General features: G+C 37.6%; 2 protein-coding genes and 1 long non-coding RNA gene across 3 annotated transcripts; 2 read left to right on the forward strand and 1 right to left on the reverse strand.

Moving 5' to 3' along the window:
• Positions 1–17773: 17773 nt before the first annotated feature.
• LOC141607138 (uncharacterized) lies at positions 17774–22886 on the forward strand. The gene is made up of 2 exons (XM_074426499.1): positions 17774–18169; positions 19938–22886. The coding sequence occupies exons 1-2, from the start codon at positions 17774–17776 to the stop codon at positions 22884–22886; spliced, it is 3345 nt and encodes a 1114-aa protein (XP_074282600.1).
• A 4739-nt stretch (positions 22887–27625) lies between these two features.
• LOC141607556 (uncharacterized) lies at positions 27626–30800 on the reverse strand. The gene is made up of 4 exons (XR_012526925.1): positions 30641–30800; positions 30474–30541; positions 29254–29340; positions 27626–27784 (listed from the first exon to the last, which is right to left on the reverse strand). It is a non-coding gene; the product is annotated as an uncharacterized LOC141607556 (long non-coding RNA).
• Positions 30801–38405: 7605 nt separating this feature from the next.
• On the forward strand, positions 38406–57156 carry LOC141607563 (GDSL esterase/lipase 7-like). The gene is made up of 5 exons (XM_074426915.1): positions 38406–38671; positions 47782–47954; positions 52897–53142; positions 54212–54473; positions 56868–57156. The coding sequence occupies exons 1-5, from the start codon at positions 38437–38439 to the stop codon at positions 57080–57082; spliced, it is 1131 nt and encodes a 376-aa protein (XP_074283016.1). The 5' UTR covers positions 38406–38436; the 3' UTR covers positions 57083–57156.
• Positions 57157–64216: the final 7060 nt, after the last annotated feature.

Below are 64216 nucleotides of genomic sequence, written 5' to 3' on the forward strand. Positions count from 1 at the left end.
TCGAGCTTTGCCCTTACCCTTTCCTTTATTTGACACAACGAGAACATCCTGTTTCATGCTCCCACTGAACTTCATGTCCTTCTCGGTCTGTACGAGGAGGGAGTGCAGTTCATGGGGAGTCTTCTTCAGATCATTCATATAGTAATTCGCTCTAAATTGCGAATAACCATCGTGGAGTGAGTGAAGAATGCGGTCGATAACAATGTTCTCGCCGATGTTACGATTAAAGGTCTCCGGTTTCTCGACATTCTCAATCATGCTGAGAATGTGTGGGCTAACCGGTTGGCCCTTCTGGAGTCTCGCATCAAAGAAGCGAGTGGTATGCTCATAGGTCACGATTCTCGGTGCTTTCGAGAATTCCTTGGTGAGCGTGGTGAAAATCTTGTTTGCACCTTGGGCTATGAAGCGTTTCTGCAAATTGGGTTCCATTGCAAAAATGAGTACGTTTTTAATCGCACCCGCTTCCAAGGCGAAATCGTTATACTTGTCGATCTCGTTTACTCCAGCCGTGGGGCCTGGATGTGACGGCATGGGCTCAAGCAGAAATCTGAGCTTCCGTCGCCAGCGGCAAGATTCCGTAATCTTTGCCTCCCGATCCGCGAAGTTTGATCCATCATTCTTCGATCGAGTTGACGATTCATCCGATTCATGAAGATCCGCCGGACTCACGGTCCAATGTGGCACTAGGCATTGGGTCGTTCAAGTGACCCGCCATTTGTTATTTGCAGTTTAAAGAACGTGATCTACACTGAAAAAGAAAGAAAAACAAAACGAAATAAGCAACTCATCGAGGTGATTTAAGTCTATTTAAAATTCATTTTAACATGTAGACTCAAAGCACTTGCATAATTGATCTCCCTCAAGAATGATACAAGTGATCCCAAGACTCAATTTCTGTAAATTGATAAGCCAACTGTTTAGCTAATTCTTCCGGAAGAACTCTTGGTCGATAGATTTCTGTAAATCCTATCTATAGTCCACCATAGTCACAGGATCGTACGAGTGACCATAGTGTTGAGATAAAATAGGTCAATCAGTTCCAACTTACCCGACGTAGAAGGGGTCATATTATGCCTACCGACGAAGAAGGGACTCATTGGAGTTTGACCTATAAAGACTATTCTCAATTTTTGTTTATACGAGGAAGATCCCATCAACTAAATTCTAATTCATATTAAGTGAACGAATAACTAGCGTTTGCGTGAATGAATTAATTTGGGTGATGGCTTAAAATCGTGTGACATGCGAATGTCATAGAAAACTAACTCGAGACCTCTATATGAGTCAGTTTTCATGCAATAATTAGGTGGTTTGGTTTTTAGGCGGAATATGATGCATACTATCAATACAATAAAATAAATAAAATGAATGCGATACGTAAATAAAAAATCCTAGTGTGGCCTATCCTAGTAAAAAAGAACAAAATACAACTTTGGAATCCACCGTTGGACCCGAAAAGCTTGTCTTGATGTTCCATCTTCATCCAAGTAGCGGGAGTGAGCATCCGGTCTCCATCTTTAGTCTTCTCAAGAATTACAATTTAAAATTTACAAATATAAACCTATTTACATTCTAAATAAAAACTGTAATTAAAAGAAATAAAAATGGAGATACGAGATCTCAAAATACAACCAAGACCGTGTTCCATCATTACGGTAACACGTTCTACTAAGGCCACACTAAGTTACAACCGTTTGCAAAATAATTAAATACGTAATTAAAAGGCATTCAAAACATTCAAAATATATATAATAAAACGATAAATATAATGCATCAACTAAATTAAATTAATTCGTGACATAATTCCGTAATTATGTTTAATTTATCCAAACCACCAAAGATAATTAAAATTATGTGACAAAACCGCTTCATCAACTTAATTTTAATTCGATATAATCCGTTACTTTAAATTTTTAAAGTAACTTTAATTTACGTGGGTGAACCGTTTCACTAACAAGCGAGAGCATAAAAACGTTTTATGCATAAAAAGAGGGCCGAAAAAAAAAAACAGAATTTTTTTTTTTTTTTTTTTTTTTTTTTTTTTCTGTACTGTTGACGTGAACAGTACCAGGGGCCAAAAAAAAAAATTTTTTTTTTTTTTAAAAAAACGGCAGAAATGCCGAGAGCCTCTAAAGGCCAAAAAAAAAAATTTCACACGGCTCAATTTGTAAGCAAAGAAAGATCAAAACAAAGCGGTTTGATTAAAACACAATTGCAATTTACTCTAATCCGGATTAAAATAAAAATACAATTGACATGTTCTTCACATTTTGTTGTAATTATCGATTAAAACAACAAATCGCTAAGAACAACACGAAAACAAGAGATCAAACGATCTAACAAAATTTTGTGGCACGCAAATCAATGCAATAAAAACAGAAAACAGGCCGTGTACAGTAAAGGCCACACGGTTTTCATAAAAAAAACAGATTTGCCGAAATAAAAATTGCCACACGAAATTTTATGCAATGATTTTAACCGATCTTTAACATATAGCGATGAATATCGATTACATAGACAATATGCAAAGATCAAAATTAAAACAAGACAATCAACACCGTGTAAACTAGACACGGTTTCCAACAATCACAAAAAAAATGCAGCAAAATTTTTTTTTAAAAAAAAATGCCGAGACCAAAAATTAGGCAGCCGAGACCATTTTTGAACAAAATTCATCGTTTCAACAATCGTTTGATGAAAAACACATATAAAAATTTACGTGGCCTCGCTCTGATACCACTTGTAGGGTTAGATCCGTATAAAACCCTTTCTTTATAGGATTATAACGTAAAATTTATATGTAGTTTATAGTCATAAAACAAAAACATGATGAAGACGATAAAGATGTAGAAATAACCTTCGGTCCTAGTGCAAAAGGCAATGAGAGATTAAAGCAAATCTCCTCCTAAACGATGCACCCAAGATAGTCCGAGTAATGCCCTTGTGCTAGATCAATTCCTCTAATTGCCTTTGCAATATTGAGAGGATAGTTTTTGTGAGTTGTGTTGGATGTGAGATCCGGAATTCAGGAGGCACAATTCCCAAAAACCCTAATTCCTTTTGTCAAATGAATATTAGGTTACAAAGAGGAGGGACTCCCTCTTTGTATCATTCGGCCAAACCGAGTGAGTAAGAGAGAAATGGGCTTCCATTTCCTCTTCACTTAAACTCGTGGTCCGGTCCAAAACTTGCTAAGTGTATACGACGCGGTTTAATTATAAATCACATTATCGGTTATCGGAAATTAAGGCATCAACTAATAATACGGGTTAGTTGAATTATTAATACATGTCCGACAAAACAATATTGTATAATTATATTCAATATACATTTAATTTAAATATAAAACGCTTATATTTAATTTTACGAATTAACTGGTTAATTCGCCTTTAGCTCATGATATTTAATCCGTATTAAATATAATATCTCAACATCACATTTAGACTAATTATTAGTCAAATAACTCGAGACTAACCGGTTAGTCAAATTTGGCATCTACATGACTGTATTTTCATACCGTCACATCACTCAAGACGTATCCTATAGGTGTGACTTTTAGGGACCAGTTGATCACCGCCATCTGTATGACAATAACGTCAAACTTATCTAGCAAGCCAACCGTTATTGATAAACGTGGATCAACTGATTATGATACAAAGTATACCCTTTGATCCTTTTAGAGATTTATAAGTCCTTGCACTAACTGTTAAGGACACCAACCCCAACACTACTCAGGATTGGTTTACTCTTTTTCCGTCTGCTTCAATTTTGCATCTTCCTATTCTTGTCTCGGATCATGCACCTATACTTCTTTCTTTAAGCCCGGATTCTAAGCCACGTAAAAGACCGTATCGTATTGACAACTGGTGCTTATCCTATCCTGAAGTTCGTGAACTAGTTTTAAAAGTTTGGGAAACTCCTTTCTTTGGGTCTGAGATGTTTGTGGTGTCCCGTAAACTTGCCATAGCTCGGCGTGTGATACGTGCCTAATGTATAGTCTTTTTAGCCTATTTTATGCACGTATTTCTATGCTTTTATCGTGGTTTTATGCTACAAAATGCCCCGAATATGCTACTTTGGGTTATTTTGTCTTATTTGCAGGAATGAGCCATAAAGTAGTAGATTCAAGCTATTTACCGTTCGTTTAGCATGCATTTGGAGGAAGAGATAATTTGGAGCGGGAAATATTGCTGTCTTGGGATGCGTGAAGCTATTTCGGGAGCTAAAAGGCCAAGTCAAAGACCAAATTACAAGACCAACACGAGCTGGAACCAGGAACCACTCGATCGAGCAGTTTCTTTTGGTCGATCGAGTAAACAGACGAAGGAACTGTTCGATCGAGTGGCCAACTGTTCGATCGAGCCTTATCTTTTGGTCGATCGAGTAAACAGATGCAGGAACTGTTCGATCGAGTGACTTAACTGTTCGATCGAGCAATTACAAGCTATTGGGCCTCAATTTACGTTAAGCTTAGATTAGGTTTATGTTTTTAGGCTATAAAATAAATCTAAGAGGAGGACGTTACTTCTCCCCCTCTTCATCTCTACTCTACACCCCCTCTTCACCTCTCTAATTACCTTTTCTTCGGTCACTGCTACTGTTACTTTTGTTCTTTCATTTCCGGATCATTTATTTCCGTAATCCCTTCTTCCCTTTTCTCTCTTTAATTTAATTTAATGTTTATTATTTGTTCTTCCTTTATTTCTTGTTCTCCCTTAATTATGCATAGCTAATTCCCCTAGTATGTTAGGATTAGGGAAGCCGTGGTAGCGATGTTTTAATTGACTTATATAGATTAGTCTTGCGATAGGAATTGTATTAGGCAATTTAATTGTTATCCGGTCGAATGAATGCATGCAGGAGACCATAAATTTAGTTAACCCCGACCTAGATCGAAAGATTGGAAGGGAAGGCTTGCTTAATTACAATAGGGTATTGCAGTGAGGGCGAAAGTTAAGCTGTTTACGCTCTAGGGCGGTTTAAGGACCGAAAGGTGACGACCATAGCTCTTCTTATCAATAGTCTAATCGCCTTAGTATTCCCGATAGTATAAGATTTGATAGCTGCCACGGTAGACCGACTCCTAGCATACTTCCTTTCTCTTATTTTTAATCTCCTTTATTCCCTTCTCTTGCCTCTAGTTTCAATAGTTTAGTTAGTTTACAATCAATTCAAAACCCCCATTTCTGTGACACCCTGACAGACCGAACTAAACAGATAGATAGCAACTTAGCCTCCCTGTGGAGATCGACCCTACTTACCGCTGACTTCTGTTAGTAGTAACTTAGGTATTTATTTTTGGTACATAACGACCGTATCAAATTTTGGCGCCGTTGCCGGGGAGGCGACGCTTTTTATCTGTTTTATTTTGTTTGTTTTTCACCTCAAGGGAAGACTAAGTACCTTGAGGCCGTCCTTATCTTTTTCTTTAGTGCTGTTTTGATAGGTCCTACAGGTCTATTTGACAGATTTTAGAAAGAGATTGTCGAAGGGAAGGCTTGAGTACCTTCGATTCTTTGCCAAGATGACGTCTGTTTCCCGACTTATTGCTCAGTTTGAAGCTCAAACTGAAAAATCTGCCAATTGGGAGAGGAAAGATTCTTGGGGTTGTGGTAATTACTATGATGTCGCTCTTCGACCACAACCGTTGCTGCAACAAGGCTATCAACAGCCTTGTTATTTGTCTCCACCGCAACCAACCCCTTCACCTGCTAGGAATGATGAGGTGGAAGAACTGAAGTCAACAATAAATGCACTTGCACTACAGTGTCATAATTCTAGTGCGGAATTTGATAGCCGTATGAAGAAGCTAGAGGCTCGGTGTGATCAATTAATTACCGAGCAAGAGCAATGTGAGACGGTGTATGCTATCAACACCGACACAATTCCGTTTCATGAAGTTACCCCGGAGGATGATTTAGACGAGTTTTTGGAATTAATACTTGCTGCGTGCAATGCAGACACTCGATCGAGTGAAAAATCAACTCGATCAAGTGAACTTCTTCATCCAATCACTCGATCGAACGCAGCTGGAAGGGATCACCACGATCGAAAAGACTCAGATACTGTTCGATCGATCACTGCTGGAAAGGAGAACCTCGATCGAACAGTCACAAAGTCTGTTCGATCGAGCACGGCTGAAGAACAAAATCTAGATCGAACAGTCTCTGTGACTGTTCGATCGAGCAATATGAGTGAAGAAAGCTCTCGATTGAGTACTGTGATACCTCGATCGAATTGCCTTGCTATGGACAAAGACGATACGTCAATAATGCCTATTTCTAATGACGATAAAAAGGAACATATAGTCAACTCCTATTCTGTTCAAGTTCCTTATCCACAACAATTGCTACCACACCGTGCATTGCTGGACCGTATCCGAGATCTCAATGTCGCTGATCACTACAAAGCGATGATTGCCCAGGTACCCTCTTATTCTGAATTTATTGGTCAAATTAATTGGTCTAAGAAGGATATTAGTGATGTTAAGACGGTAATGAATGTTGCTATGATCAAGAGTGCGGCAACAGACTTCTTCGAAATGGGACCCCGCCCAAAATGTCTGACCCAGTTCATTTTTCTATACCATGTTCTATAGGGACTCATTCGTTTGATAATGCTTTATGTGACCTCGATTCTAGTGTCAACATTTTACCTTTGTCGCTAGCGTTGAAATTGGGACTGACTAAGTTTACGCGCGCTAGAACGACTGTCCAGTTGGCTGATTACTCCTATGTACGGGTCAAAGGAGCTTTACATGATGTACCTGTTAGGATCGGGAATTTCTATATTCCCGCAGATTTCATTGTCTTAAACATACCCGAAGACCGCAATGTTCCCATTATTTTGGGACGACCATTTTTGTGCACTGCTGGCGCAATTATCGATGTCGGGGTTGGGACACTTACCTTTCAGGTCGGAGGGGAGGACTTGGTTTTTACTAAGTCTGATGACCCTAGGGAACCCATGCACATCACGCCATGTGATGATGTCCCTCATAAAGAGTCCTTTGATACACCGTCTGATAGCCCTTCTGAGTCACATATTATTGCTGCTTTTATGACGCCTCCGCCCCATTCTGGGAGCGAATTGGAGGAACATGTCTTTGTTTCTCTTTCTACAGGTCTTGACAAGTTCAAAGACCCGGGAGGTGAGATGGGTGCTCTTAGCATGAAGTCGGGAACTGCCTGGATAGACGACCCAGGAGGAGGTGTTGATAAAGTCACACCGTCTAGGAAAAAGCTGCGTGATGAGGTGATAGATTGGGACCCGGATGCTGTGGGAAGCTGCTGTTCTTACATTGCCAAGCTGTGGAGGCCAGATGTCCGCTTGACGATTGCTGAAGCTACCGCATCCAGTCAGAGGCCTAGTAGTAGGCCGATGATTTGTGGTTTTGGATGATCTGGAAAAAGGTCGTGCGGGACCTCATAAACCAGCGCTCTCCGGGAGGCAGCCCGGACTGTTTTATTGTACTTTTGTTGAACTATTTATTTTTCTTTAGCTTTACGTTGAACTTTAGACGCTGTTTTACGAACTTCCCATGTTTTTCCTTGCTTTAATTGCGTGTTTTGCAGGTCTAAGTACTCGATCGAGTGGTTTTCAGCTCGATCGAGCACTTTTTGAGGAAGTTTTCATTCGATCGAGTGATATTGTCCTCGATCTACCAAAACCAAAACCATGCTTACTCGATCGAGTAGTTTTCTACTCGATCGAGTCCTTCCATGCACCAGTTCACTCGATCGAGCTGTTCCAAGTGCTCGATCGAGTAGTTTTGACTCCCAGCTGCTGTTTTCCGTCTATGGAGCTACTGTTTGACTTTCTTTGACCTCCCATGTTCATGGTCGGTTTGGGGAGGTCCCCTCTATATGACGTTTTGTAAGTTTTTCCGACTCCATTTATCCTCTCCTCTTCAGTTTGCATTTCTTTCCCTATTTTTGGTACAATGAGGGCATTGTACGGTTTGGTTTGGGGAGGTATGCATCCATATCTGTGTCTGCATGTTTCTTGCATTTTTGCTTGCACGTTTATTTATTCTCGCATGCATTGTTGTTTTAATTAATTCAAAAAAATCATATAAAAATCATATAAATCATAAAATTTTCAAAAATTTCATGTTTAATTTAAGTCGGAACGCTTGAACATTGACGCTACTTTGAATCCTTACTTGAGCCCTGCATATTCTTGACATTTAGTTGGCATGATTATGTGCATAATCTACGAGTTTTTGTTTCTCTCTTATCTGAACGAATAGACTTGATTTAATATGTCGGCAAGCTACATTACATTCTGAGGTTAGAGCTTTATAAACTGGTGACATTCATGACCGGTTTCATTTAGGATGTGAGTAGTGCTCTCTTTAAGGCATGTAACATCAATTTGCATAAGCATGAGTCTAGTCTTCTTAATACCTGTATGCATTCGGTCTGTGGATGGTGACACATGTTAGGAGAGGCAGTTCCCTTATTTCATTCCACCCATGAACCCCACATAGCCAAATTGCCTTTTTGTCCTATTAACTACTTTCTATAATACTTCCTACCCTAGCCGAGCTAATGATGAGTAGTTGTTGGAATGTGCTACTGCAATATGGTTATTTTATCTGATTTCAGAGGATGGTGGAAGAATCAAAGGGGATGAAATAAAAGAATTGTTGAAAAAAAAATGAAACGAAAGAAAACGAAATGAAAAAAAACGAAACAAGAAAAAGAAAGAAAAAAAATCATGTGGAAAAGAAATGAGAATTGTACAAAGATTTTCACTCCCAAGTCTTATTTATATCTTATAGGGAGTTGACGATTCCTGGTGTTTTGTGAGTTTAGTGCATAGTTTTACACCGTTTCATCTTGCTATATTGAGTACGAAGTAAGGATGCAGTTTATATTTGGATTCGTTGTTGCTAGCCTGGCTATTAACCCCACATATACAAATTCATTTTAGCCCCTTCTTACCCATTACCTCACTTACCCAAATGTAAGTCCTCGGCATGTGTCTTGGTCATTAGTATGGTTGGAATGCATATGTACGGTTGTAGAGACTTTATTCATGTTAACTGCATGCATGTTCTTATAGGTCGAGCTAGGTGAGTGTCTTTACTTCTTCCTATCTTTCATACTCACCTTGTGCCTAATTTTGAGTGACGAGCGACCCGTGAGAGTCCGATATCTTTTGAATCTTGCAAGGTCGACGGTTCAGTAAGTTTGAAACATTGATTTAACTCGTTTGTACTTCTAATTTGCCACTTTGTCAGTTATTGCATTAAATTGGTTTTAGTGGGTGATTTGTAGCTGATGCGTTGGTCCCGTTCCACTGTTGTTTCTTAGTTGCATTCATATTTGCTTGGGGACAAGCAAAGGTTTGGTTTGGGGAGATTTGATACGTGCCTAATGTATAGTCTTTTTAGCCTATTTTATGCATGTATTTCTATGCTTTTATCGTGGTTTTATGCTACGAAATGCCCCGAATATGCTACTTTGGGTTATTTTGTCTTATTTGCAGGAATGAGCCATAAAGTAGTAGATTCAAGCTATTTACCGTCCGTTTAGCATGCATTTGGAGGAAGAGATAATTTGGAGCGGGAAATATTGCTGTCTTGGGATGCGTGAAGCTATTTCGGGAGCTAAAAGGCCAAGTCAAAGACCAAATTACAAGACCAACACGAGCTGGAACCAGGAACCACTCGATCGAGCAGTTTCTTTTGGTCGATCGAGTAAACAGACGAAGAAACTGTTCGATCGAGTGGCCAACTGTTCGATCGAGCCTTATCTTTTGGTCGATCGAGTAAACAGACGCAGGAACTATTCGATCGAGTGACTTAACTGTTCGATCGAGCAATTACAAGCTATTGGGCCTCAATTTACGTTAAGCTTAGATTAGGTTTATGTTTTTAGGCTATAAAATAAATCTAAGAGGAGGACGTTACTTCTCCCCCTCTTCATCTCTACTCTACACCCCCTCTTCACCTCTCTAATTACCTTTTCTTCGGTCACTGCTACTGCTACTTTTGTTCTTTCATTTCCGGATCATTTATTTCCGTAATCCCTTCTTCCCTTTTCTCTCTTTAATTTAATTTAATGTTTATTATTTGTTCTTCCTTTATTTCTTGTTCTCCCTTAATTATGCATAGCTAATTCCCCTAGTATGTTAGGATTAGGGAAGCCGTGGTAGCGATGTTTTAATTGACTTATATAGATTAGTCTTGCGATAGGAATTGTATTAGGCAATTTAATTGTTATCCGGTCGAATGAATGCATGCAGGAGACCATAAATTTAGTTAACCCCGACCTAGATCGAAAGATTGGAAGGGAAGGCTTGCTTAATTACAATAGGGTATTGCAGGAGGGGGCGAAAGTTAAGTCGTTTTACGCTCTAGGGCGGTTTAAGGACCGAAAGGTGACGACCATAGCTCTTCTTATCAATAGTCTAATCGCCTTAGTATTCCCGATAGTATAAGATTTGATAGCTGCCACGCTAGACCGACTCCTAGCATACTTCCTTTCTCTTATTTTTAATCTCCTTTATTCCCTTCTCTTGCCTCTAGTTTCAATAGTTTAGTTAGTTTACAATCAATTCAAAACCCCCATTTCTGTGACACCCTGACAGACCGAACTAAACAGATAGATAGCAACTTAGCCTCCCTGTGGAGATCGACCCTACTTACCGCTGACTTCTGTTAGTAGTAACTTAGGTATTTATTTTTGGTACATAACGACCGTATCAGCGTGCAATCCTGCAATGGGTTATCAATCATCGCATCTCTCACGGGGTCAATTGGTCGGAAATAGAAGCTGATTTGGATTTATCTGCTACTCATATATTTGACGAAATCTCAGTGATACCTGTCGATGTGAGTATCAAAAATAATATTTATAAAACCAAACTACTACTAGCAAGCGGTAGTAAGGGTCGATCCGCAGGGAGGTAGGGAGATAATAGTTGTTTCTAATTTTAGTCTTACGGTAACAATTGTGGGAGTTTTAATAAGAATTGAATCTAAATCTAATGACATAAACTAAATAAACAAATAAAAGTAAATAAGGACGGTAAACAATGATAAAAGAAATGCTAAGACGGTCGGTTCACTATAACTGCGATGGCACATAATCATAGGTAACTTCGAAATACGGTCGCGAAGGATGGGGAAAACAAGTCCTCTCGGTCCATGTCAAATAGTAACTACCTCTCGGCCTATGCTACTAATCCCTAAGTCTCATTAATACTAACTCTCGTTCTTGATTAATGATTCCTAATGCAAACTAAATCACGTTATCTCTCGATCTTAGAACCTTAGTCGTTTTAATTCGTTAATTATTGCCCATTCCTATCTCTCGATCTACGGGATGGTCAAGTTTAAGCATCTATCAAGTCTCCTCTCGGTCTCATTGAAAGATAAAGCACTTAACGAAACAAACAAAGCAAAACCAGACGCGAAGTCAGTCGATCGACCAGCTATCCCAGTCGATCGACCAACCGGCTCAGTCGACCGACTGGTTAAGTCAGTCGATCGACCAAGCCCTAATGCGAGGTCACCTATTCTAATGCCATCTACGCCATAGATCCCCTACATCTTAGCGAAGGGTACTTAGCTACTCATACTAGAAATAATGGAAGCAACAAAATCAACAATTAAAGCTAACGAATTCATACTTGAATTAATAAAATGAACAATTAACATAAAACGATAAATTTTGCTTCGGGAGATCTAACCTAGCAATTCTTATACTACGAAGGAAAGCAGTAAAACTGAATAAAGGAACAGAGGATACCGTGTAAAGGAATTGAAAAGAGAAGATCGAAAACCGAATGCGAAACTAGAGACTTTATTAATGGAAATAATCTAAACTAATGTATCTCAGAGAACTCGATGATCAAAATCAATGCTTCTTCCAAAACTAAGGATACATTATATAGAAATAATCCTGCGTAACCTTTATTCCTAAACCTAATCACAATGGGCTTTGGAATTCTCGATCTTTTATTTTACGTCGACCAGGAGTGGTCGATCGACCACTATGGCCAGTCGATCGACCAAAGGTGCTTTGAATGCACTGCATTCGACGATTCTGCAGCGCGCACTGATCTTAAAACAGCTGCCATTTCTTCGTTACTTGGTCAAATCAGGCGTTCTACGCGGCGTTGGAAATCTAAGAGGATAAGCTTTCACTTCCAATTGGAATCCCTCGATTATATGCTCTAGAACTCGAGATATAGCCATCTGAACGAGGCTGCAATATCGTGAAATGCTTCTTTGCTTGTAAAACTCGTACGCACCCTTGCTTTTGCTATCTTTAGGCCTTGAAACGCGCACCAAGCTCATTCCTCGAGTCAATACTCCATGTCAAATGCAATGCTAAGTACTTAGGGACGGATTTGGCTTATTTTCCGCTGAAATCTTCATATTCCTACAAAATCACAAGAAAAGGAAGAAATACACGAAACAAGGGAAATAGTAGCATAAACTAATCAATTGAGCTCTGAAATGCGTGTAAAATAGGGTGTAAAACATCATATATTAGACACGCATCAAACTTCCCCAAACCAAACCCTTGCTTGTCCCCATGCAAGAACTAGACTTGATCCTAAAACCTAATGGAACGAGTTCAATCTCAGAGCAAAATGCAATAAGTAAAGCCTAAACCAATTTAATGCACAACTAACAATCAATTATCATATGAATCATGCAAACGAGTTATGAAGTCGTTAAAAAACTCATTTGAACCGTCAACTATAGAGACTTATCACATTGGACTCTCACGGGCCGCTCAAATCACTCAAATAAGCACAGGTGAATATATGTAAAGATAGAAAGAAGTAATTTTGTGAAGACTCTCACCTAACTACGACCTATAAGAACATGCCTGCAATCTAATATGAAAATAATCTCTACAACCGTACATACGCATTCCAACCAAACAAATGACCATGACACATGCCGAGGTGAATATGGATATGTGAGGTAATGGGTAAGAAGAGGCAAAACATTTATGGGAATGTGGAGGTATAGGTGATCAAGCTAGTACCTAAACAAAACCATATGACAACATCCAACTTCTTGCTCAAAATCAACAATAAAACCCGGTGCTAATTATCAAGCACAAATCTCGCAACTTCCATAAAAGTCAACTCCCCAAAGAATATAGATGATAACATGGGAGTGAAAATCACCAAATCATAATAATTGAAACATGTGATTTTTTCTTTCTTTTTCTCGGGTTGCAGTCGATCGACCAAAGGAAGCAGTCGATCGACCACCCTCTTCAGTACAGCACACTTTTCTTTTTTCGAATCATTTTTTCTTCTCTTTTTTTTTTCTTTCTTTCTTTCATTTTTCAATTCTTTTTCCTCCTTCATTCTTTTTCCAACATCATCTCAATGAGAGCATATAACCAAACCGCAATAAACAAATTCCCAAAAACTAAGACTACTAGCTTGACAAAGGCAGGCTAAATATAGGATGTAGTTAAGAGACAAAAGGCTAAATTTGGCTATGAGGGGCTCATCGGTAAAATGAATAAAGGCAAACCTCTACCACATGTGTCAACAAACCACAAACCGAATGCATACAGGTATTAAGCAGATTAAGTTCATATTTATGCATATTAATGTAACATGTCTCATAAGGAGTAACTACTCACAATCCTAGATAAACTGGTCATGAATGTCACCAGTTATAAGCTCTAATCCTCAGAATATGATGTAGCTTGCCAAAAATCTAAGTCAAGTCTCAAGTTCAGCAAGAAATTTAACGAAAACTCGTAGATTATGCATATTTGATTCTACTAATAACATGTCAATTAGCAAGGCTTAGGCATAAACAGATGAAAATGCAATGTCATCATAGAAATACTACCGTTCCGACTCAACCTATATGCTAAAATAAACGTGCATTTTATTTGAATTGTTTGAAATTTTTCAATTTTTTGATTTTGATTTTGTATGTATAAATGTGAAATGAACAACAATGCAAGACAAAATGTAAACGTGAATGCAAGCAAATGAAATGCGACGCAAAACCCTTCCCCAAACCAAATCACACAATGTCCCCATTGTGCAAAATCATGTAATGAAAATAGCAAAGGAAATGGGATTTTGCGGTAAAATAAATAAAAGACATGAAATTTAACTCGGAAACTCACAAGACTTTAAGCGCAGAAAAAGGAAACCTCCCCAAACCAGCGTGAGCTAGGAGGTTTCAGTAGCCAGCAGTGCTACCAAAAAGTACCTGAAAAGACAAACAAGTACCGCGCGTAATTTCGAGAAAACAATGTTGAAACGCAAAATTATGTGCAAGAATAAGAAAAGCAGAAGAAATCATAAATTAAGCGGAGAATAAAGTGAAGGGAATACTCCCTTAACTCCGCAAATCGATCAAACACAGCAGAGGAATGATCGATAACAGGTACAGCAGCGTAAGGCGGTAGATCGACCATAGCAGGCAGTCGATCGACCAAGTTTACACGAAAAATTTGATACGAACAGAAGCTCCTGTAACTGTAGCAGTCAGTCGATCGACCAAGAAGGCCAGTCGATTGACTGAAAATCCTGCTGTAAGTTCTGATTTCTTCGAATTAGCTCAATAAATTGAGCCATTATGGTCTATAAACCTGCGAATGCACATAATAACGCGCCCAAAAATTGCGCAAACCCAAAAACACAGTCTAAAGTTTATAAAAATCCTAAGAAAGCCAAACTAAGCGAAGTTTCGCGCACACGAAAAACGATAAATAGTCTAAAAGTAATAAATAGTCTTTAAAAAGGTCCAAAAAGCGAATAGATCAACGGAAATTGCGGAAAATCTCCGACCAAGGCTTCTGTCTACATGAAGTAGCTTCCGCAGTGCTCATCTCTCGAATCTTTGGACTCCATTCTACTCCGACTGGGATGCTCAATGGATCATCTCTAGCATCTTCCCAAGCATGGCCATCATCTTCTAGCTCCTCACATTCAAGATCCGACTCCGAAATTTTGACTGGCTCCTTCTTCTTGGGCTCCTCATCTGGCTCCTCGTCAGGGCCATAGCTAAGACATCCTAGACCGCCTCTCTGAACAATTGGCTCCTTCACAGATGGAGCAATGAGCGACTTCTCCTTCCCCAAACCAGTTCTGCAATATTCAAAATGTAAGAATCTTCCTCCAATTTGCTCCCAATCTGGGGCGGAGGTGTCATGACAGAATAGGTACAGTAAGGAAGTGGGAATGTCAAAAAGCACAAAATAAGATTTCTTTTCAGAAATCATATTACAGGTCATGGGCCACATGGGGTCTTTCTTCCTAGGGGACTGGGCAAACATAATAGAGTGCTTCCCTACCTTAAATCTCAAAGTTCTTTCCCCTACATCAATTATTGCACCAAAGAGTGTGCAAAACGGTCTTCCCAAAATAATTGGGGTGTTGACATCTTCAGGAATATCCAAAACAACAAAGTCAACAGGGAAAAAGAACTTTTCAATTTGAACAGGCACATTCTCTAAGACCCCTACTGGCTGAACTGCAGAACGGTCAGCCATTTGCACAGTCATGTCAGTAATGGCAAATCTAGTCAATCCCAACTTCTTAGCCAGACTCAAAGGCATAACACTGACACTAGCCCCTAAATCACATAATGCCTTCTCAATTGAGAAGGTACCAATGCTACATGGGACAGAAAAACTACCTGGGTCAGACAGTTTATGAGTAGCAGTGTGAGTTAAGTACAAACTAGACTCTTCAGTTAAATGCACCGACTCCACAACATTCAAAGACCTCTTCTTAGCTAGCAACTGTTTCATGAACTTCGTATATGCAGGTATTTGATTAACTAGCTCTAAGAAAGGAATTTGCACGTTAAGACTACGCACGACATCTTTAAATTTATCGAATGTTACCTCATCTTTGGTCGGCACCAGTCTTTCTGGATAAGGGACTGTCAGAAGTAGCTTTGCCCTCTCCTCTAGGTCTCTCACACTGGCATTAGTGGACTTAGGCTGAAAATCCACTACTCTGTCTTTGTTGTAACTTGACCCTTCTTCAGACCGTCTTAGGAATGAACCATTAACCGTCGTAGGGTCATACCTTAGAACCGGAACTGACCCATCAGCATTCGGATCTTGGCTCATTAATTTCGGAGTCGTCTCATCCCGAAACAAGAAATCCCTCAAGTTATCTGGCATTGGAGGACGAATTGGATCACTTTCAGCAACGATGTCAGTCGATCGACCATGAATGTCAGTCGATCGACTGACCTCTACAGGAACAGAAGCTGTGTCTTTGCGCGAACTGGTCGATCGACTGGGTATGTCAGTCGATCGACTGTGATTACTGATGATCGTCTTTTTCTCCCCCTTTTTCTTCTTCCCCTTTTTAGCAACTTTCTCGGGTCCATCGAGAGCAGACCCGCTCCTCAGCGTCATTGCATGTACGGTCTCAATACGCTGATTCAGAGAGTGAAATTGACTCGGTATCTCAGCTGCATTCTTGTCTAATGTAGCAATTTGAGATATCAGCTTTGCGATTAAGGCCTGATTCGCCGCATTGCTTTTCTGTACCTCCACCATAAGAAGCTGCACTAGACTCGTCAACTCTGCAACTTCGTTTTTCAACTCTTGCTGTGACGGAGTGGATGGTGGTGGGGCTTCATAAGGAGGCACATATGGTTGATGCGGTGAAGCAGGAGCGTAATTATACGAATTGTCGAGCTGAAGTTGATGAAAAGCAAACATCTTCTCCTTAGGGTGCCCGCATGCCTCAGATGTGTGTCCCACTCCGCCGCATCTCCCACAAAACAGCACCTGCTGCTCCTGAGAATAGAACATGAGTGGACTCTCCTGAAGTACTGCAAATAAACAACACTAAAGAAGAAGATAAGAACTGCCTCAAGGTACTCAGTCTTCCCTTGAGGCGAAAAACAGACTAAAATGAAAAACAACTAAAACTAGCGCTGCCTCCCCGGCAACGGCGCCAAAATTTGATACCTGTCGATGTGAGTATCAAAAATAATATTTATAAAACCAAATTTGATACCTTTCTCTTCCTTTCACTTTTCGGTTCCTGATGGTCCTGTGTCAAAGAAACCGCGCTTGGAACAAGGTGGTCCTTTGTTTTTTATGGATGGACCATTTCTAACGTTTGTTCCTTTTTCTTTGTCCAGAGATGATGCCGTAGTTCCGGTTTTAGGTCTGGTGGCGGACCGTAATTCGCCACCCGTTTACCAATGAAGATCTTTTGTTGGAATTGTAGGGGGCTAGGATCGACGGATGATCCTACAATTCCTTTTCTACATCGAAGCGTCCACCAATATCATCCGTCCATTTTGTTTCTTCAAGAAACCATGATTTCTTTTGACTTGGCTTCATATAAGACTTCTCATCTGGGCCTGCCTAATTGTTGCGGTGTTGATTCAGTTGGACGTAGTGGCGGCCTCCTTTTGCGATGGGATAACTCTCTACATATAACTACCTTATATATAGAACCCCACTTTATATTATGTAAATTAATAATCCCTATGACACCTTGTACAAATAATGTAATATATGTAATATTTATATATGGTGAAACTCGGTTTGAATATCGTCAATCTTTATGGGATCGTATCTCTTCCCAGGTTGTGAACTTTTCTCCTTTACTCCTCATAGGAGACTTTAATCAAATTGAATTGTTTGCTGATAAGTTTGGAGGTTCGGATTTCATTAGGGGTCAGGGTGATTTTACGGCTTGGAAAATTCAGAACAGTCTTATGGATGTTCCTTTTTTTGGACCCCGGTTTACTTGGATGAATAGTTAGTTTGATGGCAATTTTATAATGGAACGTCTTGACCGTGCTTATGCTACTCAGGATTGGTTTACTCTTTTTCCGTCTGCTTCAATTTTGCATCTTCCTATTCTTGTCTCGGATCATGCACCTATACTTCTTTCTTTAAGCCCGGATTCTAAGCCACGTAAAAGACCGTATCGTATTGACAACTGGTGCTTATCCTATCCTGAAGTCCGTGAACTAGTTTTAAAAGTTTGGGAAACTCCTTTCTTTGGGTCTGAGATGTTTGTGGTGTCCCGTAAACTTGCCATAGCTCGGCGTGCAATCCTGCAATGGGTTATCAATCATCGCATCTCTCACGGGGTCAATTGGTCGGAAATTGAAGCTGATTTGGATTTATCTGCTACTCATATAGTTGACGAAATCTCAGTGATACCTTTCGATGTGAGTATCAAAAATAATATTTATAAAACCAAACTACTACTAGCAAGCGGTAGTAAGGGTCGATCCGCATGGAGGTAGGGAGATAATAGTTGTTTCTAATTTTAGTCTTACGGTAACAATTGTGGGGGTTTTAATAAGAATTGAATCTAAATCTAATGACATAAACTAAATAAACAAATAAAAGTAAATAAGGACGGTAAACAATGATAAAAGAAATGCTAAGACGGTCGGTTCACTATAGCTGCGATGGCACATAATCCTAGGTAACTTCGAAATACGGTCGCGAAGGATGGGGAAAACAAGTCCTCTCGGTCCATGTCAAATAGTAACTACCTCTCGGCCTATGCTACTAATCCCTAAGTCTCATTAATACTAACTCTCATTCTTGATTAATGATTCCTAATGCAAACTAAATCACGTTATCTCTCGATCTTAGCAACTTAGTCGTTTTAATTCGTTAATTATTGCCCATTCCTATCTCTCGATCTACGGGATGGTCAAGTTTAAGCATCTATCAAGTCTCCTCTCGGTCTCATTGAAAGATAAAGCACTTAACGAAACAAACAAAGCAAAACCAGACGCGAAGTCAGTCGATCGACCAGCTATCCCAGTCGATCGACCAACCGGCTTAGTCGACCGACTGGTTAAGTCAGTCGATCGACCAAGCCCTAATGCGAGGTCACCTATTCTAATGCCATCTACGCCATAGATCCTCTACATCTTAGCGAAGGGTACTTAGCTACTCATACTAGAAATAATGGAAGCAACAAAATCAACAATTAAAGCTAACGAATTCATACTTGAATTAATAAAATGAACAATTAACATAAAACGATAAATTTGGCTTCGGGAGATCTAACCTAGCAATTCTTATACTACGAAGGAAAGCAGTAAAACTGAATAAAGGAACAGAGGATACCGTGTAAAGGAATTGAAAAGAGAAGATCGAAAACCGAATGCGAAACTAGAGAATTTATTAATGGAAATAATCTAAACTAATGTATCTGTAGAACTCGATGATCAAAACTGAATGCTTCTTCTGAAAACTAAGGATACATTATATAGAAATAATCATGCGTAACCTTTATTCCTAAACCTAATCACAATGGGCTTTGGAATTCTCGATCTTTTATTTTGCGTCAGACCCGTGGAGTGGTCGATCGACCACTATGGCCAGTCGATCGACCAAAGGTGCTTGAATGCACTGCATTCGACGATTCTTGCAGCGCGCACCGATCTTAAAACAGCTGTCATTTCTTCATTACTTGGTCAAATCAGGAGTTCTACGCGGCGTTGGAAAGCTAAGAGGATAAGCTTTCACCTTCAATTGAAATCCCTTGATTATCTGCTCTAGAACTCGAGATATAGTCATCTGAACGAGTCTGCAATATCGTGAAATGCTTCTTTGCTTGTAAAACTCGTACGCACCCTTGCTTTTGCTATCTTTAGGCCTTGAAACGCGCACCAAGCTCATTCCTCGAGTCAATACTCCATGTCAAATGCAATGCTAAGTACTTAGGGACGGATTTGGCTTATTTTCCGCTGAAATCTTCATATTCCTACAAAATCACAAGAAAAGGAAGAAATACACGAAACAAGGGAAATAGTAGCATAAACTAATCAATTGAGCTCTGAAATGCGTGTAAAATAGGGTGTAAAACATCATATATTAGACACGCATCACTCAGCATCAGCTTTTCTGCATCTTCGATCCTCTCGCTTACAATTGCTTCGAGATCAAAGACAATACTGGGTTCAACGCTCAAAGGTCAAAAGTGAGATTTTGGATGGGTTTCCTACACGCTTCCTTTATAATCGAGTGAAACAGAGATCAACCAAACATCGTATCATTGCCCTTCGCACTACTGATAACGTATGGTTGGAGTCACCCAACGATATTACTGAAGAGATTGTTACTTACTTCAAGCTTTTGCTAACCTCTAATACCGCTTTGGCTCCTGCCTCTCATGTGGAATCTTTGCAATCTTGTTTTGATGGTTTAACTTTTCCCAGGCTAGGATCCTTTGAATGTTCTTTATTGCAAGAGCCTTTCAAGGAAACTGATGTTATGACTTCTCTCCGTGGTATGGATGCATCAAAATCCCCGGGTCCTGATGGCATTACACCTCTTTTTTTCCACGCTTTTTGGCCACAGATAGGCCATTTAGTGACCTCGGCAATTCTTCGGTTTCTTAATTCAGGTGTCATGCTAAAGGAATGGAACAATACCATCATTGTTCTAATACCGAAAACTGATAAACCGGAGTGTGTCTCGCAATTTCGACCGATTAGCTTATGCAATGTCATATACCGTTTGGCTTCAAAGTGTATGGCTAATCGTCTCAAGCTGGTAATTCCTTCTATTATTTCTGAATCCCAGCAAGCGTTTGTTCCTGATCGTCTCATGTCTGATGGCTGCCTTATTGCTCATGAGATAATGCACTACATTAACAAGACTAAGAAAGGAACAAACTGTTACTCTGTCATCAAGTTAGACATGCATAAAGCCTTTGATCGTGTATCTTGGAATTTTCTCATGTCAGCCTTGGATCTTTTTGGTTTTCCAATTTCTTGGCGTAATCTCATTTGGGAGTGCATCTCCACTGTGACATATAGTATCATGATTAACGGCGAACCTTCAGCTTCTTTTCATCCTTCTTGTGGGTTACGACAAGGAGATCCTCTATCACCTTATTTATTTATCATGTGTATGGAAATTCTCTCTCGTCAACTTCAGGCAGCCGAGTCCAGACATCAACTATTTGGCCTCAAGATTTCTCGGTATGCTCCGCCTTTATCACATTTGTTTTATGCTGATGATGCTTTTATTTGCTGTAAGGCGACGCCTGCTTCCTTTGAGTCTATTCGGGATATTTTCCATGATTTTGAAGCTGCCTCGGGTCAGATGATTAATCTTCAAAAGTCTTTTATTAAATTTAGTCCAAATTCGCCAGCTGATTTCAAATCCCACATGACATCTATTTTGCGTATGAAAGATGCTGATTCCTTTGGTACTTACTTGGGTGTTCCGGTGGACCTTCCTAAATGTAAGAAGAATGCTTTTCATGATCTCCTAGACAAGATTACTACACGTATTTCGTCATGGGCATCTCTTCATTTATCTCAGCCTAGCAAGTTGGTTATCATTAACTCCATCTTGATTGGTTCGTTGTGTCGTATTCTTGCCGCTGTTCCTCTACCACTTTCAGTCTCTAAAAAGCTTGACTCCTTAATTGCGGCCTTCTGGTGGAGTAAGAACTCTTCTCAACGATCAATTCACTGGCTCTCTCAGCCACACTTACATACTCCAAAGGATACGGGCGGTCTTGGTATCAAATCAGTGACCGTTCTAAGTCAGGCTTATCTCTTGAATAATTTTTGGCGCATCCATCATAGACCTACTGGTATTCTTGCCAAATATCTCGCACCCAAATATCGAAAAGATTTCCCTATTCCTTCTCAGAAGTCCAAGATCTCACAGCCATCTTTTGTCTGGCAAGGACTTTGTAAAGTTGCTGCAACTTGCTCTGAAGCTATGGCATGGAAAGCTGGCAATGGCAATTTAATTAATCTTCTCACTAGTCATTGGGTACAAGGAAAGAAACCAGGTGTTCGACAAGATCAGAGTTGTCACTCTCTTGCACTTTCAGATTTGATTTACGAGAATGGCTCATGGAAAACACCTCTTATCTTTCGTGTTTTTGACACTTCAACTGCTAAGGCCATTTTGGCTATAGAACCACCCCTACTTGAAATTGATGACTATCTGTATTGGAAATACACTGAGGATGGCGCCTATAATATACAATCGAGCTACAAGTATCTTTTACCTAAACTTTCACCACGCCCACCACAGTTATGTGTCTTCCCATGGAAATTGATTTGGCTAGTCCCGTTCTCAAACAAATTCCCCCTTTTCATTTGGCGCCTTGCCCATCACATCATCCCAACAAAGACTGTTCTAGCCCATAGAGGTTTTAGCCTTGATACTTCCTGCCCATTATGTCGATCGGGTACAGAGACACCTGAGCATTTGTTCCGTTCATGTGATGTAATTCAGCACGTCTGGAGGGCTTCGTTGCTTGGGATTCGATCTATGGCTAACTCAAATGTCTCTTTTATTAAATGGCTCGCTGATCATCTGTTGTATCTTTACCGCTCTTTATCAACATGTTTTGATGGTTTACTGTACTTCTTTTGCGTCTTGCGATCCATTTGGCTTACTCGCAACTCCATTGTTTTTCAGAATGCTACACATACGCATGTACGCATACTTCGTCTAGCAGAGACCTTGCACCGGTCCCGCTTAAGTTTATCTTCTCTCTGTCATGAACAATTTCAATCACGGCGAATTTCCAACTTGGCAGGTATGTATCCACCGATTTTGAGTGCTACGGTCTCTTATGAGATCTCCATTTGCAGGAGTCCTGTTCAGGATGGATATGTGGCTTCAGTTGTATCTAGCTCTTGCTTGCCTAAGATCTTCCACTTGCGTGCTTCCTCTTTTTTCGCGGCGAACTCTAACGCTTTGCACCAGTTTATGACAAGTCAAGCGTCTTCCTTCACTGATATTGCTTTTATCGTTTCATCACAAAAATTATGTTCCGTTCTGGCTTCTCAAAAGCCAGTCCCAATTGATGTGCGTAATTCCCTGCGTGGAATTCGCACTTTCCTTCGTTCACGACGTAACTGGTCGGTTAGTTTAGCTACTGGTTAGTTTCCTGTTGTACTTGTATTTGTTCTGGACCCTTCTGTTTTTCTTTCTTTTCCTTTGATATAATGGTTTACATTTGTCGAAAAAAAAAAATAAACCCGTCTCATCACTCAACTTCGGAAGTATGTGACCGATCCCTCCCACATGCTTGAAGTTGAACACATTGAGTTGGATGAAGCACTTACTTAGTCGAAACACTGAAAGAGATCTGGGATCGAAAAGTGCGCAAGACGAGGAACGACGAAACTATGTTACTTAAGTTGTTGTGGTCTAATCCTAATGTTGAAGAGGCTACATGGGAAGAGGAGGAGACTATGAGAGAGCGTTATCCTCACCTTTTTTATCAGGTATGGTTGGTTACAGGATCGTAACCTTATTCTTTTAAGGGAGGTAGGAGATAATCGCATGAGTTTTTGGGAAAGTTTTGGGTTGTTTATAATGTTTTCGAGTCAGTTGTGGGTTGTCTTCTAAGTCGTTGTAAGTTTTGTCTTATGTTCGGTACGTTGGTGTTGTGTGGGGTGGTTTTTGCGTTTGTGTCAAACATAGGTGTGAACTTCGGGGACGAAGTTTGTTTTTAAGGAGGAAAGACTGTAATACCAAAGGTTTCTGACCATGGGATACTTGGTCGAGTAGGGTTTACTCGGCCGAGTAGGCTATCGGGTGTGCTAAGTTTTGGTTCTCGAGTGTTCGTACTCCACCGAGCGTGTTGGTACTCGGTCGAGTACATCGAGTACTCGGGCGAGTAACCGGTTTTATGGGTGAAATTTTGTGGTTTTCATTAATATAATTGAAGAATTATATAAAGGCGTGTAAGACTTCCTTAATCTTTTCTTAATCATTTCTCTTAAACCTAAACTACGTACAACCTTCTTCAATCATCTTAATCACTTCCAAGACTTGATTCGTTCAATTTGAGAGTTTTATATCTCTTATTCGCGTCGATTTCTTCGGTAAGTATCGTAATTTTATTGTTGTCGTTTTGTCTATAGTTGGTAACCCAAATCGGATGAATTGGGAGTTTACGGTAGATTTTGATTGTATGATATGGTTATAGGTGACGAGTTCGTAGAGGAGCCTCTTTGACTTGATTATTGTGATTTGCTTGGATCGCAATAACGTGGGTTCCTCTACTCAGTTGGTTGTGTAATTGCTTAAGTTATTTGTGATTAATTGTTGGCATGTTATCTCTTTGATTGAGTTTGATGGAGGTTGATTTGGATTATACTGTTGGTTGGTTGTTGTTGTGGGACCATGTCGGGAGATGATTCCAACCCCATGTTCGCCCCTTGTGACTCCCGTCATATGGGGGATGTGCACATTAAGGAGCTGGGTTCGCTAGTTGCGATGAGCGAGGCTTAGGTGGTATGGCTCCGATCCCCACTGTCGGTGTGGGTTACCTGTTGCGATGGGTAACCTGGCAGGGCTACACATTTTAGTGTTTAGTCAGTTATTCTGGTGATTGTTGGAGTTAGAGTATTGGTTAATTGTGTTGTTTGTAATTGTTTTCCCTGTGTATGTTTAATTTGGTTATACAATTGACTGACCCCGTTTTATGTTTTCAAAACTTTGGTGATCCATTCGGGGATGGTGAGCAGTTGATTTAGCAGGTGATGGATTTTGAGATAGCTCGCAGGATATGGATGGGCGGAGTCATCACTTGTTGCGTCGTTTAGCTGTAGCTGAGTTTAATTTCATGACTTTTGGTTTTGGTTGTGCCGTTTTGGAGTTTTAAGACTTGTAACCTTTTTTTTAAGTTATTTTAATAAAAGTTGTTTCATTATGGTTTCTAAGATGCGTACTACCTCGGGTAACCGAGATGATAGCACTCTTATACGCTAAGGTAGTCCCTGGTAAGGCACTTTGGTATATGGGGGTGTTACATTGGAGGCCTTAGTTTTCTTTCTAGGAGCCATCAAGTTGTTTTTCTGGAAACTTCTGGAAGAAATTAGGCGAAAATTACAGAAGAAGCTAAGATTGGGGATTTTGGAAGAGATGGCCGGTTTTTGGTGAAGGTAAATGCAAAAGTTAACTTCTATTTATAAAGCGGTGAAACTAGGGTTTTCTACTTCAAGTTGCAAAATTGCAATGATGAGACTTCTATTTCAACTCACATGTGTAATATTAATTTAAACTAGCCGTTTAATTAAATTCAATAGAACACTTAACCGTCCAAAGCAAGTTATTAGAAGATAAGGATCAATTATCTTCTCATTACTGGCCTGACTCATGGATAATGAAGAGATAAGGGGCAATTGTTGGACCTCATATTTCGCACTACCTTCAGGGATAAGTTCAACTCAGAAGTTACAACCAGCCTAGAATCAGCAGAACAACCCAGGTTTGGCACCAGGCATGAGAAGACACTAATAGTAAAATATAAGGTCAATATTTGACCAAGTCAAAGATAATTATATAGGATGATAATTACCACATTATATGGTAATTAAAACAATAACAACGCGAGAGATAATGATATATCAAGGAGTATTAAATGGACAATTAACTACATTTAACGAGGCAATCAATGGCTCATTAATCGAGAATATCTCCTCTTAATGGGAAATAATTTTGTGACCGTTGGAGAAGAGTATAAAAGGAGAAGCAAGCATCACAAGAAGACACATTATCAGACACAATATGAGTAATACCATACATAGAGAATACATTGCAATCTTTCATACAATTTGTAACACCCCCTTCTTACCCGGCCAAGGTAATCGGGAGATGTTACCGTCTCGGTTTCCCGAGGCAATGAAAGTGGAATTACAATTAGGAAACATTTATATAATGAACATATTTAGTGAGTTACGAACAATTGAATGAATAACAAGTGTGAAAATAGATATTTTGGCCAAGGGCGGGGATATGCACCACCACGCCATCGCCAAGGCCGAGGTTCCTTTTATCATCTGTAGATCATCGGCGGTAAACTTAGAACCGCGGTTGTGGGGTGTTTGAGAATGTTTTGGGACGAGAATAATTCGTCCGGTTAAAGGTTGATCAGGAAAGTGGAAGAGGAGGACTGACGGGTTTTCCCCATTATAAAAGGTGATGAAATTAAGCTAATTAATAAAGAAAAATGGGTTACCTGAACGGAAGATCAAGAATCCGGCAAGGAAAGGAGGATTTCGAGAAGACGGAAGAAAGGAGATGCGAGGGTTTAGGGAGAGTTGGGGTTTTTTTTGGAAATAATAGAGGAGAGAGAGGAAGTTGAATGGTTGGGGAAGGAGTAAATATAGGGGAGAATTGAGAAGTGGGGAGAGTAAATAGCAAGTGGGAGTAATGACGAAGAGTGTGTGGGAAGTTGAGTAAACTGTCTGGGCCAATTCCGCATATATGGGCCAAGGAGCGTATGTCCATCTATTCGCTAGAAGCAGGTAGCAGGTCGAGGGTCACGGGTAGTAGACGAAGGGGTGTTGAGTAAAAGCCCACCAAATAGAAGCACGGCAGCCTTGGAAAGCAAGCAAGATAAACCCTACTAGGGTTTAGTCCTATATAAGTCGAAGAAAGGCAAAGGGAGATCATTCATTCATTCACACAACAACCCTAACACTAGCAACATAGCCATCTAAGCTCTCTTGTACTCGTGACCTAATAATCTTGAATTGCTAGTTGAATACTTGGAAGGATACTATCTCCTTCCCGCGGTCGTTTCTCACATTGAGTTTTTCGATTCACCAAATCTTTTGTGTCAATTCTTTACGTTTGTATTACTTTCATTACGTTCACATACAAACTACGTACAATCAATTCCTTACAACTCATTAGATGTACGATTGGCAATATTAGATTGCTTTAACCCTAATTCACATAACTTGGTAAAATATACCAAAATAAATATCATTGAGAATTTACTCCCACTTTGCTTCATCCTTGTCCTGTTTCAAAAAAAATATTCATCTTCTTCTAAACACTATCAAACAACAAGTTCAGCAGTAAAAAACAGGGAATACCAGTGTTTCGGACACCCAACGATTTTACTAGCAAAATAAATCAATGTAACCAATTTAATGGTCAAATCGGATTTACCCAAATAAAATAAACTCAATAAGGGGGTCAAAACGTTTGGAATACCTACGTCTCTCCTAGGGTTTCCTGTGGAAGCTTTGTCTCCGCTACGTCTTTGATTCTTCCTTCTCGATCAAGGCCGTTTTCCTCGATACGGGTACGTGGGAATATTCCTTCTTGTTTTCTTTCGTTAGTTTGGCTGTTGCTGGTTAGGGTTTGGTTTTTCGTTCTGGTCTCCTTTGTGGTTAGGGTTTGGTTTTTCGTTGCTGGTTAGGGCTTGGTTTTTCGTTGCTGGTTAGGGTTTGGTTTTTCGTTGGGCTGGGAATTCATGGCGTCTAGTGCAAGACGACATGGAAAGGAGGTGATGGGGGCGGAGAAGCGACAAGCCTTTGCATGGGATACGGGGGATGAGGATGCGATAGGGGAAAAACCTAAGTTGATGCTGGTAGGAAAAATCTGGTCAATAAAATCGATTAATGTAAGGGCTGCAATTGATTCGATGGTGAAATTATGGATCCCTAAAGGTACTGTGACACCCTCATTTATTGCGGAAAAGTAAACACGTAATTCTACAGAAAAACGGACAGGATATGTTTGTAATTGGTTCAACTAATTAAAACCTGTCATTTTTAAAACTTTTCTAAACCATTCACAAACATTTCCAGAAGGAGGATGCCAACACCTGCAAATGCTAACAGAGACTAATTTACATAACTATGCTAAAGTCATGAGAATAAAGTGATACAAACCAAAGAAAAAGAGGGAGACATATGTCCCTAAAATGTATGTGACACAAAAAGGGTTTAAGGGTCACAATGAAATAAAACCAGTCTAGGTCCCAAGGTTACTTTGCTCGCTAGCTCGTCCATGTACCCCATATATGCATCACCTACCTGTCATTCGCATTTTATACAAATACGAAAGCCACAGTCAGTGGGGAGTAACTCCGAGTTCTCCCAGCCACGAAATGTCATAATTAATATAACATGTAAACATAAGAATATGAATACGAATCACACAATGCCCTAGCATATAGATGCTAGACAATCGTGCTTATCATGTGAACAACAATATAACAACACATAGTCCTAGCATGTGAAAACTAGACCGACTCATACTACACTATCATGTGAATCACATAACATCCAGGAATCCAAACTCTATCAACCATAGCCGGCTTGCATCTCACCTTCTATGATTCATAGAATCGCCATACAAGAAAGGGCAATATATCAAAGACAGGCATAAGTTCTTAGCACCGTCAATAGTCACTTTGTAACTCGAGTCTATACCACGAGGTAGGGAAGGTAATTGAACCGGTATCTTGGCTCAGCGGTTACTATTAAGAAAACATGGCCAAGAGACAACACAACCCTAGCCTAAAATCACAAGGAGACCTAGACATGCGGATACACACCACCGCACCCAAGACCCACAACTTTTTTAAAACAAAGTGAAGTGAGTACCCTAAGGACACCACCGAAGGGTTGGCTAGTACTTAAGCCGACCCCATACTATCAAAATAAGTAACGAGGTCATGCCCCAACTTGGATATAAATCCACTAGTCGAACACAAAGGCTATCAAGCAAAGAACATATACTCGTCAGAGACTATAAAGACCTATCTATGATGAAGGCCGAAATACTCACCTAGGACCTAGTCCCAGCTTGAATACTTTAGCCCACACCACACACGACTCACCACACAAGTCAATTAAGACACCCACTTAACCTTAAGAGGGCAAAAAGTCCTACTTATCAACATAAAAATCTAATATTCTATCATGTGAAAGGCTATATAAATGTCTAATCAGCAGATAAACCAACAGAATCCTCAATACCAATTTCCAATTCTAACAATATTAACCAAATTAAAGGCTTCGGGGAATCTAGGGCCGTTTTTACAATATAAGAAGCTACTTAAATCAACTAATTACACATGTGAGATAAAAATATAATGAATGGCCTAAAACAAGAAAAAGGCCGACTATCTAATTCATTCAAAATTTCATCCAACCGAATTTTTACCCGCAACCCCAGCCCTGCGACAGGTACGGGTCAAATTGCGGCTGATCAATCACTCAATTAACTGACATCGCATCGATCAAAGGGACTAAGGCTCGGTTTTTGCACAATCAACAAAACATTACAATTATCGCTATAAAATTCATTTGAGCCTAATAATTACAATTTCATTTTGTAAACTATCCTAACATGTGATAACTATTAATATGAGCACAATTTTACCATCCTTATTATCTTTACTAATAACATTATTCATTCACCTAAACACTTTTCAAACAACAGGCACACATTAACTACTAATGTGACATTAATTCGTCGAGTAACTCGGAATAGTTACCTTACGCTAGCAAAGAGACAAGTAATAAACTTGAGAAAGCTTCTAAAACCCAAAATTACTCTTCATCTTCAACCACACATGAGCCACCTAAAATAATTATGTGAAAGGACGATATTAACGAATTATCTTTATATAAAATATGAGACGGAAATTAATTTAATTATATTTTAAATAAACCAAACTAGCGTCAAAACAATTTATAGATACGGCCCAAACTCGCGACTTAGCCAGGCCACTGCCTAGGCCACGGCCAGGCCACAGCTAGGCCAACATTATAATAGTCACTCTCGTCCCAATAATTAATTCAATCTCAACTCTCTACTCCATCTCTCTCATTACTTCGTCCTACTCATTACTCCGCCTCATAATATAATACTCCATAGTAACCAGATTTCCATCTCAATATCAATATCGATAATGTCAAATATTCTTTTAAAGAACTGCTCATCACTCGGAGTAAAACTCCGAGCTACTCACCCACTTACCAAAGCCAAACACAATATAAGAGCAAACTACAAAATCTTAACTCTCGATATGATCCAATCTGGGCTATGCAGTCATCTAACCATTCTTAGAGATATAAAACCTTTAGTATAGTGACAAAGAACTCGCAATTTTTAAGCTACCCGCAAATACCAGCACACACGTTCATCTATGCAATGCCATTAGCTAGCTTCTAAAAGAAGTTGCTTTAATCCCAAACAAACTAATAACCTACAATCCAAGCATATAGATTATCATTATGAACAAACAATCAGCCTCTTGTTTTGGAGTCAACCATATCACATAAACCCATGATATTATATATAAAACTCGACGAAAATGCCAAGTATCATCCTCGGTAATAAATTCAAATGCTCTTACTCAAAAACACAAATTCAAGGCTAAGTAAATCTCGCACTACTACAACCCCCATATATTTGGAAGTCTAGCAAACCAAACCATAACTTGTTGTATATTCGGACACGCCTTCTACCTTTGCTATGGAGTATTATACTTCACCAACTCTCCATCTCATAATTAATCAACTCCACTTTAGCACCATCCAAAATTTAACAAACCCATCTCACCATTAATAAATTAAAACTAATTCAACAATAAAAATTATTATAGGTACTACTATTATATAATAGCAAGACAATAGATCATCACTTTATATAATTTAACACATATAGCACGATAAATTTCGACATAGTGTCGAGTAATCCCATCACCGTTACCTTAAACGCTCCTTATTCTTCGAATAAATGGTCCACAAGGCACGAGCCTCACCCCGGGTCTTCGAATCCTTCATGAAAGGGCAAGAAAACGGAATAAAGAAGCTAAAAGACGACACTTTTATAAGACGGCGAAAGACGAAACCACTACAAAAAGGAGACTTTCTTACCTTAAAAGGACGAGGAAAGGACAAGGAAGCTAATGGTACAAAAATAATGGAGTTTGGTTGAGAAATGAAGGCGGAATCTGGGTTTGAATTGACGGAAAAATTGGTGATGGAGCTGTTGATTGTTGTTGCTGCTGTTGATTGAAAAAGAGAAAAAAAAATAAAAAAAATGGAAGGGGGAAAGTGACGGGTTAACAACAACATAATATTAGTAATAATAAATATAATAATAATAATAATGAGACACCAGCTAGCTTGCTAGCTATTAATTATACGTACGTTACTTCATCGTTAAGTAATTTCGTTCGTTTTTAAAACCGTCTCGAGTTAATAAAAATCGGTTTTTAGTAAAAGTTTCAGTAATAAAACGGAATTAATAATAAATAAATTTAATGAGTGAAAATAAAATAAACTCAGCTACTTAACGGAAATAATACGATATCAGCTTGAATCGGAATTATTAGCGATTTTTACGAAACTAACGGATATTAATAAAAATTGCTAATTTAGTGAAATAAGCTCAAAATAGCTAATTGGACGGTTTTGTTCCCAAAATCCATCTCGGGTTCACTTAAAACAACTTTCATAAGGACTCGTAAAGAAACGCAAATTATTAAATAAATAAACTCGAACTAACTTTAAATAAACTTATTAATGATTATTAAAATTAACGTATCGAATTATGATGAAATTAATTAATTAGCTAAGCATATATATATAAATCGTTAAATGATGTAATTAAATTCAAAATAGCAATTAAAAGAATTTTATCCAACTTAATAAAATACGGGGTGTTACAGGTACGATTGTGGGTAATATTCTGGATGCGAAGGAGAAACTTTTTGTCTTTCGCTTTGATGACGAACGGGATAAGATGAAGGTTATCGAAGGGCAACCATGGCACTTTAATAAGTTCATCTGGTGCTTCAATGAACCCAATGATGTGGGGAAGATGACGGATGTACCGCTGCATAACTTACCAATCTGGGCGAGGATATATGATCTCCCTTTGAAAGGGCGTTCTAATAAATCGAACTTGCAAAACTTAGGAGCACAGCTGGGTACTTTCATTGGAGTGGATGAAGCGCCAATACCTGAAGTTAAAAGAGCCGTGAGAGTGCGAGTCTTACATGATGTCCGCAAGCCGCTTAAGAAAACAGTTGACATTAGAATGCCAAATGAACGGGTTGTGGCCTTTCGAGTTTTCTACGAGCGCTTGCCTACGTACTGCTATGGGTGTGGTATACTCGGACATGGCGAGAAGGATTGCGACGAGGGGCCCTATGAGGTGGAGGAACTAAGGTTTGGGGACGAACTTCGTGCTTCTCCATGGAAAGTAGTGAAGACAAATACTGAAATAAGGAATAAGCAGCCCAGAGATCTTAGTGGGGAGTTTGAGGCAGAGCGAAGGATGGGAGAGCAGGCGGATATTGAGAAGATGGTAGCAAAGCTACAGCAAATTGCTTTAACTACCAGGCTAAAGAAGTTACAGAAGAATAGTGGGGGAGATGAAGGGGAGGGTAGGGAAATGTCGAGGGCTGTGGCACGGGGGAGAGAAGAGCAGTGTACTGATGGAGTGACCAACATGATGCAGGAGAAAAGGTGGGATGAACAGGTGGACTCGGGGAGGGGGGTGGAAGCTGAGAAGCAGGGGGAGGAAGGCACGATGCTAGAGAAGGGTGGGGAGAGTGCGACTTGGAGGAGATTTGAGAGAGATAAGAGTGGTAGTGCAGAGAAGGTGGCGGTGGAGTTGAACACTAACAATAAGCGGGATCGAGAAGAGGAGGGTATAGGTCAGGTGGCTAGTAAGAAACGGGCTGGTCTTCACAGGGATGTGCATATATCTGAGGCGGAGGCTGACTTGAGTCAGCCCCGCCGGGCCCAATGAGTTGTTTGAGCCTTAACTGCAGGGGGCTGGGCAACCCCGATGCAGTAGGCGGGCTTCGGAACCTTATCCGACGGGAGGCCCCGGCTACTATATTTTTATGCGAAACTAAATTGAGTAGTCGAGATATGCGGAAACTGGCTAGACAATTTACGAGTTATGAGTGCTTGGCTGTAGATAGTGTGGGAAGATCGGGGGGACTGGCTTTTCTATGGAGGAAGGAGGTGGGGTGTGTGATGAGGTCGATGTCTAACCATTATATGGATTTTGACGTCGAGATGGAGGGGAAGCAGGTACGGGTTACCGGGTTTTATGGTTGGCCGGTGGTAGCGGAGAGGCATTTATCTTGGCAACTTCTTAGGATTCTTGCTTCGCAAAACCAAGGGCCATGGGTTTGTATAGGGGACTTTAACGAGATCCTCTTTTCCACTGAAATGAAGGGAGGAGAACGGGCCCAGTGGCAGATGAACAATTTCCGGGATGCTATTAATGACTGTGGGATTGGCGACATCCCGTTTGAAGGGTATGAGTATACTTCTGACAATGGACAATCTGGTGACGATAATAGGCAGAGTAGAATTGATAGGGCAATGGCGAATGAACTTTGGCGAGAACTGTTCCCCGCGGCTAAGGTTATGCATTTATGTCGAGAGTGGTCGGATCATTGTCCGATTAAAATTGTCCTAAATTACCGTGAGATGAGGCAGGAGGAGAGGAGGAATTTGTTTCGTTTTGAGGAGATTTGGGTGGGGGAGGAAGGATGCGAAAGCACGATAAATGGGGCATGGAGTAGTGGACACGGAGATATATTCTTGAGTTTGAGTAAGTGTGCAGAAGAGTTATATAAATGGAAGGGGGTGAGCATCGGCAAAATTGTGAAGGAAATTACTAAGAAAAAAAGGAGACTTGTGAGCCTTAATGAGGGGCCGAGAACAAGGGAGGCAGTGGCGGAGAGGAAGAAGGTGGTGAAGGAGGTGAGTCTTTTGCTACGTCAGGAGGAAATTTTCTGGAGACAACGGTCTAGGGCCCTTTGGCTAAAAGAGGGGGACAAAAATACAAAATTCTTTCATCGGAAAGCGGGAGAACGTCGAAAGAAAAATTTCATAGCAAAGCTTGTCGATGATATGGGGCAGACACGGGTAGGTAATCAAGCTATTGCTGGGGTCGCGAATAACTACTTCCAGGGACTCTTCACGTCTATTGAGCCCCAGCTGGATGATACCTTGTTCGATAATGTGGCGGACCGAGTGACACCAGATATGAATGCAATTCTCCGTAATGATTATAGTGAAGCAGAGGTTGTCGATGCCCTGGCACAAATGCATCCCTTAAAGGCTCCAGGACCGGACGGTATGAACGCACTTTTTTTCCAAACATATTGGCATATTGTGGGTCCTTTGGTCTTGAGCACTGTTCTTGATATTCTGAGGGGAGGGGTGATACCGGAGGAAATTAATAGAACTTTTATTGTTTTGATCCCGAAGAAAAAAGCACCCGATAAAATGGTAGATTTTCGAGCTATAAGCCTATGTAATGTTATTTATAAGTTAGTATCGAAGGTTTTAGCCAACCGATTGAAGCGGTTTTTGGGTGATATCGTGTCGAAAAACCAAAGCGCCTTTACTCCCGGAAGATTGATCACTGATAATGTGCTTGTAGCATTCGAATTGTTCCATTATATGAAGAATACAAGACAGGGAGAAGGGCATATGGCGTTAAAGCTCGATATGTCTAAAGTTTACGACCGGATCGAATGGAATTTCCTAGAGAGGACAATGCTCAGAATGGGGTTAGACGGCCAATGGGTGAACCGGGTTATGCACTGCGTGAGGACAGTCTCCTTCTCTGTGATGATAAATGGAAACCCGTCGGAGGTCTTTTACCCTAATCGAGGACTCCGGCAAGGGGACCCACTATCACCATATCTCTTTATTCTTTGTGCGGAAGTCTTATCTTGTAATTTGAGGAGGGCGATGGAGAATGGAGCTATCCATGGAGTGAGGGTGGCAGCGAGAGCTCCTATGGTATCACACTTATTCTTTGCAGACGATAGTATCATCTTCACGAGGGCTAATGAAAGGGAGGCCGAGCAGGTTCGCGGGATTTTGCAGAGATATGAGCAGGGGTCGGGGCAGGTTGTTAGCCTCGAGAAAACTACAATCTCGTTTAGTAAGTGTGTCAGTGAGGCGAGGCGAGTTGCTATTGCTCACAGGTTGGGGGTCCGGGTGGTGTCAGAACAAGAGAAATACCTTGGGTGCCTACTTCGGTAGGGCACTCGAAGAGAAACATTACTAACACAATCCGGGACAAGTTATCAAAGAAGTTGCAAGGATGGCGAGGACTACTACTCTCGAAAGCGGGAAGGGAGGTGTTGATTAAGGCGGTTGCCCAATCTATCCCTACATATGCTATGAGTATGTTTAAGCTTCCCTTGAATTTTTGTGATAGCTTAAGAACGCTGATTTCGGGGTTTTGGTGGGGATCAAAGGATGGTAAAAGAAATATCCCATGGGTTGCGTGGAAGAAGCTATGTGCGCCTAAATGTCATGGAGGACTGGGATTCCGGGAACTCCATAAGTTTAACATGTCACTCCTAGGGAAACAGGCGTGGAGACTGCTAACTAATAGGGATTGTCTAATGTCTCGGGTTCTATTGGGTAAATATTGCGTGGATGGGTCGGTGTTAACTGCGGCTTTGGGGAGAAATCCGAGTTATACCTGGAGGGGCATATGGGAAGCTCGGACTGTGTTACTTAAAGGGGTGCGGAGAAGGGTGGGGGATGGGCTGAGCACGAGAGTATGGAAGGATCCCTAGATTCCGGGAACACAAACAAGGCGTGTTTTATCTCCACGAGGGCAAGCTGATGAAGATATGGTTGTGGCGGATCTTATGGATGGTAGTAGTCATGGCTGGAACCGAACCAGGCTGCGGGAGCTGTTTCTCCCCTTTGAGCAAGAGAGAATTATGGCGATCCGAGTTAGCATCAACAGGCCGGCGGATAATTGGTGTTGGGAACCGGATAAGGATGGGTGTTATACGGTTAAATCAGCGTACAGGTTGCTTGCGTGTGAAGAAACAGAGCTGCCGTCGGCATCTTCTCATGACGATGAGAGACGTTTCTGGAGTATAATTTGGAGCACCCCGGTGTTGCCTCGAATAAAATCCTTTATGTGGAAATTTTGTAACGAAGCCTTAGCAACCAAGAGCAATATTGCCCGACGAATTTCGAGCTCGGATGATCGTTGCCCGATATGTTTGGGGGAAGTGGAAAGCCATATTCATATGGTAAGGGATTGCGGGGGTTTGGGAGGGCTATGGGAAGGGTTGGAGATAGGGAGCGTGATGGATGGGGGGTTTGAGAGGGTGAGGGAGTGGGTGTGGAAGGTTATGCAAGAGCTTGATCGCAGGGAGAGAGTCGTCTTCATGGTTGGGTGTTGGGCGGTGTGGGAAAGGCGTAACAAATGGGTCTTTGAGGAGGAGTTCAGGGGTGTTGGAGAGGTGATTAGAAGGGTTGTGGACTTGTGTAAGGAGGTGGAGGAAGGGGAGAGAGCTGAGGGAGTGGAGCAGATGGTTAAGGAGGGTCGAGGAAACCGAAGGCAAGGGTGGACGAGGCCATCAGAGGGTGGAATCAAAATCAATATTGATGCCTTCGTTAAGGAGGGAATAGGTGTGGGTTTAGGGGCAGTTTGCAGGGATGCGGAAGGAACGGTGAAGTGGATGGTGGTGGAGCAGCAGCGTAGAGGAGTCAGGGAGCCATGGGAGGAGGAAGCGGAAGCGATGTTAATGGGCTTGAAAGAAGCTGCGAAGCGGGGTTATAGAGACGTGACAATGGAGAGTGACTGTCAAGTGTTGATCAAGGCTTTGAAGGACCGTGTGGATGGCAGAAGAAATTTTCATCTTATTCTAGAGGATATTTTTTACGTTTGCAATTCTTTTAGTAATATTTTGTGGTCGTTCGTAGGTAGGGAGTCAAACTCGGTGGCCCATGAGATTGCTCGTCTGGCACCGTGGAGGGTTGGTAGACGGGAATGGTCGAATGATTTCCCGCTGAACATTGTTTTAGCTGTTTCTAATGATTTAATAGTAAGGTCTTAACCTCTACGGAGGGATTTCAAAAAAAAAAAATAAGGGGATCAAAACGGTTTTACCTTAATTAAATAAACTTTGAGTATGTTACACGTACCCCTTGCCTTTCGGAACACCAACGACTTCTCCGACAACCTTATAGAATTCTGCCGAATAATGTTATTGTTTGTGTTGAAACAAATACAATACCTTAAGGTATCCTAGAGGTCGTAACTATCCTCCTACACTTTGTAAACACCTTTTAATGCAAGGATTTGACCCACAGTTATAGATACATAATCTAATAAATAAAGAATGCTAAATTACATATCATAATTTAACGCTCAAGGATGAATGATATAATTCTCAAACTTAAACACATGAATATCCAACGATACTTATATATCAAGAAAGATCCAATAATACAACATCGGATAGATGGCTGATTACCTCCATGATCGGATGGGCACACCATGCTACGTCTAAAGCTAATGCTAATCTAATCTAAGACTAAGAATCTACATCTACGATATAAAGATAGATTAAGTTGTAGTTGTTGTTGTTTGATTTATGTGTGTTGCTTGGATGAATGTCTCCTTTATATAGGCAAAATTCGGCACCTTGGTAACTACTCCTTAGTGAGGAGGCGGTTGAATAATCGCCGAGTCTTCTTGAAATTTCATCCAGGTGCTTGATATAGCATTCCCTAGCTAAACATTCGCCTCCTTGAACTTCGTTTATCTTCAATGTGGATCGACGACATAACCAGACTCAGTAACTTGTTCTTTAGTATCTACGCCCACATACCCTTAAAATAATTAATTTAGTACTTTAACTAAATTACGTCAACAACTATCACTTGTATTGGCTGCCATTGTTGTCATGGTGATCTATGGTGGGTTTGAAGACGGGGGCTAGAGGCCAAAGGCCAGATGTGAATGAAGGCGATGGTAGGACTTAGGAGCGACTGTAGTGCACAAAGGTGAAAGGTGGAGGCAAAGAGGTGTAAAGATGGTGGTCGACACGAAGGTGGTGATATGTATTTTTATTCCTTTCAAATATTTTCTCTAATAAAATACTACTCTTTGAACATAATTTGGATATCATAATTTAAAAAATAACTAAAACTCCTCTTAAGCAGTAAACTAGACAACAAAACTAGTTACTTAGAAGAAGATCTCAATAACTTGACGGAGCCGGAGAACAAAACTAGTTACTTAGAAGAAGAAGAGGAAAAAAACCAATTGAGATCCTCTCCATTTATTTCTCTCCATTTTCTCTCACAAACTCATTTAATAATATTTTCTTTTTACACAATATTAACCCTTTTATTTGTATACATAAATGTGCAACCGTTCAATATTAATAAGATGCAATCTGAACCGTTTACAGGAACTTGCCTCTCCATTTCTTTTTAAAAAATGGAGAGGATTTTGACTCGAAAAAAACACCAATTCTACAGTGTCATCAATCAATCAATTGTAATTTTGACGTGCTGCCCATTTCTAAATGTCAACATGCTAGATCATGGCTTCTTATTATCAAAATAAGTCTCCCTTAAAACGATCATTTTCATCTAAATGTTTTAGACGGAGTTATATGTGATCATTTTTAAATGGTTATATCTAACCATAAAATAATCACATATAATCTGTCTAAAGGCTCTAGACGAAAATGACCGTCTGAATTAAGAATTTGTGTCTTACGGAGTATTATATATCCTATTTGGTTTTAGAGTTTAAGACTTACAAGGTAGCAACGAAGCCCACCTTGTAAAGACAAAACTATATATCCACTCTAATTTGACTAATCTTAACACATTACATCTCCCAAAATTAGCTCTCAATAATGTTGCAAGCACGATTGAAGTTGCACCTTATTTTCATCATCTCGCATTTCCTTTTAGCAAAACCAAATCCTCACACCCCAGCCTTGTACGTCTTCGGAGATTCATTGCTAGACAATGGTAACAACAACTGGTTGCCGTCCGCAGCTCGGGCCGATTATGCTCCTTATGGTCTCAATTTTCCCAGTCCTGTTCTTGGAAGATTTACCAACGGCAAAACTCCGGCTGATTTTTTGGGTATGTTTAATTAACTTCGTAACTAGTCTTTTATAGATCGTTTATTATGCATGTGTAGAACAAACACCTATGCAACGATATCATGATCCAAATAACTGAATGGAAATATAAGAGAATATTTATAATATACCTTGGAAAAATCTTCCTCTCTATTTATGCATGAAGTAGCATCTATTGAGAACAATAATCCTCTGATCAATCAATCAATACTATATATTAATTCCAGAAACCAAGGGACTTCAATGTAATTAAAGAAAGTTATATAAATTAATTATACTATATAGTTTTAAATTACTAGCACCGTGTGATGGACCTGATTAAGGGATCTCAATGCAAATATTATATAGTTTGGGTTAAAATTAAATTATATAGAAACTTGGTAATTTTCCTAAACATTTGTAAGAGACTAAAACATGGTCAATTTCCTTAAAATAAAATAATTAATTAAGATGGTTAATTTTAAGAAGACTAAAAAAAAAGATGTTTGGTAATTTTCCTAAATATTTATAGAAGACTAGAAGATGGTCAATTTCCTTAAAATAAAATAATTAATTGATACAAAATGTACACTTATGATATTAATTATTATCTTCATAAAATTATATATTATATACCAAAGTTGGCTGGTGTGAGTGGTAAGGGCTCTCATCTCTTAAACAAGTGGTCAGAGTTTCGATTCTTGACTCTTGCGAATGAAAAAGCCAAACTTGGGAGGGGTCAACCCATTAAATTGCCTTCAGTACCCCGAAGGAGATTGCCCCAGCTGTCGGTAGGGGATACTCCTGGTCAACACCAAAAAAAAAAAATTATATATTAAATTTAAAATCTATGCAGTTTTATTAAACTTTATAGTTTATTAGATGTATAAAGATGTTAATTATTTAACATACAAAAATATAATATAAGTACGTTATAAATAATTCAAGTTAAATTCCATAATATATAATATTGTATAATTCTTTCGATTTGATTTAATGCATATATGTAATATATTTATATAAAATATATAATCCTCTTAAATTGCATGCTTAAGCATAAGTAGTAAAAGTAATTTCGTCAGTAAACAAAAGAATTGTAGTAACATTGGATATAGTTAATTATATGATAGTAATCATTCATTTGAATAGTAAAAGTAACAATATTATCAGCGAGATTAGTGAAAGTGGTAGAAACAACAACGAGAGTAGTAAAATAATCAATATTAATGCGGCAATAGTGGAAGTAACAATAATTACGGCAGGAGTAGTGAAATTAGTGACAGTAACAATAATTACGGCGGGAGTAGTGAAAGTAAGAATGATTGCGGACAAGTAGTGAAATATTATTACTATTGTTTCATTAATAAGAGTAAAATATTACTAGCGGGAGTAGTGAATTTGTCTCAAATTTTATTTCATCGTAATTTTAGGATATGTCATAGAAAAATATATTAATGATAAATTTATCGGTTATACAACTTTAAGTAATTTTATTTAATGAAAAAAAAAAATTAATGGTAAGTAGAGGTAGCCCGGGCGAAGCCGGGCACCAATACTAGTACTATATATTAATTCCAGAAACCAAGAGACTTTAATGTAATTAAAGAAAGTTATACAAATTAATTATAATATATAGTTTTAAATCAATAGCACCGTGTGATGGACCCGATTAAGGGATCTCAATGCAAATATTATATAGTCTGTGTTAAAATTAAATTATATAGAAGCTTGATAATTTTCCTAAATATTTGTAAGAGACTAAAACATGGTCAATTTCCTTAAAATAAAATAATTAATTAAGATGGTCAATTTTCTTAAAATAAAATAATTTATTAAGATGGTCAATTTAAAGGAGATTAAAAAAGAAGATGCTTGGTAATTTTCCTAAATATTTATAGAAGACTAGAAGATGGTCAATTTCCTTAAAATAAAATAATTAATTAGTATAAACATGCAACATTGGATATAGTTATATGATATTAATCACTCATTTGAATAGTAAAAGTAACAATATTATTAGGGAGATTAGTGAAAGTGGTAGAAACAACAACGGGAGTAGTAAAATAATCAATATTAATACGGCAATAGTGAAAGTAACAATAATTACGCAGGAATAGTGAAATTATCAATATTAATGCAGCAGTAGTGACAGTAACAATAATTACGGCAAGTGTAGTGAAAGTAACAATGATTACGGGCAAATAGTGAAATGTTATTACTATTGTTTCAATAATAAGAGTAATATAAAATATTAATAGCGGGAGTAATGAATTTGTCTCAAAATTTATTTCATCATAATTTTAGGATATGTCATAAAAAAATATATTAATGATAAATTTATGGATTATGCAACTTAAAGTAAATTTATTTAATGAAAAAAAAAATTAATGGTAAGTAGAGGTAGCCCGAGCGAAGCCGGGCACCAATACTAGTTACTAAAAAAAATAAGAAACACGTTGGGCCTATGTGTTACAATATGTCTCGAACACTAGAGTTCCAATAGTTGAGCCTATTAACTTTTACTCATATTACTATTTTAAATATTATATGTAAAATACTTTATAAATCTTACTCAAATTATTAAATTATCGTGTAATTTTCAGTTTTTACTCTAGTTATACTGTAATAGAAATTACATTCATTGGAAGACTTCTTATGGATAGAAACAAATGTTGTTTGAATTAACCTGACAATTTTATTTGTTTATAAATAACTTTTTAATCGCACCAAAAAAAAAAATAACTTTTTAATGAAAATAATTTCAGTTAAACTGTTAAATTTTATTCGGATTAAAAATGTCAAATTTTATGCACTCTACCTTTTAATACTACACATTAACAAATTGTTGATTTTGAGTACCAAAAAAACAAATTGTTGATTCACCGATTCTAAAGTTACATTCAAAATGCAATAAAAATTAGTTTCATTGTTGAGTTATCTATACATTACAATCTAAAAATTCACACGGGACCTACACTGATTTATATATAAACTTACTAAAAAATATCCTTAAGATTTTAGAATCAATTATGAAAGAGTAATATTAGAGGTGACAATTATTGACACGACCCGAACCCGACACGAAGGTAGCGGGTTCGGGTCAAGATAGCTTGACCCATTTAAGTAATTGGGTTGACACGGACACGACACGAAAGCTGATTAGGTCGGGTTAGGGTTGAAGTCTTTTGACACGAACCCGACACGAATAACCCATTTATTTAAACGTGTCATAATATATTTGGGTCGAATCAATTATCCAACCAAACAACTTAAAAATAAGCAGTTTCGTTCATCATTTTGGGATAATAAGAGTATAAAGCTTAGTTGATTTTATTAGTTTATTGGGTTAAATGGGTTAAAAATGACCTGCTAAAAGATAAATGGGTTAAACAGGTCGGGTTGGGTTATAGAAAAATTAAATGGGTTGGGTTAGGGTTGAGACAAATGACCCGTTTATGTAACTGGGTCAGGTTAGGGTTGAGGTGTGATGACCCGTTTATAGTTAACACGGACACGACCTGATCTGTTTGTCTAACTTCTCGGAGACACTCATTTTGCAATAATTGTGTAGCAAAGTGATTTTTGATATAGGGATTTGTCGTCACACCCTTATCAAAAACAAATTTATAAAACTCAATTAAAAATTAGTATTTAATGGGGGGTCAAACACAAAGATGGTGGGGGTGTATACTTAGTCGATTTAAGTCCTATTTTAGTCAAATAAGAATAAGGTTGGTTGATTATAAACTATGATGCAAACTGCGATAAATGACTAAACTAAATGAAATTCTTTTCTACCCAAATGAATGAAAACTAAGGACTTTAGGTTCACTTGGGTAAGTTGGGGAAGAGAAGATTGTTAACAAGAAATGGGTAATGATAAAGGCTTATGATTGATCCTAATTTCTTAGTCAATTAGAGCTAACCAACAAGCATTTACTTAGTAAGAAAAACTCATCTCGACCATGCCATATAGGTCTTCCATCGGCTTTCGATCTAGGATAGACTAAACATGACAATGAAAGACTCAAACTTTCATTTAAGCAATCCATCAAACATTTCATAGGCATAGGAGTAAGGGTTTACAAACAAGTTATCACTTAGTTGAGACAAACTCATCACAAACATGCATAAAGACTATCTAATAGCATAGGCACCAAGGTGGATCAAATATGTCTAAGAAAGGCTCTAACTTTCATTTAAGCATCTAATTAAACACTTCTAAAACCATCCAATAGCATAATGCACCAAGATAAGTTAAACATGCTAATGAAAGACTCAAATTTTCGTTCAAACATTTCATCGAGCACTACATATGGACAAGAGTAAGACCAATTAATTACCCAATTCAAAAGGTTAACAACGCAAATTCACCGCCTTTAATCACCCAAGATCCCCCATGATCTTAGATAAGACTAGTCACACATGTTTAGCAATGAAAACCCAACAATAAGATGGAACAAAACACGACCAAACATGGTGAACATGGTAAAGTTTAATACTTTGGATGAATAATAATTAAACAACATAAGAAATGTAAACTAATGAAAATAAAATGTAAAGAAAAGATGAGAAATTGTACCAACAAAGAGGAAAGTAACAAACTTGGATAATAATGGAAGATGAATTTCTTCTTGTCTTCCAAATACAACTTAAATGACTAAGAGCAAGTCCAATGGCAAGCTATAACTTTCTAACTTGCCAATTCCATATGATATTCTAAGCTTCGACATTTTTAAGCTACTAAATCATTCCAATGGTAAGCTATAACTTTCTAGCTTTGATTTTGGCAAATAAATCAAAAATTAAGAATAAATTAAACTTAAATTTATTTAGTTAATTTTCTATTGATTGATTTGTAAAAGTGGGGTCATTTAAGCAACTAGCTTCATTAAGCTAGTTGCTTGAGCCAAGCCAAGCTACATGGCCATCTCCAATGGTGTAGCAACTAGCTTGCAAATTTAAGAAATTGCAAGTAAGTCCCTAAGCTACACCACTGAACTTGCTCTAATTGTAAACTATTGAGAATTGAAGAACTTGCTAAACAAAAAAAGAATAAAACTAAAATTAAGGAAAGATTACAACTTTTTATTGAATAAAAATGAGAGAGGAAATATTTAGGATTCTACAAATGTTCAGAGGAAAAATAAGCTAAGCTAAACATAATTCTAAGGTAGTCTAATTCTAATGTAATGTGGTAGAGTGTATATTAATGAATATGAGAGGAGAGCCTTATATAGCCCTCTAATTAGAGCATCTCCAATGGTTACAACAAAGGACCTGCTTGCAATTTATTAAAGTTTTCAAGCATATTGCTAACCATTGGAGTCAAAAAAATACGACCTGCTAGAAAGCTACACCTGCTCTACCAAGCTACATGCTTGATTTTGAGGTGCTTGCTTTTTATTGGTTGCTTTTGTAAAGTGGGCCTATTCGAGCTACAAGATAATGTAGCTCACCATTGTGAAGGTATGTAGCTTATAAGCAAGGTTGCTAGAAATAACTACATGCCAAGTCAAGCTTCAATGAAATATGACTCACCACTAAAGATGCTCTTACAAGTTTAATTAGACTAACTTATGATAATGATATTCTAATAATAATACTAACTTTAATAAAAATACTAATAATTATAATAATACTAATAATAATACTAACAATAATAATACTAATAATAATAATCCTCATTCTAATAGCAAAATCAATCGACAACAAGAGCATCGATATACAACACATCGAAAAGGACAAATACGCAGCAGGGGACCTCTCTCGGTCCACCGGCGGCCGGGCTAGGCACCGGCAGCGAGCAATTGAATTAATGGCAAGGAATTGATGTGGGTGTAGTGGGAGCCGGTGAGGCGGCAGCCAGTATGCCGGCATAGAGAACATTTGAGATGCGAGATGTTGGTTGTGGTGTTGCGTGCCGGTTGCCCGGATGCCGGTGGCTTGCCGGCAGCCGTGGCACTTTTATTTATTTATTTTATTTTATTGGTGATTTATTTATGAAATAGAGCTTATCAAACGGCCTAGGCCCGTGTGTCCAACCCGGCTCAATCCTATATTTTTTCAGGCTTATCTTTGGATTTGGCCCAATAAGGTCAGATGTCTAATTAGGACCGAGTATGGGCCAATTTTAAGGCCCGATTTTTGGCCCGGCCCAACCCAACCCATTTTAAACTTAGCTAACTTCATTGCCAAAATCTCAAACTTCATTTTTGGTGTTCGTCATTGTCATTCACTATAATTTTGTGATTGTCTTGGTTGGTGAAGGACACATGTCTTCTTGTCTTCAATTCCATATATTCCTTTTTAATAATAAACTAGTTTGGATGCACATGCGTTATCAGGACCATCCTAGCATGAGAGACCGTCATCAACTCGGTTGCCCAAGGTCAGTATATCAAAGTTAACAATCCAAACACAATTATTAAAGTATAAATGATTAAAATTTACATGTTCTCCAAAAACCAAAACCAAAGTACAACTGTGAAAGTGTAACAAAAAAAATGCAAGCTAAGTCTCTTGACGGTGGAAGCTAGATTCGAGTGATGACTCCCCATGACTGTCCCATAGCTAAAGGACTACATCACCTGTTACAATCTGCTCACCATCCCCAAATGGCATAGATTTTATAAAACAACAACGGGGTCAGTTACTGAAAAATCAAAGTAAGACAAATACAAAAGGCAACGAGCTGATCATCATCCACCTCCGGTCTCCCGATCTCACACAGTAACCGACTACACACCGAAGTGTGTAACCCTGCCAGATTACTCATAGCAACAGGTAATCCTCGCCGCAAGTGGGGGACCGCAAACAATCCCCACCTAAGCCCCGCTCATCAACGAGCGATATCCCTGTCCCTTAATGTGCACATCCCCTCCCGTAGCGGGTTCCACTAAGGGCGGACTAGGGTGTCAAGCCACTCCCGCAAGTGACTCCACCACAATCATCACAAGATCAACACCAGCACCACACCAACACCACATCAACACTCCAACAATGATCAGCAGACAAACAATCGTACGCAATACAACATAATCTCAAATCAATTAAACAGGGACTGAGTAGGGAAACCCTACCTTCTCATAATTTGTTATGCCGCAGCCAATTATAGAAATGCACAAGGAGTAACACATCATCACCTACAACACGATAATTAACAATCAACAATACATACGATGACCAAAAGTCTAAACCCCCAAATTAAACCAAAACAATAATTACGGCCAAACTCTAAAAGACAACATATTAGCTGATTACAAAGAACTAGAGACTTGCCAATGAAATCGAGACAAGAGACGGAAGTATAAACTTGCAATCGATCAATCAGCCTTGAGAGTGATTAGGATGATTAGAGAGATATGAGCGTCATTGGGTTTTGGTAAAATGATTTAGAAACCGTAAAAGTGTAATTTATAATAATCCCTAATCACCTTAACCAAACCGCGAAAATAAACCCGTCAGACCGAGTTTCGGTCGAGTATAGATTATACTCGGCCGAGTATTCTTGGGCAGTAAACTGACCAGAAATACACGACACACTTACTCACCGAGTAAGCCATATTCGGCCGAGTAACCCGCTTAGAAAATCGTAGTATTACAAACATGAACATCAAAGGAGCATGAAATTTCAATGGAAATTGAAACATTTAACTCATAATCAATGGCTTTGGAAAAACAATTAGAAATTACTCTCTTTCTATTCTTGAAAGTTTAAACTCGTATTCTTTTCATATTAGCTCGTATTTTTGAAAGTATATTACAATTAAGTTTAAGCTCGTATTCTTTTCATAATAGCTCGGATTTGTGAAAGTATATTACAATTAAGTTTAAGCTCGTATTCTTTTCATAAAAGCTCGTATTTTTTTACGATAGCTCGTATTTTCGAAAGTGCATTACAATTAAGTTTAAACTCGTGTTCTTTTTTATAATAACTCATATTATTTTCATAATAGTTCGTATTCTTCGTGTGAATTTAATTTACGAGTTCATAGACATTGAAGCTGAAAAATCGGAATTGGTTGGACTTAAACGAGTATGGAAGTCTTCCACATTAGAGAACAATGGAGTTTTGTCGTTTAAGAGAGATTTAGAGTGGGGGTTTTGCAATAATCATTTGGTTACACTAAGATGTGGAGAGGGAGAGTGTTTTGTTTAACAAATATTAGATTAGGTTTCAGTTAAATATACTATAAATGGGCCCGTTGTATAATGCTAATACACAACTGATTGTAGATCTTATTTGTGTTAGAACTATGGGGAATGCACAACAGTTATATGAAATTAGGTAGCATTTCATGCTTTTGCACGATCATCTATTAATATTTTTGTTTATTAATAAATATTTATGACAAATGTAATGACACAAACTTACTTATTAATAATTAATAAATATATAAATTTCTAAAATAAATACAATTTAATGTATACTATTATACAAATAATGTTTACGACGGATTTACTTGTATATGTTTTGGAACCAGACCATATATTTTTTGTTAAATAGAAAATATTTTTGGAACATTTAAATTCATTTTGCTCAAAAAATTTTAACGAACGTAATCAAAATTATATCCATATGAGACAAAATTTCGCGATAAATTTAATAGTTAAAGTTTCAAAATTATTCTCAAAATATTTATCGTGAAATTTTATCTTTATTAATTCAGAAGACAATGCTGAATGCAGGACGCGCCACGTCATTTGTACCGTGTTTTTTTTTTTTGAAAATCAAGTTATGGTGGGACCCGTTAGTGTGCAAAGAATTAATTTCTTCAAATCGTCCGCCAATACAAACATGCGACAATTTCCGTCTTAGCAAAAATACTATGAAATAATTTTACATTCGGAATAAATGAAATTAATTTAGACCAACTAAATGATTACAATAGAAATGCAAAAAAAAAAAATGTCATCCAAAAACATTAATACCGGCTCAAATACATACCCGTGCAATTTAATCACTGATTTAGACCAACTAGATAATTACATTAGAAATGAAAAAAAAAAATACATCCAAAAATATTAATATCGGCCCAAATACATACCCGTGCAATTTTGCACGGGTTTAAAACTAGTTAAATTTAAACCACTGAATTACGTTGACTTGATTTGATCTCACATGTGCAGCGGACTATTTAGGACTGCCTTATCCACCACCTTATGCAAGCCTTTTCGGGCCGAATAATATTGGGCTCCCGAATCCAATGCCAAATACCCCTTTATTCAAGCCTGATTCATTTGCAGGTTACAATTATGCTTCTGCAGCGTGTGGTATTTTGCCCCTGACTGGTATTAATACGGTAAGTACGATACCACGTTCACAAATTGTTTTATAGGATTAATTTATTAATTAAGTTTTTATAAGACTGTTTTATAGCATAAGACTGACTTAATAAGAGAAAAACTCAAGCAAAAACATTGAAATATTAAATTTTTGTTTTTATTTAACTAGGTTCGGTGCCCGGCCACGCCCGGGCTACCTTTACTTACCATTTAAATTTTATTTTCTATGAAATATGTTTCGCTAAATTTGGTTAACACATGCATTTACAATTTATATCTTGAAATTATGATGAGATGTAAAATTAATCAACAAATTATGTGACACGTTCACCACTCCCGCTGTCAATATTATTACTTTCACTACATCCTCTGTTAATACTATTATGTTCACTACTTCTTCGGTTAATGTTGTTTGTTTAACTACTCCTTGTTTTATAGGATTAATTTATCAATTAAGTTTTTTCATACTCTCTCCGTTGTTCCTACTATTACTTTCATTACATGTTTTGTGATTACTATAATACTATTACTTTCACTTCTCCCGCCGTCATAATTTTTTTCACTACTCGCGCATTTATTAATGTTAATTTCACTACTCCCATTGTTGTTAGTATGACATTCACTACTCCGGTTGCTATTACTATTGCTTTTACTACTCACATGGGTGGTTACTATCATATCATAGTATTTGATTATCTAGTTGTATTAGAGTTATATATTTAAATAAATCTTAGATTATAATATTATTTAAGAGCAATCATTATTATTGGCTAATTAAATTACAAATCTAATGAATTATGGAAAATTATATTTTTTGGAAATCTAGATTGATTTATTTACCTTTTAATAGTTTTCAAAATATAAAATACTTATATTATATTATATTCGTGTATGTTAACATCTTATACTAATTAATACCATAAGTGGGGCATGTTATTTTAAGGAAAATCACCATATTATAGTGTTTTCTAAATTTATATTTCAACCAAAACTATATAATATTTACATTGAAGTCCCTTGTTCGCGTCCATCACACAGTGCTATGATTAAAAACTATATAGTATAATTAATTTGTATAGATTTATTTAATTACATTGAAATCCCTTGGTTTCTTGATTATTATATAGTACTAGGTTTGCTGCGCGGCTTCGCCCGGGCTACCTTTTTTTACCGTTAAATTTTATTTTCAATGAAATAAACTATGTTGGAGGTGTCTAACTCACACGTTTACTATTAATAATATATTTTTCTATAGCATATCTTGTATTATAATGAAATGTAAAATTTATATTCAAATTATGAGACACATTCACTGTCCCGCTATTAATATTATTACTTTCACGACATTCTTTGTTAATATCATTACGTTCACTACTCCCGTGGTTACTATTGTTTCTTTTACTAATTCCTCATTTTTTTTCTATTAAATTCATTATTCCCGTTAATTTTATCCGGCCTATATTTAAATAAATAAAATATTTCTTTGAGTCGACTGGTTATTTTCACGACATTCTTTGTTAATATCATTACGTTCACTACTCCCGTGGTTACTATTGTTTCTTTTACTAATTCCTCATTTTTTTTTCTATTAAATTCATTATTCCCGTTAATTTTATCCGGCCTATATTTAAATAAATAAAATATTTCCGTGAGTCGTCTGGTTATTTAATTGTTCATACTTTTTTCTCATTGCTATCACTGTTACTTTTACTACATTCGTTGTTACATTCACTACTCTCACTGTCATTATTATAACTGTCACTACTGCCACATTAATACTGTTAAATTTTATTAATCTCGTTGCTGCTACTATTACTTTGACTACATTTAATTTAATTTATAATTTTATGATGATACTAATTAATTTCATAAGCGGTGCATGTTAATTTTAAGGAAAATTACTATATTATTGTGTTTTCTAAAATTAATTACTTTAATTTAATGTAGTTTCCATAAGTATTCTTCACAAAGACATCTTTATATTATACTTTTAACCCAAACTTTATAGTATTTGCATTGAGATCCCTTAATCGGGTCCATCACACGGTGCTAGTGATTTAAAACTATATAGTATAACTAGGTTTGGTGCCCGGCTTCGCCCGGGCTACCTCTATTTACCGTTATATTTTATTTTCAATGAAATAAACTATGTTGGAGTTGTCTAACTCACATGTTTACTATTTGTAATATATTTTTCTACAACATATAGTAAAATTTATTTTCAAATTATGAGACACGTTCACTACCCTGCTATTAATATTATTACTTTCACGACATTCTTTCTTAATATCATTACGCTCACTACTCCCGTGGTTACTATTGTTTCTTTTACTAATTCCTCTATTTTTTTCTGTTAAATTCATTATTCCCGTTAATTTTATCCGGCCTATATTTAAATAAATAAAATATTTCCTTAAGTCGATTGGTTATTTAATTGTTCATACTTTTTCTCATTGTTACCACTGTTACTTACTTTCACTACTCCCACTATCATTATTATAACTGTCACTACTCTCACGTTAATACCGTTAATTTATTAATCTCGTTGCTGCTACTATTACTTTTACTACATTTAATTTAATGTATAATTCTATGATGATACTAATTAATTCCATAAGTGGGACATGTTAATTTTAAGGAAAATCACTATATGCTTGTGTTTTCTAAATTTAATTACTTTAATTTAATGTAGTTTCCATAAATATTCTTCATCAAGGCATCTTTATATTATACTTTTAACCAAAACTATATAATATTTATATTGAGGTCCCTTTATCAGGTCCATCACACGGTGCTATCGATTTAAAACCATATAGTATAATTAATTTGTATAGATTTCTTTAATTACATTGAAGTCCCTTGGTTTCTGGAATTAATATATAGTATTGATTTCCATAAATATTCTTCATCAAGGCATCTTTATATTATACTTTTAACCAAAACTATATAATATTTATATTGAGGTCCCTTATTGAGGTCCCTTTATCAGGTCCATCACACGGTGCTATCGATTTAAAACTATATAGTATAATTAATTTGTATAGATTTCTTTAATTACATTGAAGTCCCTTGGTTTCTGGAATTAATATATAGTATTGATTGATTAATTTGTATAACTTTCTTTAATTACATTGAAGTTCCTTGGTTTCGGATTTAATATATAGCATTGATTGATAACTTTATACTTTATAATGAAAACTAACATATTTAAATATATAGGTTATTAATTTAAAATATTATGTTCCGTAAAATTAAAGTATTATTTCATATTTTTATTAAGTAATTTTGTTGGGCCTTATGCTATTGGGTTAGTCTTACCTAAATATAGATCGTGTGAAACAAGATTAGTACCTTAAGGTAGCTTGGAGGTCGTAACTACCCTCTTAAACTTTGTGATTTACTCTTAATTGCAAGGGTTCGAGCCACAGTTGTAGAGGCGTAATCTAATAAACAGCGCAAAATTACTTATAATAATTTAGCGCTCAACAATGAATGATATAATTCTCAAACTTAAAACACATAAATTCCCAACGATACTTATATATCAAGAAAAATCCAATAACACAACATCAACTAGGGTCTTCACAAAAGTACTTGTGGATGTTAAATTACAAACTAAGGGATAGATGGTTGATTACCTCCATGATTGGATGGGACAACCGTGCTACTTCTACTTCTAATGTTAATCTACGCTACGCCTAAAAGACTAATCTAAAGATACACTAAGTTGTAGTTGTTGTTGATGTTTGAGTTGTTGTTTGCTTGAATGAAATACCTCCTTATATAGGCATCATCCGGCTTCTTGGAAAGTACTCATTAGTGGGAGACGGTTAGTAAACTGTCGAGTCTTCTTGAAGCTTTATATGGGCGCTTATCATACCCCTTAGCTTAGCGTTCCTCCTTTTGGACTTCTCGGTCTTCTTGGACTCCGTTTGTCTTCGATTTTGGATTGACTTAACTTAGGCCCAGTAACTTTATTCTTTAGTTCCCAGGCGCACATACCCTTAAAATAATAAATTTAATACCTTAACTAAGTTAGGCGCCAACAAAATTCTGTAGAACAATTTGTATTTATCAGTAGGACTAAGCGAATAACCCAAAATTCAATTAAATGGTTTAAATAGTTGTACAATTTTTTTTTATTTTAATAGCATATAATTTGATAATTTGGTAACTTAACATTTAAATATGTCCGTATTCATCCTAATATGTCGATTATCAAAATAAAGTTAAAATGTAAACAAAATTAAATATAAAGTGTGGGCTATTCTCCTATAGTTAGTCTTGCTGAAGACGGGTCGGAGCAAGTGACGGGTAATGCCACTCACAAAACGAATAGAGGGATAAGGTGAGGGCACCCCCATGTGCTTCCCTCTCTCCTCTATTTGGGTCATTTGTGAGAGGAAATGGTATCCGTCACTCTAAAGTGACGGATACGTGCAGTCTTCAATGAGATTTTGTGATTCTCCTATTAGGCTAGTCTTAGGGAGTAAGAATACTCTCAATTACCTCAAAAGTAATGAAGGTCCATCACACCTAATACAACATTATAAAATTATTATACTCTCTTCATTTCATCAAAACACTTGATCGTTGGATCGTTTCGGAATAAAATTTGGACCGTTGAAAGGTAATGGAAGGTAATGAAGAGCAGAGAGTAATTGAGAGAATCTGAACCGGTCCTATAAGAAAGTTGCAGTTATTTTGTGAAAAAATTTCATTTATAACGGCAATTACGACACTATTCCCTCACAAGCTTATCACGCTCGTGTGCTACTTAACTTGCGGTCAGTTGCAAGCTAAGTCTAGCAAGACCCTTGAGATGCTAAGGAATGCCTTAGTCGATGGACAAAGAAGTGTTAGCTAAAACGAGAAGGCTCGGATACTTAAAAAGAGTTTTGAAATGTTTGCTTATATTAAGCGGTTGACTCCTTTCTATACCTCGTATAATTTTTGCAGGGAAAATGTTACTCATTTGATGAACAAATAGAGATGTTCCGACAAACAAAGGAATCACAATTGTCAACAGTATACGGAGATCCAACAAAGCTCTCACAACAATTGTCCAACTCCATATTTCTTATTTCTGTTGGCAGCAGTGACTACATTGACAATTACTTTGTCCCTCTTTCTCCTTCAAGCAAATTTCACGATGCCCCAAAATTTGCTCAACTCCTAATTGATAGATTATCGCTGCAATTGAAGGTAAGTTAGGGTCTTTAATCTTTCAAGGGACATTTGGTTTACACTAGGCAAATAAAATGAAATCAAGAAAAGGAAACAACTACCAGGGGCGATTCTGGTGCGGAAATTAAATTTAAACATGTAACCAATTTAATCGGTCAAAACAAATAAAAGATTATACTATTTCGTATTCAAGGGTAGTTTTCATTGAGTCTATTTTTGTATTAGGTTATGTATGAAAAAAAAAGGAAAAAAAAAAGTAAAATTGTTAGTAATAGAAGTCTGAACTGCCGACCTCTTACACCGTAAATACATGTATAACCACTAGACCCAGGTGCGGATCCAGGATTTTTGTACACAATTATTTTTTAACATCCACCACCCTTAAACCATTATCCACCACAAGCGCCACCTACACCCACTACCAATGACACCAGACCAATGAAAAACCTACACAACATACGCATATTAAAAAACAGCTAGTCTTGCTATAGACGGATATAACTGTCTATAGCCAAAGACGGGTCAAATAGCTTGAAAGTGATGATATTTTTGGCCCCCACCACTAACTTGTTGTTTGTCCTATTAGGAATATGATATTGTATTTGACCCGTCTTTAGTTATAGACGGATATGTGTCGTCTATAAAATTCAGTGGCGGAGCCAGGAATATAAGTCAGCGGGGGCGAAAATTTTCAGCGGGGGCGAAACGGTAATATTATAAGGGGGCCTCAAAAAAATTCGAAAATTTTAACTAAAAATTTCAAAATTTTCAGTCGTTAGCGGGGGCGACCGCCCCTGCTAGCCCCTCCCTGGTTCCACCATTGTCTATAATGAGATTTTGTGATTAAAAAAAACAATGTATTTATTTTCATTTTTTTAAATAATTTAGTTATTTTACACGTATAACGTCCAGGTTTCCATCCTAACATACTATATACAGGAAAATCAATTATTTAACCATATAATTGGTATGAACTTTCTTGACAAGTACTCCGTATTATTTAAAGAGTTAATGATAGTTAATTTTACGATAGTTTTTGTGCAAAATCGCTTGATAGTAAACTTGTCTTCTCTCTCTTTTTTTGTAGAGGTTATACAGTTTAGGGGCTAGAAAATTATTGGTCACAGAAGTGCCTCCAATTGGTTGCTCCCCAACTGGTGTAAAGCCCACAAAAGCGCTTATGCATAAAGGAGAGTGTGATGAAGAAGCTAATAATATTGTGTCCATGTTTAACAAGCACTTGCCGTTTTTGCTAACAAATTTGACGTCTACTCTTCAAGGCTCTCATGTCGTCCTGGCTCATATATATTCTACCACTTATGATGTCATTACAAATCCTTCAAAATATGGTAAGGCTACCCATTACTTTTGCGATATTAAACATTTTTACATAGCACAGTGAATAATTTTTTTTTATTATAATAATGGAATTACCTTTTCACATACAGCCATACGCTATTTCATGGAAATAATTAACCTTTTACCCACCAAAAAACAGTCAAAACATAAACTTGCATGATATATTTTGACAGGAAGAAAACACTAAAAATGTGAACTGCCACCTGAAAAGATGGCTTTGTACTTTGTAGGGTTTTGAACCTCATTTTAATTAGGATTTAATTACAAGTATTAATCAAATAAACATAGTAATTAATATGAATTACATACCTCTTAGCGCAGTGAAATAATAACCAATAATAAAAAGTATATATTGTTGTAGAAGCTCAAAACCCAGACGAATAATTAACACCTTAATTGTGATGTCTCTACTGATATCAACACATGTACTAGACTACGTTTTGTATGCTATTAAATAAAGGGAGGGAAACTAACTTACAGAAAACTCATTTTCTCTCTTTTTGTGTTTCTTTCTTTATGTCAGACAAAAGAATGGAATAATTCAGTTTCTCATACAAACCATTGTATAAATAGAATAAGAAACACTGGGTTGTTTGGACTAATCAGTATTAGAGTCTGACTAGTATAATTCTAATAAGTCCGACTTATAATAATTACACTAATTTCGTACCATTTGCGTGTGATCCAATAGGCCCGCTCAAACCTACTAGACACGTAAACCATATAAGTGTCAAACTGACATTGGCCTCTAGCAATGCATATCGACTACATAGAGCCATGCGGGTAAGTTTCGTATAGGACAATGAACATAACTTCTTGAGTCTCCCACTTTTACATGTCCTCATAAGAACCATAACCAGTCCTTTTGCTACTATTGTCTCCAACTGAGAATGAGGTAGGAAAAATGTCAACCTAATATACCCTAGTCATTTTCTCGAATCTCTGAGTTGAATTGTTACAAAACAGACGGATGACAGTCACCCATCTGATCGCAGCCATGCTTTTACACAAGTCACACTCTTCGAGAGACCATGAAACATAAATTCCGTTCATAAGGGATGAAGGTCAAACTCTCCCGTGTCTACCACATCCCATCACATGTTCCATGCACACCCACAACCCCCTTTACAATGGACTCGAAATGATATTAAAGTCTACACTTCACACGTACATAATAGTCAAAGAATCAAGTCTAAAGACCAAAGCAAGTCAACAACTTGCAAAGATCGAACTTTACTGACACTAAGCGAATCTTTAGTAAAATCCTTATAGGCGGGTTTGTCTAATTAATGTGTGTTCCCCCTATGATTTATGGAACATAGCCATCAACCAATGTACATACCGCCATTCATGAGTACTCAAATGTCCCAACATAATACCCTGACTAGCGACGAAAATAATAACATAATTCAAATAGAGTTTCAGAACCACACACTTAGTTATCCATTTCATCAATGTATATTATTTTTGGCACTAATAATCAACAATACTGAATAAAATGCACTTATATTAAATAAATGCAATATTGGCGTCTAGCAACACATATCGCTCTACATAAACTCAAGCGGTAAAATTTCGTATAGGATCGTGAACATAACTCCTTCAGGCTCTGCCGTGCCAAAATTTCTTTTACAATTCTAATATTTTATTTTACTTTTTTTGGTAAAAAAGTGTTAAATCGCTACGGAGGATAATTTATTGACTCTTGATCCTAAGTGTGTACGATAATAATAATAAATTAAGGCAAATTTAACACAAATAATCCAACCTTTTAATAATCTTCCAAAATTAACCCAACCTTTTTACTTAAACAATAATAACCCAACCTTTTAACCCCTCCAACATACATAACCCAATTCACCATTACTCACCAAAACAAGATTTCAAACCACCATCTTTGAAATTTTGGGTTTATGGCCTCAATCAAGTAAACAATGACAACCTTTTTCGTCAAATCTTATTGTGTAAATTCTAACATATGAACTGGGAATGATAAGATTGCCAAAAAAAAAAAAATTGTTTGCTTCGATGCATATCATCTAATTCTAATTCATCTTTTCTGGGTACTTGCAAGTTACAATTTTTCTACCGTTCTACTAGCTCATCATATGCGTTTGACGGCTGTTTTCACTTTTTTAATTACTAATGATTCGTGGGGAGTCGTTCGCCTGATTGAGGCCGGAAATATAAAAAATCCGACGATAAAGGATTCACATGGAGGTTTTTGCACCGGAGATTCAACTCCGGTGAACAATGGGTTATTTTTGTAAGATGTGTAAGAAGGTTGGGTTATTGTTGTGTAAGTTAAAAGGTTGGGTTATTTTTAGAAGATTGTTAAAAGGTTGGGTTATTTTTGTTAAATTTGCCATAAATTAAATGTGCAGGGTTAAGGGACAGTACCAACCCATGTTGCAGGACATGGTTTAATGGAGGCTTGCAATGCATTCCGGAGCAAACACCGTGTTCGAACCCCAACGAACACTTCTTTTGGGATGGCTATCATCCTACTGAAGCCGCTTTCTCTATCATGGCTACCGAATTTCTTTATGGATCTTCTGCTTGTTCTCCCATCAGTCTTCAGCAACTTGTAGAACTCTAATTGAAACTAAAATTTTGTCTTTTGCTCGGATTGTCTCACTGCCACCAACTTATGCTTCGGACAAGCTCGCTCACTTATTCTTTACTGTTTAATTTGTCTTATTATAATAAAATTAGTGTTGAGTTTATCGTTCCGGTACTTAAGAGAGGGAGGGGGTGAATTAAGTACCCTTTCTAAAAATTGTAAACTTTTAAAGCGAAAATAGTGTTCTCGTTTGATACTTAAGCAGTACACAGGCGAATTGAACAGTCTCGGTGACTGTTCAAACAATACGAATTGTGCTGTACTGTTTTGGTCGTATGCTCGAAACGAAAACTCTACAACTTTAGCAATAAATAAAACAAATAAAGAGAAAGAGCACAAGACACGAGATTTTTAACGTGGTTTGACCTACTTTCAAAAGGTTTACGTCCGCCCTCTCTCTTATTAATATTTTCTTAACCAAACTCAATTACAAAGAACACCCCCACGATTAACCCCGATCGTGCAACTCGAGTACAACCCCGTACCCCAAAAACACTCTCTCACAAAAATGAAAATTACAACACAAATTGTCTCCTTATATGGTTCAGTGAATTAGAACAATGGAGAATAAATTTAATCTTACGAGTATAAGAACTTGTGTACTCAAGATCAATCCAAGAAACACGGCTTTCAAAAATTATTTTCCAAACTAAAACAGAAGAACGTTTTAACACAGATTTGCAAAATTGCTTTTAGAACAAGTGTAACACCCCCGTACACCAAGATGTCTTACCAAGGACCACCCCAGTGTATGAAGGTGTTACCATCTCGGTTGCCCGAGGTAGTAGAACAAATATATAATAAAAGAACATTTATTAAATAACTTTAAGACTTTACAACGGAGAACAACGCGGCAAGATACAACAGGGATAACTATAAAGATTACTAAGCTTGATTGTCAACGCCCTCTATTCCTGTGGCATGGTGAATCGATTCCTTTCCAAGCCTGCAAGTGACAAGACCAACTGTATCTGCTAAACCAACTGATCACCATCTCCGAATGGATCACCACAGTTTTGAAAACACAACACGAGATCAGTTTACTGTATAACAAAAATAAGATAAGTACAAAAAGACAAACAACTGATCATCATCCACCTCCAACTCCAACTCCCAAACACAACACGAATTGACTACACACTAAAGTGTGTAGCCCTGCCAGATTACCCATCGCAACAGATAATCCTCACCGCCAGTGGGGGACCGCAGCCTTGCCCACCTAAGCCCCGCTCATCAACGAGCGATAACTATGTTCATTAATGTGCACATTCCCTTCTGTGACGGGTTCCACAGAGGGAGAAACTAAGGCGTGAAGCCACTCCCGCAAGTGACTCCACTCGGCCGAGGACGCACCTCGCAAACATCATCAACAACCATCACAACAACCACACCAACTCCAACACATCAACCACGATTAGCAGATAATCAATTGCACAACAATTACCACATAATCTTATAACCATTAAATAGTAAACCGAGTACGAAAACCCTACCTTATCGCTAATCCAAGAAAATGCATCCAACAACTAACCAGACAAGACTCAGAGACGAATCCTACAAACAGTAACCACGTCCTATTACAAAACTACCCAAAGGCCTACTAAAAGACAACAACGAAATGGCGACTTACCTTGAGACATGGACCGAAGTCGACAACAATGACATCCTTACTCGTATACTCCGCATATAAGCCAATCCCCATCCTTTTTTTAGTGATGCGTGCATTTTATATAGACTTTTTGTACCGTATGTGTGCGCATTTCTATGCATATTTCGTAGTATTAAGCTACAAATGTCCCCCAAATTGTCTACTTTGGTTTCTCTTGTATTATTTACAAGTATGAATCGGAGAGGAGCATAATCAAGCCTAAAACATGTCCCTATGCATGAATTTAGGAGATGAGTTGAGTCGGAGCTTGGAGACTACTATTTTGAGATGCGCATAGAAGTAAGGAAGCTTAGCGAGCAAAATAAGAGCTTCAAATTACTAGTGCCTACTTTGAGGAGCCATATCTCGAGCTCTACAACTGATATTAAAGTGATTCAAATAGGAGATGAAATATTGTCCTGTTATCTTTCCAACGCCATCGAAAACGCTCTATTTTCCCAAGTAACGAAGAAATGGCGGCCGTTTGAAGTTCAGTGAGCGAAGCAGGAATTACTCGGTGGAAACCACTCGATCGAGTACTATAGTGCCTGATCGAGTCATTTTTCTACTGGATCGAATGGTGCCTTTTTGATAGTGCTCGATCGAATATTTAATCTACTCGATCGAGAGGCTTTGCTAAATGTTATTCGATCGAGTGATTTCAGTCTACTCGATCGTGTGACTCGCTAATGAACGCGTGATTTTTATCTTAATATCGTGTCTTAGGTTTAATAAAATATCTCTCATATAAATAGGAGAGACGTCATTAGGTTTAGATATCTCTTTCATATCACTTTATCTCTGCCTTTTACACTATTCAACGTTACTTTGCTTTTCTGCCGGATCCTAAACTTCTGTAATTCCTCTACTCTCTTTATTTAATTTAATTCTCTTTGCATATTTTTATATCATGTTTGTTATTTTATTCATTGTTATTGCTTTACCTATTATTATGAGTAGCTAATCCCTTAATGCTAGGATTAAGGGAGCTATGATAGTTAATCGATGATGCTTTAATTAATTGTTATGGATTGAATTTTACCTTGGTAGATTATCGATTGATTGATTGGGTTGAAGTGATGTAATGATAAAACAATAATAAAGAAAATGTCTAGGGAGGTTGGGTCACGCATGCTAATTATGTAAATGCTCATGTCAAGTTAGGAAGTTGACTTTACGATAAATGTGTAGGCTTAAAGACACCCACTTTACGATATTAGTGTCAACCATAGACCGCGTCCTAGAGAAACTCTCGTCCATGACTAGGTCGTCCTACTACACATGCTTAGTCTAATCCAATTCCGTGCCTCTCGACTTATAGAATGAATTAACAAACTTAATCTACGACTACGGCCAATAACCAAAGATTAAACGTTGTGGCGCAAACATGTGATAGAAACAATTATACAATATTAACTTATCTTCATTTTGACATTTATATATTACTTAATCATGCATGGTTTCTTTTATTCCCTAGACAAATGTAACTACTCAAACATGATGAAAATATAAACTACACAAATGATAATTAAAATGATAAACATAATGAAAATGTGAATAGAAATTACCTTACAATATGGAAATGAACTAAAAATGGAGGAACGATGCTTGTAATGAAATAACTTGAAATGAAACTTTGGAATATAACTTGAATGGAAATTGTATTGAAATGTTTATAACATAAAGTAAATCTAAACTAAGCTAAACTAATAACTAAACTAATCTAACTACTAAACTTAGAGAAAATTATGAGAAATTGTGTATGTGAATGGTGTAAAAGATGTGTAAGAGATCCCAGATCAACACCCTTTATATAGGGGTGAAGGGAGTAACGTAAACAATCAAGAGGGGGCTAACCTCGATCGGGGTCACCAACCCCGATCGGGGTCGTGGGTTTCTCGCTTGTTTGTCTTCAATTGTGATTAGTTATCAAATGGTATCCAATGATTATGATTTAATGCTTGTTTAATCACCCGATTAATCACACTTTGGCATCCCAAGCTTCTCAAAGCATCCAAAGTAGCATCCAATATTTAGCATCTTATATTTGCATTTTGTGGACTTTGCATTTGGGCTTGACTTCCATTTGACTTTGTTGTGCATTTTTTCATTTAACCCATCATTTTTGCTTATACAAGTCCAAACATTATCTTCATGTTAGTTCATACATAGTCTTCAACTTAGCTTGCTTCTAGTGACTTGCAAATGAGTAGGATTAAGCTCCTAAAAGCTCAAATACCTACAAAATATGACAAAATATACAAATAGAACTAGAAAGCAAATATTAGCTCAATATCACTAAGGTTAGTGCATAATGACATGTAAATTGGAGCTAAAATATAGAGATAAAATGTATATAAATTGGACTTATCAGGCAACCTTAGAGCATACTTTCCATTTTAAAATCTTGTAAGAGATCCCTCGTTATTTACTTAAAAACTACTTAGGAGGATAAGAGCCATAGCTAATTCTGCCATGGCTCTGATACCAGAGTTACGGACACATAGTGAGTACAACCACAAAGGAGGTTTAACAGGATCAATATATATATTTAACAAGATTATTATGAAGTTGTAAGACAAGATTATGAATAAGGGAAAGCTTGTGCATAATGACATGTAAATTGGAGCTAAAATATGGGGATAAAATGTATATAAATTGGACTTATCAGGCAACCTTAGAGCATACTTTCCATTTTAAAATCTTGCAAGAGATCCCTCGTTATTTACTTAAAAACTACTTAGGAGGATAAGAGCCATAGCTAATTCTGCCATGGCTCTGATACCAGAGTTACGGACACATAGTGAGTACAACCACAAAGGAGGTTTAACAGGATCAATATATATTTAACAAGATTATTATGAAGTTGTAAGACAAGATTATGAATAAGGGAAAGCTTATACTATAAGAAAATGAATATATTTTACAAGGAAGGTTTTATGAGAGATGTTTTAGAGAGATATCACACTTAGACTTTGCTTGGTTATGGCAAGTACCAAGCTCCCCTATTTAGTACAAGTTAGGGAGAAAATTACAAGCATATGCCAATCACATCACACAATATACACCATAAAATTAAAGCTTATATTATACACAATTCCTTTATTTAAACTACTATTTAGCTATCACTTCATGTCTTCCATTATTGTCTTTTTAGAGGATGAATATAACCCAAACATCAGTAACATACTTCGTCTCAGACACTCTTGAAATCGCTATATAAACCCCTCTAAATTAAACCTTTCATAAACCCATCCCAAAACCTCAGTAATCTACTTCGAAAACTCGACAACAATGATGGTCCTCCTGGCTATTCTAGCCATGTCATCTGTGGCTTTTGCCCAACAACAACAAGACAATGCACAAACACAAAATGATTTGTATGATCAACAACAATGGTTCTTTCATGGCCAAACAACCAAATTGGTAAAAAAAGTGTAGGGTATTCGCCGGATTGGTAAAAAAACTATGATTTATGACGAATTGGTAAAAATAATGTGGAATTGTGACAAATTGGCCAAAAAAATTATAACCATGTTTTGTTTACTATTTTTATAACTAAATTTGACCAAACTACCCTTGCCCAAATTAATGACCCAATTAAAAACACTAATCGAAATCTTGGCAAATATGACAATTTGAGACAACTCAGTTCCGATATAATCCAAACTACCCTTGCCAAATTAATGACCCAACTAAGGACGAGTCAGTTCGAGCCGTGTTGATTTCGGGTTTACAAGAATTCGGGTCTTGTCATTCGAATTCGGGTCATTTTCGAGTCAGCTATTATCAAATTATTTATGAATAATAATCAGTTAATAAGCATTTGGGTCGATTATATTGGGTCAGACAACTCGGGCTTCGAGTCATTTTTACAAAGTCCAAGTACGAGTCATTTATGGCAAAATCAATTATTTGGCTATGCGTCAATTGAATAAAGGCTATTTTGGATTTCATCATTTTTGGAATCATAACTTATAAGGATGAGAGAATGGAGAAGTATCTGATTTCGATCGAGTTTGGATAAGGTTGGATTATTTCAAATTTGGGATCATAGTTGAGTTGCGAAGGACGAGTCTCGGATCAATATTTTTTTGAATCGGACTACTTGCGTAAGGGTAGTTTTGTCAAATCTATTTGGAATAATGAAAAATTAAGCAAAATGTAACTTTTTTGGCCAATTCGTCACAATTCTTCATTTTTTTACCAATTCGTCACAAGTCATAGTTTTTTTACCAATCTGGCCAATACCCTTCACTTTTTTTACCAATTTGATTGTTTGGCAGTTCTTTCATCCACACCCTTATTTCATTCCACGCCCTTATTTTCATCATCCTCACTTTCCACACCCACATTATTTCTCGTCTCTACCACCAATGTCAGCTCCTCACTTTCCCGCCCATGACAACTTGAGTCCATGTGCCGATGATTTCCGTTCATTCTTATCGACTCACAAGCCCTCCATGAGTTCTGGTTGTTGTTCTGCCCTTAAGGATGTCAAGATCCCGCCTGTCCAAAGACTTGTTTCCCAATTATGCTCTGCCGCTTCTGCTCCGAGTTCTTCTTAAGCATTGGATTAATAATGGAATTTATTATAATCTAAATTAAGAGTTTATACTATTATAGTAATATAGTTGAATAAATTACCTAGTATATGGTGATATTAGGATAAGTTATTAGTCTAGCTAGACTGATTGGCACTTTTATAGTCGTCTTCTTATACTTAATTATTACTCCCTCCAATCCTCTATTTTCTTCCTCTTTACTTTTGGCACAAGAATTAAGAAATGAAGTATTATATTGATAAAAAGTTGGGTGGGGTTTTGATAACCATGGTGCGTAAACAGAGAAGGGAAGGCAGAGAAGAAAGCGTAATTGTTGTTGTGTTTCTTATTGATAAATTCACCAAATATATAATACAAATGGGTCAAAGATATTTTAACAAACTGATAAGGGTTACCAAAACTATTGGCTAAATAATAGGAAAATATAAACTGATTACTTTGACAAAGTCCGTCTAATACCCTCCCTCAAACTGGAGCATGGGGATCGAGAGTGCCCAGTTTGCGTAGAAGATAAAGAAATTGACGAACTCCCAATGATTTGGTGAAAATATCGGCAACCTGCTCGTTGGTTGGAACATGGGACGGTATGATAAGCCCTTCAGTAACAGCATCGCGAACGAAATGACAATCTATCTCAATATGTTTAGTACGCTCGTGAAAGACGGGATTCTGAGCTAGATGTATAGCAGATTGATTGTCGCAATAGAGCTTCATAGGTGTAGAAATAGGAACGTCCAAACTAGCGAGCAAGCCCTTAAGCCATTTCAATTCACACACAATGGCAGCCATTGAGCGATACTCGGCTTCAGAAGACGAGAGGGAAACGGTATGCCGTTTCTTGGTCTTCCAAGAAACGGGAGATTCCCCCAAAAACACGAACCATCCCGTGACAGAGCG

The sequence above is a fragment of the Silene latifolia genome, chromosome 10 (genome assembly GCF_048544455.1).
Source record: "Silene latifolia isolate original U9 population chromosome 10, ASM4854445v1, whole genome shotgun sequence".
Classification (NCBI taxonomy): Eukaryota; Viridiplantae; Streptophyta; class Magnoliopsida; order Caryophyllales; family Caryophyllaceae; genus Silene; species Silene latifolia.

What these genes read in the sequence shown, in the direction of transcription:
- LOC141607138 (XM_074426499.1), top strand. Translation starts at nt 17,774, where the DNA reads ATGGAACGTCTTGACCGTGCTTATGCTACTCAGGATTGGTTTACTCTT. An exon ending in TCTCAGTGATACCTTTCGAT is followed by an intron (nt 18,170 to 19,937) that starts GTGAGTATCAAA and finishes CAACGCTCAAAG; the next exon opens with GTCAAAAGTGAGATTTTGGA.
- LOC141607563 (XM_074426915.1), top strand. Translation starts at nt 38,437, where the DNA reads ATGTTGCAAGCACGATTGAAGTTGCACCTTATTTTCATCATCTCGCAT. An exon ending in AACTCCGGCTGATTTTTTGG is followed by an intron (nt 38,672 to 47,781) that starts GTATGTTTAATT and finishes TCACATGTGCAG; the next exon opens with CGGACTATTTAGGACTGCCT. An exon ending in TACAAATCCTTCAAAATATG is followed by an intron (nt 54,474 to 56,867) that starts GTAAGGCTACCC and finishes TTAAATGTGCAG; the next exon opens with GGTTAAGGGACAGTACCAAC.